This window comes from Apium graveolens, chromosome 1 (assembly GCF_009905375.1).
Source record: "Apium graveolens cultivar Ventura chromosome 1, ASM990537v1, whole genome shotgun sequence".
Taxonomy (NCBI): domain Eukaryota; kingdom Viridiplantae; phylum Streptophyta; class Magnoliopsida; order Apiales; family Apiaceae; genus Apium; species Apium graveolens.
Window position 1 is genome coordinate 186,863,962 of NC_133647.1, and position 72,089 is coordinate 186,936,050.

The 72,089-nt window shown below is 34.4% G+C and overlaps 2 protein-coding genes and 1 pseudogene across 4 annotated transcripts; 1 reads left to right on the forward strand and 2 right to left on the reverse strand.

Moving 5' to 3' along the window:
* Nucleotides 1-12,631: 12,631 nt before the first annotated feature.
* Nucleotides 12,632-14,094, reverse strand: LOC141722944 (transcription factor bHLH53-like). Its single transcript, XM_074525066.1, has 3 exons — nt 14,025-14,094; nt 13,034-13,813; nt 12,632-12,936 (listed from the first exon to the last, which is right to left on the reverse strand). The coding sequence occupies exons 2-3, from the start codon at nt 13,769-13,771 to the stop codon at nt 12,787-12,789; spliced, it is 888 nt and encodes a 295-aa protein (XP_074381167.1). The 5' UTR covers nt 13,772-13,813; nt 14,025-14,094; the 3' UTR covers nt 12,632-12,786.
* Nucleotides 14,095-16,120: 2,026 nt separating this feature from the next.
* LOC141673375 (mediator of RNA polymerase II transcription subunit 15a-like) lies at nt 16,121-30,032 on the reverse strand. Of its 3 annotated transcripts, none has more exons than XM_074480124.1 (13): nt 29,805-30,031; nt 29,585-29,701; nt 28,753-28,864; nt 28,490-28,604; nt 26,490-27,430; nt 26,126-26,405; nt 21,585-21,637; nt 20,910-20,984; nt 19,298-20,671; nt 18,859-19,203; nt 17,540-17,740; nt 17,364-17,452; nt 16,121-16,708 (listed from the first exon to the last, which is right to left on the reverse strand). In XM_074480124.1, exons 2-13 carry the CDS (start codon nt 29,695-29,697, stop codon nt 16,501-16,503), a joined length of 3,906 nt encoding a protein of 1,301 aa, XP_074336225.1. In that variant the 5' UTR covers nt 29,698-29,701; nt 29,805-30,031; the 3' UTR covers nt 16,121-16,500. The 3 variants fall into 3 exon arrangements, with proteins under 3 accessions (XP_074336225.1, XP_074336224.1, XP_074336221.1); XM_074480123.1 differs by having other exon boundaries at nt 21,585-21,655; XM_074480120.1 differs by having other exon boundaries at nt 21,585-21,655; nt 26,126-27,430; nt 29,805-30,032.
* On the forward strand, nt 23,148-26,142 carry LOC141673384 (inactive TPR repeat-containing thioredoxin TTL3-like; annotated as a pseudogene).
* Nucleotides 30,033-72,089: the final 42,057 nt, after the last annotated feature.

The following is a 72,089-nucleotide window of genomic DNA, read 5'->3' on the forward strand; positions in this document are numbered from 1 at the left end:
TTGTTCGCTTTTGTATTTCCTTGAATCTGAAATACTATCCACTAAAGCTCGATGTTCCCTAAAATATTTTGAAGGTGAAATAAATCAAGAAGTGCATATACTAATTTTAGAGAATTGTGTACAATTAAATAAGGACTTCAGAACTTACTCAATTTAACTCTCTATTTCCTTATTATCGGAATTGAATAAAATGTAGCGATGTGCTGCCTTCCAGTTTGAATCCTTTAAATTGATTAACTTGCCATCGTTATTCTTTTTTGCTCTATTGTGCAATTTTACATTTGTTGAACATCTGCCAAATTTTGAAATATCATCTGTACTTTATCAGCGCTTAAAAACCTAGAACATAATGTGACGCAATCTTCTGCCAAGTAACCTTCTGCAAAGGAACCCTCCGGTCTGCTTTCGAACATAAGATTTTAAGTTAACGAGATATCGCTCAATCGCAAACATGCATTTTAGATGTTCAGGTCCACCGTATTCAATTTCTTTGCATAGATAAACATACAAGTGCACAATTATATCGCAGAAATATTTCACAAAAATTAATTTAAATTGACAAAGTATCTCGATAATTTCTTTTCAGCTTCTTAATAACATCCAATTCTATTACCTTGCTCCAAAGACTTCTAGAAAATACCCCAAATCTGATCAGTGGTAAAGCAACCTCCGGTTTCAATGTTCTCTTCACGGTAAATTGTAACAAATGGTGGAGTATGAAGTGAACATCATGACTCTTATACCCCGCTACTTTTCTCTCTTTTACGTGCACGTACCGACCAACATTTGAGGCACAAACATAAAGAAGTTTGACATTCTTCAATACAAAGCAAAATATTTTTTCCTCCTTATTTGTCATGTCAAATATTCCTGCTTCTATTTCAACATGCTTTCCATCACCACAGTCAACAAGATGCATGGGCTTTTTTCTACCCGACTCCTTTAAATTCAAATGAGCATTTAGGTGATCCTTCGACTTACCATTCATATTAAGTGAAGTACCTAATATTTTGTCACATATGTTCTTCTCTATGTGCATGGCATCGAGGTTATGTCGAAGTAGATTATATTGCCAATATGGCAAGTAAAAAAAATTGACTTCTTTTTAAAATGGCAATTGGTTTTAGTCTTTTCTTCTTCTTATCTCTAAACTGATTTCTGAACCCTTGCAATTGAAGGTTTTCGAGCATATAAACACAACGGAAACAATAATTAAAAATGTAAAAAATCAGAATTTTTGAAACCCACCGCAGAATTCATGCGAAAAATATATATTTAATTTGTAGATCAGATTGTTTACCTTAAGAAGCTTTACAAATTGGTTGAATAATGGAGATCCAAAAATTGTTCAATCACCATGCATCCCGCTCTCGCGATCTACGCTCTATCGGTATCCACACGAATGCTTGAACTCAAGGATTAGATGTGTACTAGCACACACTCGTTTCTTCTTGCTCTCTCCATCTTCTCTCTTGGTGGATAGGGTTTTAGTAAAAGTTTTGCTAGCAAAATCAGCCACACAAGAGATATTATATAAAGAGTAAAAAAGAATTATAACTCTTAACTAATTAGGAGTTACTATTAATTCAAAATTCCTATTTGTATAATAATTAAGTCACACTTAATTATTTAACAACTGAATTTCATAATTAATATTAGTAAATTCGAATATCATTATTTATTTAATTAATTAAGTCATACTTAATAAATAATTCGAATTACTTTAATATAATTTAAATCTAATTTAAATTAAATAATCCTTCAAACATTGTTCGTGTGTGACCCTATAGGTTATTATTACATTCGCAACGAATTTTAAATCTAATTTAAAATCTTAAACAATGAGCGGCATCTAGTAATACATCATTGTTACCCAAGTAATAATAATTCAATCGATGATCGATTTAACCTTTCGTGAATAATGTACAATTTAATATAATCCCTTTAACCAAATATTATAGATTAAACTAGAGGCATGTAATGTGTCATTCTCGTCATAGTTTAATCCAAATTTTCTTGATCAATGAGTAGACTATCATATCAAATCAACATTTGAGTGTGGCCACGTATTTCATAGTCTAGCTCACACAAGAGGCCAATAATATCATTCCTAAAATAGTAAGGTTAAATCCCATCTAGATCATTCATATTTCTCATACGATTTATAATATACCCAATGTCCACTTTTTTCATTACCCGGTCAAGGATAACTTTTAATGGAATCAATGTATATTAATTCTCGTATAGAAATATAATGACTTCAGGTCTAAGGACCATTACATCATTATCACTGTGAGAATTACTTATGACACACCATACATGTAGAATCTCACATTGGGTCTGTCCAGTACCATGTACATATACATCTGCCTGTGTCTTTTACTGTAGTATCACTATACCTATGATCATTGAGACATGATCATCAGTCAACAAACACACCAGTCTTAATGCATTATTATTGTCCCTTAATAATAATAATACTTGACTAAGGACCTTTAGGAATATTGATACTATTCTCATAATCGCATTTCTAAGTCACGTACTTAGAGGTATAGAATTCATATATCCTATTCCAAGGACATTTATTAATCTAACATTTATATCACAGTAAATTAAGAATTAATAAATTACAAAAAGAATAATCGATAGAACATAAATATTAATAATCCAAATATCTTAAACTAAAATATCATAGTATTGTCTCTAGGGCACAAACACTAACGACAATAACTCTACAATCTCTACATCTATTAACTTTTCTAGACTGCTCTCCGTCTCAATTTTGGCATTAAATCTCTTCTTATCCAGCCTCAACGAGTATATCGGACCAAGAAACTTTCTGTGATTCATATTACAAACTTTTTTGCTATACTTTAGATAATCCGCAGAGGTCTCATAATGGCACATGGGACATGCTAGAAAATCCTTGGTACTCCAACCTGACAACATAGCATATCTCGAAAAATTATTAATGGTCTACAATACGCTTGCACATAAATTAAAAATTTTAATCGACAAGACATCATAAGTTTTGATGCCAGTTTTTCAAAATTATTTTAACTCTATAATTAAGGGTTGCATATACATGTCAATGTTGTTCTTGGGATATTATGGACCGAATATTAACGTAGAAAGGATCAGATTTTCCTGTTTCATGCATAACCAAGGTGAAACGTTGTAGTTTACCAACACAATTGGCCATGTACTATGATTAAAATTCATTAAACGGTATGGGTTAAATCCATCAACTGTCACACCAAGACATACATTGTGAATTTCCGATGAAAAATCAGGATAACATGACTCCATCGCTTTCCAAGCCACTGTATTAGCCAATTATCTTAGTTTTCTATCATCGTTTCGTCCAACTGTGTGCCATCTTATCAGTTCGTAAAATTCCTTGCACATGAACATCCTTTGCACCTTTGGTCTTAGTGGAAAATATATCAGATCATTTGCCGAAACTTTGCAGAAAGTCTTCGGTTCATTCGGTGATGTCTTTTTTTCTTCTTCAATAAGTCACCTGAAAGACCACAAGTGTCACACTTATCTTTATCTTTTTTCTACCCAATACAACATGCAACTGTTTGGGCAGGCGTGTAGTTCTGGTAATAGAGACCCAAATCTCTAATTACACTCTTTACGGTATAAAAAGATGAAGGAAAGTGAGCGGTAGGAAAAGAATCTTTCATTAGTTTGAGTAATTCGTTAAATGCAGTCTCGCTAATTCCATGAACACACTTTAAGTGATAAAAGTTTGATCATGAAACTCAATCGAGAAAATTTAGTGCATCCAAGATATAATGGTTGCTTTCCTTCTTCGATATGCTGGTAGAAATTTTTAGCCTCTGCATTCGCTTTGCCTTTGTTGCCTCCTACATTTTCAAACTTCTTACCCGTACAATCGAACATCGCATCCAAATAATCTGGAAAATCCATCCCCTCTTCAAACCCCATGAAATCATCAGTTTCTCCTAGTTTCGTCTTAAAAACCTCACAAATCCGCTCGACATGTAACTGTGAAGGGCCATTAAAAACAAGATGATTATGGATGATCAGTTTCGAATACCAGCAGCGTTCTGAAAATTTCTTGCAAGGGCACTTCATTTCGTCGCCTTTTTAATAAATGGGGAATGCATTTTTTAAGAAAATTTTAGTTCCTCTTACGTATTCTGAACTGGATCTCGGAAGCTCTGTCCAAATATAATACTCGTTATCCATCACCTACACATATTACATGAAATATTTTATTTTTATATCCTAAAATTAAATTTAGGTTTAATGTATCATTAAACCCCAAAGATTAGTGGAAGACGATAACATTTACATGACAAAGATTAGTGAAACACGACAATATTTAAACAAATCAAAACACTCACTCAGAAACCTAAATAAAATCCTAAAAAACGCGAATAGAAGCGCATACATAAACAGTCACATTCATATGATATATATCCATAAACACTCATATTCATATTTAAAAATAGCATGCCAATTCATAAAATAAATTTGAATTTTGAAGAAAAAAGATTAGTGGCATACCTGATTAAGATAAATAATCTCACAGCAATTTGAAGTTGAGAGATTTGAAGCCCTGAATTAGTTTGAAGCCCTAATCGAAGTAGAGAGATTTGAAGCCCTAATTGAAGCCCTAATCGATTTTTTAAAACAAATCTTTGAAACCTTAATTGAGAGATTGAGAGGTTGAGAAGGAGAAAGAGAAAGAGAAAAGGAAAGTTTAGTTGAAATTTTTGGCAAGGGGGAAAGCAGGATATTAATTTCAGGAAGGGGGAAAGGATGTCTCCCAAATAATTCAACTCGGGACCAACAAAAGCAGCAAAAAAATCATATATTTTTTTAATTATTTGTAAATTTAAATTCAAATTTTAATAAAATTAATAAAATTATAGATTAATAAGGTTGTCAAAGATAATTACATAAAATATATGTCAATGTAAAACTTGTTAGATTTTAACATACATACGGTTGGATCATCAAAACTATTTATTTTTAAAAAAAATACCATTCTACTAACTAGTCGCTCATATCCTAAATGGTGAATTTATTTATTTCTTTTTTAAAAAAATAGACGATCCAACCGTGCTGATATCTTTATTTAACGATGCTAATGATATATTAACACGAATTAAATAAAAAACAATTCCACATGATTAAACCAAACCAAACATACCCAGTATATCCCGATTAGCGCAAGGTCCGGGGATGGTAAGATGTACGCAGCCTTCCCCTCATTACGAAGAACGAAGAGGCTGTTTCCCGAAAGACCCTCGGCTTGTGTGTGCATGTAAAAATAAATAATACAATATATACGCAAGAATCAACACCAACTTCAAACAAACAAAAATCTGATCGCTTAAATTGAAAAGATTCGAAACAAACCTTAGTCTATGGTATTACTCACATACGACTTACCTAATTATTTGTTACTTGTTGCTTGGATAGCCCGCAAGTCGCAGATTTTAGATTTTTATTTGGAAAATCGGAACTCGACCAATCGGGTTGAGAAGTTTGAAAATCTACTTTGAAAAGGGTAATGATGAATAAGTACGTATGTGTGTGTGATCACTAGAGACAGAAAGTAACCGTTCCTGAGAAAGTTGGTTCCTCTAGAAGTATAAGATGCATTTTCCTTTTATCAAAGTTGTAACTGTCAAGGAGTAAAGTAGAAATTATTGGCACAGAAATTAGAGAAGTGATAATGTCATAAATATAGCAAAAATGTAATATATTAATGCAAAAATAAAGTAATTAAAATAGAAAAGACAATCCTGAACCCATCCAATTTCACATGACTAGTATCGTTAAATAATGATATCGGTATGGTTGGATCTTCAAATAAATTAAAAAATGAATTCAATATTAAGGGATATAAGTGACTAGTTAGTAGAATGTGTGCACTTGGACCTTCAACTACTACAATATCATGATATATTACGGAATTGTAGCAAACCAATTCCATATGACTAAAATCATTAAATATTATTATCGGTACGGTTGAATCGTTAAAATTATTTTTTAACAAAAAAGAATCACCATAAACGCTACCCTAAACCCTAAATCCTAAGCCCCAATTCCCCGAAATGAATATACAATTATTTATTAAAATTTTCTTATCACTAACATCATTAATTACTAACAGTCGTGAGGTTAGATCATGAAAAAATATCGTAGAAAAATTCAAATTAAATTGTCATTTGGACAAATTTAGTTTACTTTATAATAGTAAATGCAATACTATAGTGTAACAAATGCAACTGGAAGTGACCAACCGCAATGTTATTATTGCAGTTTAAAGAGTGTTAGTCCAAAACACTATAGGATCAATCCAAAACAAAAGGCCCGATAAAAATTAATCTAAGCCCAATAGAACTTAACCCAATCCCATCACAACTTAAAACCTTAACCCAAACCCATTACAAATTAAAATTTTAAAAAAAGTCCATCATAACTTTTTTTTTTAATTAAGCCCCTCATAACTTAAAATCTTAACCAAGCCTATCACAACTTGAAATCTTAACCCAAACCCATTATAACTTAAAATTTAAAATAAATTTATCATAACTTAAATTTTTTTAACTAAGCTCATCATAACTTAAAATCTCAACACAAGCCCATCACAACTTCAAATCTTAACCCAAACTCATTATAACTTATTTTTTTAATTAAGCCCATCTTAACTTAAAATCTTAAAACAAGCCCATTGTACCTTAAAACAGAATTAATTAAAAACTCAAGACATAATTAATAATTATAATATTTTATATTTAATAAAATAAAATTTGGTCATCATATAAAATGCACAAAAAAAATATTGAGTTAACAACCAACTATTATAATTTTTGAAAGATAACTGGACATAATTACTTAAATTAAAAAGATAATAAAACAACTGTCTGGAAACTAAACATCCAACTTCATCGACTTGCTCTGCAACATTGTCTCTCACCCCTTCCTCTGCACCATCATCTCCCTCCATCTCTGCATCCACAAGTACCCGTTCATTGATGTCTTCTTCTCTCACTGACTCATAGCGTGGATCGATCAACCCCAACCCCATATTCGTATGCCAAAGCTCCAAAACACGACCAAAGGGACGAGTGATGATCACCATCAATTTCCAAGTTCTAGCACCATGTTCAACCAGATAAGCTTCCATGACATTGTCTTCAGGGTCACAGAGACGGACCTCCGTCTTGAAGTTTTGTTCAATCTTCCTTGTGTGTAGTTGCCTCACTATATCAACATATTGAGGCGGACCACATGCTTGTTCTGAGTTCCTCCACAACCAGTTGCCATTCTGATTGTCTATTTCCACAATGATCTTCTTGTATTTCCCAGCATATGCCGCCTTAAACGCCTCTATAAAAGCATGGAACTCGTTATCCAACATGTCTTCATTGCAGAGCGATCCATCCATCATTGTCTTCAAGTTTCCCTTGTTGTCATGACAAATAACTTCAAACCCCGGCCTATTTATGTTCTCTAAAGGTTGAATGATAAAAAAGGTATGAACTATCTTCATTACCCCTTTTGCAGGAATTACCTATCTCGGAGCGACATCGACATTATCATTCTCCATAATAGAGGTTGAAATAGAGGTTGTGTAAGAAACAGAGGTGTATATATGAATGAGAGTAAGTTGTAATTTGTGAAAAATGACTCGATGCAATGAGCTTATAAACTAACCCAAGAGTTTAACACACATTTTTACTAAGTAAGTGACTCTTTATATATTTTTAACGTGCTACCCCCCTCAATTATCCAATTCATGCATTTTAACTTCTTTTTTTTGCCAATTTCAGTTTATAATTTACTTCTAATTAGGATTCATTTTAGTATAATTTCAGTTTGATAAAATAGAGTGTACATAATAGCATATATTAATAGCTATCTGAGTTAATTATATGTTACATTTTTTGTATTAAATTATCTCAATTATTTCTATTTCTCTCCTTACTCTTATGTACAGCATGATGAAGCAATTCAATAGGCTGTTTCATTATATCAATGCCATAGTCTACATGCATTAGCTATTTGATTCAAAGGTCTTGATTCTATGGCTTCTTGTATTTACAACTCTTGACTGCATTAATACATTACACCTACTTCTAATCCATATATAAACACACATCAAAAAACAAACAAACACAAACTACAATCAATCAAAAAATAATGGCATACATGGTGAATGTTAAAGGTGTGTTACACATGACTTCAAGGTCTGCGACAGTTGGTGCTGTGATGAAGAAGCATGGCAGGTGGGTGCGAGGGTTGGGAGAAAATATTGGGCTTGCCGATCCCATCACAGTCGAGCTTTGGGCCATCTACTATGACCTAAAGATGGATTGGGAGAGGCACAAGCCTGATGTTGTTGTGTTTTCTAAGTGCAGGGAGGCCATCACAGCTATAAAGAACAATGATCGGGAATTTCCAATGGTTATGGTGGTGGACATGATAAGGATGCTGCTGGGCGAAGCGTGGATTCACGTGGACATCCAGATTACCTTCAAAGATGCCAATAGAGGGGATACTGTCATGGAAAACCACTTCCGTGGTGCGAAAGAAGGGATTGTCGATCTACAGCAGCCACCAGCCACCATCTGCCCAGTTTTTAGATCTTTGTTTATGATGTTTTAAGTTTTTTTTAATTATGTTTATGTAACTAGATGATTATCATCTAGTAAATTTATGAATGAAATTTGTTATCATTCCCTTTGTTGTCTGGGTTTACATTTTTATGCTTCCATTTTTTTTTCTTTTATGCAAACAAACATGACTTGTACAATTGTCTTGGTAAAAATATTTGAGTTAATTGCAGTTTACAACCCCTAACTTTTATTGAATAACAAAATTATATACTTACTTTCAAAAATACAGTTTACAACCCCTAAATTTAGACATTAAATGCAATATGCATCTCTTTAACCATTTTGTTATAAATATTTATATCGTGGAGGGTAAATTGAAATTCAGCAAAATATTTAAATAATAATTTTAATTTTTTAAATTAAACTAAAATTTAGAATTTTAAAATTATAAAAATAATATTAATGTCAATTATTTTATTACTCAATATGATTATTTTAAATTTTAAAATATAGATATATTTAGAAACTTTATGATTATATATATAAACATATATTTTGCTTAATAAATATATTTTAAGTATTTTGCATTATGATTAATTTAGAGTATTACTAATAGAAAATAGCTATAATTTTTTTCGTATAAAATATGCATTAAAATAAATATTTTAATTAATTTAAAATTTTAGTTATTAATATTAACATCTCAATTTCAATTTTATAACCGCAAGGATGTATGTTGTAGTTGATATTGAAAGTTAAGGGTTGCAAACTGTATTTTGCAAAGTAGGTATACTGTTTTGATTTTAAATGAAAGATGAGGGTTGCAAAGTGCAATTAACTCAAAATATTAAAAACCAAAGATAATACAAACACATTCATACATTAATAACCTTCAAATCCTCCTTTTATAGTAGGAGGATGGATGTAGTAGCTGCCTATAACCATAGCACAACATAAAACAACAACGACAAAATAACCAATACAATATTCAAAACCAACAATTCGGAAAAGAAATAAACTTATTCTAAACAACCAAGATTAATATTTGACGTACTAAACTTAAAAACTAGGGACAACTATGTATTGATATTGTTGCATTTAGGTGCCTCCTCAAGTTGCAGGAGTACCATTTTGAGCTTCATCACTTGACATCTTAGTAGAACAATCTCCAATATCGAATTTAATATTCGAATTAACTTCCCCCGGTTTTTTCATCATCCATGACATTTTCTCATGATTTTCAAGCTCAACTCTTGTATAGACTTCTCAAAATCAACCTCAAGACATTTTCTAGACTTTTTTCCTTGTCTTCCCTAGGTCTTTCCCCAGGGACCAATGCATTTTCCTTCTCAAAACTTCCTGATTCAACCAGCTCCTTAATCTTCACGTACAAGAGACCAAATAAGTTTACCCATATTGTAAGATGATAATAAATTTACCGTTAAAGGACTAGAATACCATATCAGTTTATGTATCTTTCACCCATTGAGCCTTCAGAATACCATCAGAACTAGACCAATTATCATCAATACCATTTTTACTATACACATCGACACCATATTCTAGTATTTGGAGAGGAGAAACCATAATTTGTATCTTCATACCATAGCTTGACATATACCCAGGAATGCCATCAGAATCACAATCACTGCCTTGACTAACCTTATCTTCTAAATCTGAAAAATATACCTTAAAATTAAGCTATAAGTTAAACTCACTAAACCATTTGAGCTAAGTAAGAAAACATACCAAGAATTCCGAAATCAAATCCCCAATTTGAGAGTTTAAGTTTGAAATCCCTAAGCCCCAATTTGGAGAGTTTACCCACTAAATTATAAGCCCTGGTTTGAAGATATACCCATTAAATAAAAATATATAAAATATATGTAAAATGTAAACTTATCTATAATTTTAAATTATATTACAAAAATTAAAGTAAACAAAACAAATTGAAAGAAAATACAACAGTGGAACTGAAGATGCAACACAAAAAATTAAATGTAACGCTTCACTTTCCATGTGACAGTGCGAGTAATATAACACATAAGCAACTAGTGCGAGTAATATAACACTTAAGCAACTAAAGCTACTCTGATGATGTCATCTGCCACGTCAGCAGATGAGAATACTTTGATGCCGTCAGCTGTCACGTGGCATGCCATGTCAGTAGATGGAACATATATTGATGATATTTTCTGACACGTGACATGCCACGTCAGCAGACATGACCTATATTGATGACTTCATCTGACATGTGTCGTGACATGTCACCAAATGAGAGGTTCAACAGGTGCCACATCACCGGAAATGGATTTGACAAATGGATAATGCAATACCATATAAACTATTTCTATAATGCTGCAACACTATGATTAATAAGTAACACCAGCTTAAATTTAATGTAACACTAGGTGTAGTTCTATTGTAGATAAGTAAATTATTGCAACGTTTTTGTTGCAACACTCACAAAAAGTATTCCATTTGAGCATTTTTGCCGTAGGGTAGTGAAGTTATGACGCATAACAAGTGATATTAGATCAGAAGTTCGGAACTGGACTTTGTGGAGATAATAGGTTGCTGTTGTGCAATGTACGAGGTTTTTCTCAATGGTGATTAAAGATTTATCCTAGTGTTTTGTATCGAAAGTCTTCCTAAAAACCACTCAGATTGACAAGTTCTACAGATACGACAATGGTACAAGATGTAAATGAATTTATCGTGAGAATAAGAAGACTACATATTTGTGATTGTTGATTAGAGTGGACGATTGTTGGGTTGTTTTAACCAAGATAAATGATAATTCTCTTATAGGAGTAGTCAATTGCATGTGTCCAAAATAAATTCGCGTGGATTCAATCGAAAACAAACAATATCATATTATTATGAAGTGACTCACTCGCGACCCAATGTCATAAAATTGAAACTAGCTAGCTTTCCCACCCGGCTTCAAAATATTTTGAACTTCGACATAAAGATGGACAATTTTTACGAGAATTTTTTTGAGACAACTTGCAAGCATATGTAATGTAACCCTGCTGAGAAGTGAAAAAGGAGTTTGAGTGAATCCGTGTCGTACAGTTTGCCTTCAATTCAGGATAAATTAACCACCATTTTCCAAGCTTTTAGCGCCTCTTTCTACTTCTACGGGACTGAGTAGAACTGATTAACTGATCTTTGACCCGATCCTTTTATTGTTGAATTAAATCAATAATATAAAATTATAAATCATTAAAAATGAAGTAAATTCTATAAATTAAAATTTATCATTTCTCTCTTGTAATTAGTTTGTCGTTGTTGTATAAAAGCTACGAAGCGTGAGTGCGGGTGTGTGTGCGGGGGTGCGTGGTACGAGAATACAGTAATTCGGAAGATCTAAAAATACGGGGATTCGGGTGGGGGATTCGCCAAACATTAATACATTAAAAATATAATTTTTAGATTCGCCAAACATTAATACATTAAAAATATAATTTTTATTTATTTTTTAGGAGTTCCAGTCAAATTAAACTAAATAATGAATTACATAAGTTCATTATAAGTACATTATCGTTAAAAATATATATTATTATTAATTACTTGATAATCCAACTAATGCATTTTAGCATAGATAATTGATTAAATATTCAAATATCTGTATTATCTTCTCTCACACATGGATGAGAGAAGAATCTCCAAAATTTCCGTGAAGAATCTCCAAAAATCTCCGTGCACCTAAGAATTCCCAAAAATCTGGTGTGCGGTGCAGCATGTGAGTGAAAAATCTCTGCTTTCAGTATAAAAGTAACCAAACTACCTTTTTTCAGCTTAGCAAAAAAACTACCTTTTTCCCTAGTATATGGTTAAGAATAAGAGGTGGACTGAATCATACTACTCATACATCTTGAAATAACGAAATTACAGAAAGCATTTACAACAAAATGAAATAAATTAGACATATGATCAGCGTACGTAGCCTAACTTAATAAAACTTGTAACTTTGAATAATATGTATTTCAATAAAACTAAATTACGAACAGCCGCCATATATATATGATGCATGCATGAGAACTGAGAACTAACCAATTAAGCAACTACGTACGTCTACATATGATTACAAAAGAAATTCTCCTAAACATTTTAGTACCTGCTGATTAACAATAATTAAATCAGCTTAATGAGGTCTTTGATGAGTTGAGGCCTAGACTGGAATTGAGGTTTCTGGGTCAAGCTTTCTAACAAAATTTGTAGGAATCAAACACTTTTCTGCTGAGTAGAGTTTCTCCTGAATCTGTGGAGATGTCACAAGTGCTTCAAATTCTTTACTGTACATTCCCTCTTCTTTTTCCTCCTGCATTTCAAATATATTCGTATATATGTTACCTAAATTAAAAGTTAGTAAAAAGAAATTAGAGAGATTAAAAGTTATATAGTAAACAGTTGGTTACCTGCATGAGTTGAAGAACTCCAACTTGGGCTTGCAAGAGCTTGATGTACTTAAAAGAAGCTTGAAACATTTCAGCAGTGTTCATTTTATGTCCACCAGGAATTAACTTTCCAAGCTCTTGTGTCTTCTCTGTGATCTTCCTTCGACGTATTCTTGCTGCCACACTCTGTTGTGACAAGCTCCCTCCTGATCCTCCACCTGCTGGTTTCTTCACAAAGTTGTCATTACTACCCTCATTGAAAACTCGTGGCACTAGAAGTGGGAGATCTGTGGAGATAAATTCCGGTAGCAAAGGAGGATTTGGAACGAATCCGATCTCATAGTTATCGTCGTAGTTACTATAAACGGTCATTTCTGGATAGAAAGAATAATTTTCTTGAATTTTCATCCGTTTCGAATAATTATCAAAAGTACATCCCTCCTCCCGTACCATTTGTGGTGATGGTAGTGGTGGGAGGCTGTTAAGTGGAACCGGAGAAGGAGAGAGGGCGGTGTAAGCATCAAAATTGTGTTCCAGATAGTAAGAGGGGTTGTTTTGAGAGAATAATGTGTCGATGCATGTGTCGAAATTATCATGAAAATTGAGAAGTTCTGGTGGTAAAGGTTGGTATTGAGAAAATTGTTCTTGAGGAAAAAAGATACTACTATTATGAGTAGTAATAGTAGTTGTTTGATCTTGTTTGAGATAATGATCAAGTAGTTGATGAGTACCCCAGTTGGAGTAGCAGCTCAGTGCCATGATGCTAATCAACTTGAATTTACTTAATCAACTACCAAGAACCTGAAAATCAAGCATTAAAAAGATGTGTTAAGTAAAGCTTCTTAGTATCTTACAACAACTGAAAATCCTTGTGTGTGTAAAGAAGCAAATGTTTAGTTAATTTGTAGTGAAAACTAAGCAAATGACGAGTTACTATAATGTAATGAAAAGGACAAAGAGAGAGAGAGAGAGAGAGAGAGATAATGAAATCCTAACATAAAATTAAAATTACCTGAGGGAGGCTAGCTAGGAAGTTGTCTTGACCTTGATCTTACTCTTAACAAACATGGGGGAGAGAAATCAGTTACTGGGATTTTATATATATAGATATAGATATATATATTTAATATTCTATTATTATTACTAGGCCGGCCCTTGATGCAGTTTGATAACTGACATTGGGTAATTAGGTGACGTAAGTTGGTTAATTATCAGCTATAACCTCTCTCACACGCACTAATTAACCGCTTTTCCTACTTTTTCTCCACCATTTTCATTTTCTGCACACTCCTTGCAACTGCTAAACCCGACGCCAAATAACCGTTTTCTTTCAATGCCTAATTACTGAACTGATTAATGCACATAAGTTGTCGAGTCTGATTGTCTGCAAATTGTCCAGTCTATCCCAAGCTCAGTCCCTAGTTTCTCTTATTTAGACAGGGTGGTGGAAGATTGTTGTAAACTCCTTGCAAGTTTAAAAGATCAAAACATTGTGTTTAGGTTTGTTTGTAAACAGTTTGTAAGTACGGGTTTTGTTTATTTCAAACTCATATCTCATGTTTAGTTCTGAAATTTAATGCTCCAAACCCATACCTTAAACATCCTATATTATAGGTTTTTGATACCTAATAGGGAGGTCAGTGTGAAATATGGTGGGTATAAATAATCAAATATATTTTTCAATTTGTATATAATTTTATGTAAATATTTAATATTTAATATTTAATTGTATATACATATTCTTTAACATGTTTAGAATAACATTTTTAGATAAAATATAATTAAAGATGACAAATAAAATATAAAAACAGTCTTATGGAATAATTTGAATAATAAAACTTTCTAATTAAATGACTTTATATATATATATATATATAATATATATATATATGTGGTTACTCTAATAGAAACCAATTTTAAAATAAAAACTAAAGATCAAATATATATTTTTTTAAATTACTTCGAAATATAACACATATTTCGAAGTAATTTTTTTAAAAAAAATATTTGGTTTCTAATTTATATTCTAATTTTAGTTTTTATTGAAGTAGCCTCGTGTGTGTGTGTATATATATATATATATATACGATTATGTAGCTTTTATTAGATAATACAATTAATAATTATATACAAAATTTTTGAAAAATTTTCTACGAAATAACTCATAAATAAATTGTGATCAGAGTCTTTTCTTTATTCATCTAACATATAAATTATTAGTTATTATATTATTAAGTTCTCTCTTATAATATAAATATTAACATTGATTAAACTAACAAAATAGTTGTTAAACTAAACTATTTTGAATTTTTTTTATTACAAATATTTATAATACTTTTTAATTTTAAATATGTTATTATAGTGTTGAAAATTTATAGGATCCATAAATTAAGTTAGATATATTCTTGTTTACACTTCTAATTTATTTTTTGTTAACTTTCTAAGTAAACTTACAAAAATTGTTAATTGACCATATAAAATTAAAAATGATAAAAATATAAAATGTTTGTCTACGGTAGAGATCGAAGTGGGTTTGGTGGGAAAACTGTGTTTTCTATTTTTTTTGATTTTTTGTTTGAAAATTATGCATTTGATATCATGTTTTTAGTTTTTACAATTTTTTTAGAAAAAATTTCTGTAAAATAATTGAAGAAAAGGCCCTAAAAGGTAGTATAGTGTATAGAACTTTAGAGGTTTTCTGAGATATAATAGAAATACAATTTTTTAAAATGATAAAAAAATAGATAAATAATAATTTTAGGCAATCAAGAAATAAGCTAGTGGCAAACGTGCACTGCATATTTGTCACGTGTTTCAATCAATCCTCACTCTACGTCCGCCTGTGTAACCATTAAAACAGGTCTGTGTTTTAAGATCTAGTGGTTAACATCACAAGTGTTTTAGGAATTAAATCAGAAAATCATGAAACGGAGTAGAATCTAACTTACCCTCCTCCAACTTACCCTGTTTGACATGAATGTCTGCAACAAGTTTCTCCTTCGTCAACTTCGCTTAAGAATTATAATTACCTGCATCGTAAGCTAGCAACATATTGCAAGTCAAGAACTTTATAACTTACAAAACATTACTTTCTAAACACACATTCCAGTCAAAACTCCCTGTTTGCATTCACTCTTGTTCCCAAAAAAAAAACAATTATGCCAACAAATGAGGCCAAAGCGCAAACACGATGTGCATTTTTTTAGCTAGGTGAAGGTATGTTCAAACTAAGGACCAACATGGCAACATGGCTACTGTATAAAAGACATAAAAGACTAATAAAGGTGCAATACAGCCCTGTGACAAATACATTAAAAAGCAGGGCAATATTACAGCTCCAACATTTGATCAAGACTTCCTATCACTAGTAAGTCTCATCTCATCCTCAAACTCCTTTGCGAAACAATGTAGAAGGGGGTCTTCCAATATTGTAGAAGAGGACTTCTTGGTAATACATTGCATAAGTTACAGTACAGTTACCAATATAATTATGCTGCAGTCAAGCAATTCTCCCAAGTTCCATATTTCGAGCTGAAGCTTCCACCACCCTTCTGCTGTGCATACTCTGAAATGACATCACGAGCACAAATGTCCCACATCTTTGCTATATCCCCAATCGACATGGGCTGTGAAAGACTTCGGAGCGAGATGCTAAACCTTGACCTTGCCTTCATTGACAGATCTTCATATTCCTTGCTGGGAGAAGCGAAAGTTTTTTACAGGTTATTAAATACTCTGAAAAGGACTAGCGTAATGCCTTACAAAGATGCCAGCACTGAGCAAGAATTAGGTATAACTTTTCTACTATCATTAATACTGAAAATGTTCCAAAGAATGCAAGGAGAATGGATACATCCTACCTAGTTATTAGCTACCTTTAAATTATCCGATCTTTTTTTTTTGAAATAATCGCACTTGCATATATTAAATTTCCTCAGAAATTAGGTTACAAATAAAAGTCGGAGCAGTGTGATGCCACTCCGTAAGATCTGGCAGAGAATAGGTATCCGATCTTTTAGATACCAAAGATCTACAGAAAAATCCCAAAAGATTAATAGGACACTGCATAATAAGAGTTGAAAATAAGACATTGGCAAGACTACCCCAAGAGCCTAGACAAGGTGCTTAAATGTATTCTGTATAAAATAGACTTAAATGAGATTCTTTAGATATCCACTTGAAACTATGTAGAACGGTAAAATTTCGAATATCCCCCAGAAATGATAGTTTAGAGTCAGTCATACAATATACGAGAATTCAAACTCAAAAGAAAACTGCAATGGTGGGGGTTCCCAAGGGCACTAAAAATGTTCAAAAATATAGTAAAACATAAATTTTTCATTATTCTTACCAGACTTCAATCGGAAACTTGTCCAAGAGTACAGGGCTGCAATTCGGATAATTTTTTGGAACAAGCAACTTTATGGGATGAATCGGTGACTGTATATCAATATATAAAGAATTGGTTAAAAAAATAATAACTGATGCATAAGGCTATTGATAAAAAAAATTCAGTAATAACAATACCATTTGGGAGGAAACATAATGCGACTTCAAGTTTGGACTAAAAGCTACACCACTGAAAGAGCACTTAACTACAGTTCCTTCATCACCTACTTTAGCTGCAGCCGTCGTAGTTGAATCCACAACTTCATCACTGATATTTAACACAGTATCCACAAGTAGAAAATTTACTTTCCTTATTTCTTCTAATAGGGTATGATTAACCTGCCACAAATGAAAGATGAACTCATTTTCATAATCAGTAGAAGAACACAACAGCATACAAAGGTCAATTTGCTAGGACACAACTCCATAAAGTAGATTTAAATGTGTACTTAAAAAAATATAATTTTACATTTTAGCACCTACCATAAATTAGTGCTGTATCAAAGGCACACAATACCCTGGATGGTTTAGCAAAAATTCAGTTATTTGAGTGGCTGCTATAAGTTATTCTCTCAAGTGTAAATGCAGATAACTAATTTTGTTGCTAAAGTACAGCACGAGTCGGTAAATAATTAATTTAATTTCGTTCAAGGATCGGAGACCAAGCTCTTAAGCATAAAACGCTCTTAGAAGCATAACATACACTAATCAATTTAGTTCCACGTCATTTGTGAAAAAATAACATGCTCTTAGAAGTTCAAAGATGCATAAAATGTTAAATGAATAATAATACAAGAAATGGCCAGTCAGTAAAACAGTAATTCGGATATGTGCTGAAAAACTATTACAAAAATAAAGCCACATCCATAACAGGCAATACCAACCAACAGTAATATATATATATATATACATTGATTGAAACAGGATTCAGTACCAAGAATTGAGATAAGAATGTTAAGAGTAAAAATTACACTAAAAATGAGATATGTGAATAATTAGAATATATGATTTTGTTTAAGTGTGCATGTTCTTTTATTTGCAAGACTTGATTAATTGAGCTGGCCATCTGTTCAGCTAAATTAAAAGTTTGAGATTTAACTTGAATAATTAGATAAACAAATTCTACTCTAGCTAAACACAAACTGAATGATTCATCTACAACCGCAAGATGTATTCAATATGTTTCTGTACATGAAGGGAAAACTAATACCGGCTCCTAACTAATATTCTCCAATATACTTTTGATGACAATTACAATGTGAACCGTTCTATCAAATAGGAATCTTTTGGCAGAACAATCGTAGATACTGAGCAAAATCATAGCACTAGTTTAAAACTTATTTTATAGCATCAAGGCATTTCAAAGAAATCATTTATACAGAATTCCTATACATTTTAAAGTTGTATCATAACCACAGAGAAGTATCTTAATGAAAGGTAATCGGGTGAGCTAGTACCTCGATTCTTGGTCTCTTGGCAGTAGATGTTGCAGTTGAATCCAAGTGAGACAAACCTGAACCATTCAACTGCTTGAAACTATCATTAATACTGCCTGTGTAAGATACAACCTCTGAAGGTGTAGCAGTTGTACAACGCTTTATTTTTTTTGTTCCAGTTGTTTCATCTTGTGTGATAAAGTTTCTTCCCTGTAGACGGCACTTGGTCATCTCAACCAGATCCTCACCGACAGCAGCCCTTGATCCAGTACCTGGAGCGGATCCTGCTATTTTATCAATCATACTGATGACAGATCCAAGTTCACAGACGGAAGCAGTCAAAGCTTTTGATGACATTGACTTCACCTGTAAATCAAATAGTATTATGCTACAATAGTTCAAAATCTGCAGGAACTTTTTATGCGCCCGCATAGTAATACTAAAACTGAATTGCACTTACCACTTTAATCAAACGTTTGAGAGGCTCTTCTGTAGCATTTGCCTTGCCAGAGAGAGTTGTGGCTGGGATGGAATGATGGGCTTCTGGACTAGTAAACTCATCCAGCAACAGTGACGCTGATATCCCTGGAGTCCCTATACCGCGGGATTGGGCTGGCACCAATGTACCCACTGTTTGGTGTCCAATATTACCAGCTTTGGATAAAGATGAAACGGCAGAATTAACCTTTTCTGACTCTCCTAACATAGGGGAAGGAAGATTTGGAGTTGAGGGAGATGGCACAATAGAAGGTGAACTTGTGGGTTGCAAAGGAGTACCAGCTTTATTGAGAGCAATGAGGATATTTGGTTGGTCAACCTGAGGAGATCCATAATGAGAAATCTGTGGTGATGCAGGCTGCAGAAGTTGCGGTGAAGAAATTGATAACTGATTTCCTGACTTTAACTGTTGATAACGCTGACTTTCTGAGGGATGTTTCTGAAAAGCGCTGGAATTAACACTCAGTTGTTGTCTCATCTTCGAGTCAGCAGAATCAGACACATGATCAACCATTGGTGAGTGGTTTGATTGCATCTGTGCTGGCTCATGCAGCTTTGTTTGCTTAAATTGCTGCTGTTGTTGCATTAACTGTTTCTGCATAATACTTTGTTGCATTTGGCGGTGCTGAAATTGCTTTAATTGCCGGTTCTGCAGGAACTGTTCTTGCTGCTTCAGATGCTGTGGGAGCATACTTAAACTTGGCTGCATGGAATTAAGGTTCGCCTGTGGAGAATTCATTCCACTTTGTGATGAAACAATGTTCACATTTGCCTGTTGAGGAACACTCATGGGATTCTGTTGTAGAGGTCCAGTAGCAACTTGCTGCACTGAATTCATAGAATTACTCTGTCCTGGACCCAAAGCAGAACTTGGCTGTAGTGAATTTATCATCCTCTGCTGTGCATTGGAAAGCCCGGATAAAGGAGAAGAAGGATTGTGCTGCAGATTGGCCACATTCTTCGGCATTTTTCCCCCTGAGCCTTGCAGATTCTGTGATCGCATCTGGAAATTCATTTGATTTTCATTGGGCTGTATTTGGGTCATCTGAGACTGTGGTGGTTGTGACTGCTGCATGGAGTGCATATGTGGTGGCGGAAGTGACTGCTCTTGCTGCTTAGGAGGATTATGCTTCCGAGGCTTATTTGAGTTAATAATGCTCATAATTTGTTTTTCATAAGGGCCCAATTTATCTTTGTATCCAATTTGTATATTGCTCTTTGGAATTTGTAATAACGATATAAAACGCTCAAGCATACTCTTAAAAGCTTTAAGCTTCTCCAGTTGCGGGTTCTTTCCTTGCTGCAACTGTGGCTGTTGTACTGGAGAAGACTCGTGCTGTAATAAGTAAATGAAGTTGTATATAACTAACATATCAATAAGCTAAACTGCAAGGCAATGAATTTAACTCGTCATCAACACAATACTCCAAAGAGATTGAGACTTGAGAGTATTTGGCAGCATCACTATCAATTTTTATAAGCTTCATGAATGATAAATAGATACTATAATATAGATGGGGTACGGGCCAATAAAGGAAAGATGTTAGTACACAAAAAGTAAATTAGCAAACTACCTGGTGCAATCTAGCAACAATTTTCTTGTACATATCATTTAAATCCACAAAATACATATCCTTCATGGACAATATCTGCAAAAAGCCATAAGTTTAATAAGATAACATAGAAGACATTAGTGAAAGAAATAAGAAGAAAACTGCCGCGCATCTTCTGCTAATAGATTACAAAAATGTTACTTTTTAGAAATCCCTTCTCTAAATGTCCTTTATTTGCAACATCTACCTTTACGAACATGCATTACTTTCAATTTCAAAAGTCCTTTTCACTTTTTTACATTCCAACGATTTAACCATTCATCACCGAACCTATTCAAATTTCAGTCTTTAGTCTCTCCAAATCCTACAGTACAGAGAGAGAGAGAGAGTTTAATATCTCTATAAACAACTATGACTATGCAGCTAAAAGCTTATCCTCTACAATAGTTTGAACAAAAACTTTCAACTGCAATGTATATTGAATAGTAACACCATAAGGGTGTTGTCTCATATATTTACTTAAATGTATAACTGGTGGGTTCACCAGCTAAAAGTTTATCCTCTACAATAGTTTGAACAAATACTTTTAACTACAATGTATATTGAATAGTAATACAATAAGGGTGTTGTCTCATTTATTTACTTAAATGTATAACTAGTGGGTTCACCACGCACAAAATCACATCAATACATTACCTTTTGATATATCTCCTCTTGCCAATCTCCACCATCTGCATTTCCGGTCTGAGCTGTGGGATCCAGAGAAGCTATAGATAGGTTAATAAAAATATCTCAACATCTTTCAAACATTCTGGGCACTAGAATAAGTTCATATGAAAATACAATATGCATAAATGATCCTTCCTAATAGTAACAAGTATTGTGTAACTAGGTTAAGTCAACTACTAATACTTTCCACTTCTTTTTTGAGGGCAAAGTTTAGTGCATTAAAAATAAAAAACGTCTCTGTGAACATACTGAGCAATTCTACAGGATTATAATTCTCCCAAATTTGCTCAACAATATAAGGCATTAAACTAGCAAGGTGATGGGCTACATGATTTCCATCCCTTTTAACATGTGACCATGAGCAAGAAGTAGAAAGACTACTACGAGAGAGAACATCTTCTAAGATATGTCAAGAGAAGTGTAATAGATTGCCCCTTTTGAGAGTTGATCTACTAGAAGTTTGCAATCTGTCTCCATAATGATGTCTTGACAACCGTACCTTCACCCAAGCCTGAAGGCCATTACTAAAGCTGGGTACTTTTAACTACTTTTTCTAGCTCCCCTTAGTCCCTATTAGCCGACTTTTGGGAGACATCACACTCTGTATACACAATATTTGGTATGCCGGCAATGCTTTTTTTTTAATAAAATATTACCATAGTTCTAAACTACCTAAAGGCTGTATAGGAAGCAATGTCACTGGTGGAGCCACCATACCCGAAAACTTCAGCTAGAGGTGCGGGGTGAAGCAACACTAGGTATAGAGAGAGAAAAGCCATTGAGGGAGTCAATGAGATGTACAATGGCACTTTATGATTCTATACCTAGCTTTGAGAGTGTGCTTATAGTTTGAAGAGCTTAAGAAAGTGCTTTTATAGTATGAAAAAGCTAGAAAGAGATGGGTTAGAAAGAGTACTCCTCAAACAAGCTAAAATCTAGCATTTGTAACGCATAATTGAAACTTTACGTGAAGAGAAACGAAAGTAAAAATAAAGGAGACCTATTATATTATATTATCAATGAGATAGCTCAAGTGGTAAGGGCTTCTCTCTTGTCGTCCCAATTCCTGGGTTCGATTCTCGCTCACCCACCGAGATTTGTTAGAACAAATGTTCACTTGTAAGGCATATCAGACTAATTATTCAAAAAAACCTATCTAGTGTAATATCTACCTGTTTTATATGTGAGGCTGTTATATCTGTGATGTTATGAGTTTATTAATTATGTAAGTTATTTATTATAAGCCCATTTGTTTTAAGCCTCAGTTTTAGGTTATGTTTTTTAGGTTTCCATCCCTATATAAATCATGTAGCGCTAGAACACTATCTTAGACTTGATTGTTGACCTATTATCACATGTTAATTGAGTTTTTTTCAATGGGTTGTGATCCATGGTTTTTTATCTTTGTTTATTAGAGACCCTCGGGGTAGAGATTCTTCCACGAATCACTCAAGTTATCATTGTCCTTGTTATTATCATATATATTCATAGTTTTTCAAAGCTGGTCTGCATCATTACGTACGTAGATTGATTAACAAAGCAATTGAGAAAAAGTATATCAGCGGGTTGTAATGAACCAGTTGATGCAAAACATTTAATAATGTATTTGAGAAATAAGCGTAAAGAGAAATCAGTCAACAAGTCAACAGGAGATAAAAGAGAGGTCAATAACACAAGTCCGGGGCTAAACAGGGAACATCAAGTAAAATCTGGGGCATATCAGTAAATACAGGACGCAAGGGTAGAAAGGAGGAGTAAGGAGAACATTAAGGTTATTCTGAATTGTGTAATCGTATCTTATTTCCTTAGGAGAAAATTGGCCTCTCGAAAGCCAACTGCTGTATAGATATTGATCGAGTGTTATAACTAGTTAGTTCATAACAAGTGGTATCAGAGCATTGATCGTAGATGGGGCCGCCGATGTTGACTAAAAGGGTGGAACAACTTGAAAATAAGTTTACAGATCTAGAGAAGGAGATTTCGGAGATGGTGTCTAAGGCAATAAATAGAGCAGTAGAAGCGATGCATCATTCGCTTTCGGAGATGTTTAGGAAGGTTGATAAACCTTGTGATTCTCAGACAAGGGAGCTGCCTTCAAACCAAGTAATTCAATCTTCGGATACTCCTCCTACTCATGCTTTAGTTGTTGATAAACTATTTAAACTGGATAGAGTTGAGAAAACAGTTGGTGATAATGGTGAGGATTTAGAACAACTATAAGTGTTAACACCTGCAAAATATGTCCTTGAAGTGTTTGATTTAAGTTCCCAAACTGATTTTATTGTTTTCACTGTTGAGTCAAGTGAAAAAGCTATTAATAGAGATTTTGTGTATCCTTTTACCAGGTATAAATCGATTTTAGTTTATAAGCTTCATGAGAATGAATATGGTAAGTATCATGCGGAAGGGAGATATAAGGAAACGAGTAATGTTCATTTTTATGAAAATAAGTGGCCTGATAACGTTATCCATTATGGAAAATCTTATCCACATAGTGTGATGGGGAATGTAGTGCAGAAGCAGGAAGACGTGAGTCAAAAACCAACTTCTTTATGTAGAGCTTTGTCAACGAGAATGAATCTAGAGCAATTGAAGATTATGGGAAATGAGGATTACAAGAATGGAAATTTCGAAGAAGCATTAGCTTTGTATGATGCTGCTATAGCTATTGATCCAAAAAAGGGTGCATATAGGAGCTACAAAAGTGTCGCATTAACAGCATTAGGGAGGATACTTGAGGCTGTTTTCGAATGCAGGGAAGCAATTAAAATTGAACCTCACTATCAAAGAGCTCATAATCAATTTGCAGCCCTAAACCTCATATTAGGAGAGGCATAAAAGGCGATGTATCATTTCAAATGTGCAGGTGCAGAAGCTGACCCGGATGTTTTGACTAAAGCAAGAAATGTGCAAGCTCATCTGGACAGGTGCACTGATGCTAAAAGGCAACGCGATTAGAATGGCCTGCTAAAAGAAAGCAATCTTGCTATATATGCCGGTACAGATACTGCACCATTGATATGTGCTCTAAAAACAGATGCCTTGATAAAGCTGAATAGGCACCAAGAAGCTGATGAATTCTTGACAAAGGGCCCTAATTTCAATGTCGACGAAAGTACAAAATATTTTGGTCCTATTGGCCAGGCAAGTTTATTGGTAATCCGGGCTCAGGTGAACATGACAACTGGCAGATTTGAAGATGTTGCTGCAGCTCAGCATGCAACAAGGCTTGATGTAAACAACAATGAAGCAGACACAGTTAGCAGAAAAAACTAAAGCAGTGGCAGCAACAAGATCCGAAGGCAATGAACTCTTCAAAGTATCACGACACACAGAAGCATGTAATGCATATGGGGAGGGACTTGATTATGATCCTTACAACGCCATCTTGTTAAGCAACGAAGTTGCCTGCGGATCAAAACTTGAACAGTTTGAGAAAGCATTTGATGACTGCAATGCAGCCCTCAGGGTCCGGCCTTCATATAGCAAGGCTAGGCTAATAAGAGCATATTGTTATGCCAAGTGTGGAAAATTCAAAACTTTTTTACAAGATTACGAGATACTATATAAAGAAAATCCTGATAATGCAGAGGCGGCCAATGCCATAAAGGATCTTCAGGCCAACCTCAAGAGACAATCTGGAGGAAGCCTTGACATAAATAATAGTAATATGAGTTGTGATAGTGATCGTAAAGATGCTCAAGCTTCTCAAAAAGTGGCTGCTACTTCATGCGAAGAATAATTCAGAAATTGCATTACGGTCCCTGGTGTATCAGTAGTTTTATATTATGATGAAAAAGAGGATCATACATTGCAGTTCATTGAGCAACTTAAATAGAGATATATCAAGCATCAGTCAATGTTTTCCAGATGAATATGGAGCCTGAAGAAATTGTAGAAGCAAGAAACGTGCAGGAAGAAAACCAAGTTCAAGGGGGAAGTACTAGTCAAATGAACGGGTTTACCTAGAAATGAGGCTACCTGTGAGGATGCTTTGATTCTCAAACACCAATATCCATCCTTACACCTTGAGGACAAGGTGTCTTTCGGGGCAGGGGGTAATGTAATGAACCCAGTTGATGCAAAACATTTGATAATATATTTAAGAAAGAAGCGTAAAGAGAAATCAGTCAACAGGAGATAAAAGAGAGGTCAATAACACAAGTCCAGGGGTAAACAGGGAACATCATGTAAAATCTGGGGCATATCAGTAAATGCAGGACGTAAGGGTAGAAAGGAGGAGTAAGGAGAACATTAGGGTTATTCTGAATTGTGTAATCGTTTCTTATTTCCTTGGGAGAGAATTGGCCTCTCGAAAGCTAACTGCTGTATTGATACTGATTGAGTGTTATAACTAGTTAGGTCATAACAAAGGTCTATGCTAGAGTTCTGTTTTGATCATTAAATTCATGACGATGCGAATTAAAAAATCTACAGGAGCATGCTAAAAAAACTCAACACTGAAGAAGCGCAAGAGATGTGGAATTCAAAAGGCTAGAAGTACATACTCGATGACGCCTCCGAAATGGCTCTTTGAGGTTGAAAAACCTGCTTCTGCTCAAGCATCTGAAACTTTTGCTGCATGTCACGGTCCAAGGCATTTGGCTGATTTTGCAGACCTAGTTGCTGCTGCAATTGTACTGGTTGTAATTGCATTTGAGACATCATCTGTGACTGCTGATGTGTTTGAATGTGGTTTGGGCCGTCCTGCAACAGATTGGACATCATCTGCTGCTGTGATTGTTGAGCTTGACTTCGCAACAAATTTGACACGCTTTGCTTACATTCCTGCAGTGTAAATTTAGATTGTTGTAGCATGTTTACAGAGTTCTGATTATTTGGCATGATAGAGGTACCAGACTGAGCTCCTACCAATTGATTGTGCTGTTGTTGCTCCTCGGGGCCCAACTGCTGCTGATGCACATGCGCAAGGTTGTTCGGTAAACCCTTCAGCTGTTGTGATTGTAGGTTGGAAAGATTATTCTGTTGACTTGACAACCTTTGTTGTTGTTGCTGCATGGAAGGAATGCTATTTTGTTGCCCAATTAGCTGGTTATGTTGTATATTTGTAGCATTAGACTGCCCCACAAGATGTTGCTGCTGCTGTGTAGGTAATGCTCCTTGCTGTTGATACGCTTTCTGTTGTTGGTGAATATTTGAGGCATGTTGTTGCTGCTGTTGCCTGGAAGACTGTGGATGTTGCTGAAACCCAGATTGTGTGGATTGCTGAGAAGAAGATTGCTGATTCTGCTGAAGGTTCGATGGTGGAGATGACTGCATCATAGTAGGTTGCATAACAGATTGCTGAGAAGAATGTAACTGCTTTGACTGCAAAAAATTTTGCTGCTGCTCTTGTTGCTGGATGTGAGATTGCATTTGGGTGGGAGCTCCTGATTGGATCTTCTGCCTCAATAACTGCTGCTTATAGAGATACTGCTGGGAAGTCTGTAATTGCTGCTGTTGCTGTTGAACAACACCCTGTTGTTGCCTCCCTGTCTGCCTCGGTAAATTGGCAAAATTATTTGAAGGAACGCCTAGTCCAATTGTACTTGCTACAGAGTTCTGTTGAGCCCCAGAAATGTTTGGTACGCTCTGCATGTTAAAATTCTGGTTTACACTAGGACTATTAGTCTGTGATAGGCTGCTGAGAGGGGGCAGTGAGGAACTTAAACCAGCAGATCCTTGCATTTCAGATGAGGATATATTCTTTGTGATGTTCTGGGGTAAGAGTTGACCAGCTTGAGACAAACTAGTTGGAACTGGAACAAGAGGTAGCCCTTGGCTGTTCAAATGGGATTGCATGTTCTGGGAACCTGTTCACAAGGGGAGGCAGATTAAAAACAACAAAATATAGGGATTAGGAATCGCAATATGTGCATGTGCGCGTGTGTGATAAAAATTAAAAATTAAATTGTTTCAAAGAAAACACAGAATATAAGGTTTACTAGTTCTGGAATATAAGAAAATTAAAAATTAAAACTTTACTATTTCTGGAAAGTTTTGAAATGTAAAGAATTGGGAAGGACATCCCAAAATAAAAAATGTAAAGGGAGGGACGGAGTGAGTAATAATATGTGTGGATTACGTCACTTATATGGAGAATTAAACAGTACTACTAAACCTAATGGACTAAGACCCTTTCACAATTGTGCTTGTTATAAATAAATTATTAGATATTTTACAAACTTTTAACCCCGCATAAAAACGAATTGAAAATTATTTTATCTATGTCTAAACTAAAAAGTAAAAACACACTAATAAATAGCATATATCTAAATACTTCGCTTTCGTTCTTCATCATGGTTCATCCGACCAAGGTTTATCTTTTGTATCTTTTTTATACAATAAATCATTCCTTTGGAAATCTTGTCCTCCATCAATTGTAGAGTATTCTGGTCAAGATAAAAATGTAAAGTGGCGTCCCTTAACAAACTGGATACAAGTGTTGATGTGCTGTTTCTGGAGGGCATATTATTGCAAAACATTTTCCATGCAATTGATACAAAATTGAAAAGCATAGTGTCCTGAATTTCATATTTTCCCTTTCTTCAAGTCATTACGAATGTGCCCCAACACTCAGGGGTAGAATTCTATCATATCCATGAAATTAGAATGTAAGATAAATGAGCATGAGCCTATGAGACCCGAATAATCCCATCCCACCATTTTTAAGCTTTGTAAGTGCTGAAAGTTTGAAAGCTAAAAAGTAAGTAATAAAAGGCGAATTGCGTTGATAGCAGTGGAGTGCCAAGGTCAAACAGTTCTTATCCCCGAATATTATTACATCAACATACATGTATACATCAAAGGCTATGATATAGTATAGACGACACAAATCTGTGTGCTAACACAGTACACCTTAGTGAAATTACCTATATCTGGGGGATTCTGGCCAATATTAGCGGAGGTGGATGGCATTGCATTAGGGATGGGATGTTTTGCCTCCATTGACAGCATTTTTAAAGATATCCTCTTCAGATAATCACTCTGCCATTTAATAATTGCAAAACATACAGATATTCACAAAGTAGTAAAACAATTAACAATCACTAAATTTTAAAACAATATATTGAGGAAGTTATATTGATGCCACAAAAAAAAATCATTTTACAGACATGATTTGCAGCTATATAACCTGGCTTGTTGCAGCAGTATATATCTTTTCTTCAAATCTCAAAGCAATTTTCTTGAGCTCTTGTAATCCCTCTTGTCCAGAGAACGGAATACGCATCCTCAAAGACTCCATTCTAACATGAAACAAGAAATTTAAAAGTCTAGCTACTCAGGTATGAAACTAAGAAAAAGAGATCTAAAAGCACTCATGCCTCGCGTATATATGGCATAACAATCCTGAACCAAAAGGTGGGGAGGGTTTATTATGGAGATCAACTGAGGCTCCACAAAATAACATGAAGTGCAAATATACAAAACTATCAAAAGAGGTGCACAGACATCCATATAAACAAACAAATATATAACAGCAATACTTTAATAGACAATAAAAAATACTATCAACTACTATTATAAAATTATAATGCAGACACCAATCTACAAAAATAATAGCCACAAAAAAAACAAGCACGGAGTCGAAAAAAGAGACTTGTTGGCATCTGAATCTTTATACATAATCACACTTTCAGTCCATCCGAAAAGCAACACCAGTGCCAACAAGTAGCTCTACCATTAGCCATAATTTTATAACACAGTCAACATTGTGTTACATCAATATACCGAGTTTTAAACCACTGAATTTGTTACATTTATTACGTCTGGCATTAGGACCTAGTACACTTATCAACTTATCGAGGTTCTACCGCAGATAACAAACAAAAAAATAGAACTAAGCAACTAATTGATCACAATCCATAAAACTACTAGAAACATAAACATTTACTAAATTACGGAAACTCAACAAAGATCACAAACAATTATGCACAAGCTTTACGAGGCGTAAATAATAAACATACATCCTGTTAATAATCCGTTGCCTAGAATCAGCTGGAATTTGTCTCCTCCACTCGCCACCGCCGTAGGCAGCTGATTCACCGCCTTGCGTAGCTCTCCGATTATCATTCTCCATCAAGCTAACAATCACAATTCAATAACGAAAATCACACGTAAATAAAATTAAATTAAGAAAAAATATGAAAAAAAACACTCAATTCAATCATTAACAGATACACTAACCTCGATTTCTCTCAGCTTCTGATCAATCAATTAAATTATGTGCAAGCGTCAAAAACACAAGTTGAATTGAGTGATTAAAACAATCTTTATGTATGTATGTATGTATGATCACAGATGAATTCAATCGGGTATAATGATTATGAAAAAAAAAGAGCTGATAGAGATTAAAAAATTCACAGTGTATTGAATTTGGGAGTTGCTGAATGAACAACGAAGACCCCGCAGGTCTTATATAATATATTATATACTGTATATGAACGAGTATTGTATTGTTAGGAGTTGAATATGTTTTATGGACTCGAAGTATGCGCTTTTTGCAATTTGTGTACCAAGTTTTTATAATTTGTACTTTGCCTACCAAGTTTTATTTTTGTAATTTGTACCTGAGCATGACAGTAATTTAGTAATTTAATAATCTAAATTCAATTGCTTTACTATTCGTTAGAAGCTCTTCTGACATCCTCGGTTCATTAAAAACAAAATAGATTAATATAAGATTAATCAAATAGTTCATAAAATATTTTTTGAAAATTTATATATTTTATGATATTTTAATACAAATTGGTTTCCTTTCTTTAGCATTATATTGTAAAGTATTATTTTATTTGTTACGAGTTTGCTATCTGAAATTACCAATTTGACGTATATAAATATTTTAATATAGTTTTAATGTTAGTTTGTTAGTTACTTAACTAGCATAACAGCTCGTGTGAGACACGGACCTAGCAATATATACAATCGGACGTATTAAAATTTTGATTTTTTTTAAGATTAATAAATAAAGTATACTCGCTAATCATTTAATTAAAATGTATCATTCGGGAATGGACTAACGGGAACTTCTCATTTTAGTGAATTTGGGAATGAACTGTTTGTAGTTGGTAAGACGGCTACAAAAGCAGATGAGTCAAAGGTGCGTAAACATGATCAGGTATGTAAAAATAATTAACACGTGTTCGTACCTTTTGCTTTAGACATATTTGGAATATTGGCATTTGATGATGTTGAGTTTCTTAAGAGAGTGTAGAAGATCATGAATAAAAAATTTATGACTGCAGGCTCGGCTGAATATGTTTTTTTGTAGGATATGATTTGCAGATATTGCGGCGCAGTTTGTTGCTTGCTTACCTCATACACTTGTATAGATTTTTTTTATCCTATTAATTTATATTATTAAAAAAATATACTAAAAATAACATTGTAGATAGATTATGTTTAATGAATATTTAGACTCTAAATTGATTATTTATTGTGTTATAATCTTTTTGTAGGCTTGATGATTCCGGTGATAACAAATATTTTGATTGTACATGATCTCTAAGTCAAATAAGTTGTTGTTTTTATTCAAATTTGTGTAGTTAATATATACGAGTGTAATGTGATTTTGCATTTGATGTAGAAGATGTCTCAGTCTAATCATAAATTATTGTGTTGAAGTCTCAGTATAATATTGTTAAATTATTTACGACGGTATTTATGTAACGTCTAGAAAAATTACGTTTGTATTATATCATATTTATAATAAATTATGTGTGTTAATGTGTCAATTATGTGTAATTAACTGTCAAACCCTAATTGCTATATGTTACGTGCATTCTGTGTCGTCCCAGTATTTTTAAGATGTTTTTCATATATTTTATTTTGCATTTATAGCTTCCATATCAAAAGTTATACGACCCGAATCATGATTTTATAGCTGATATTTCAAATAAAATAATGAGCCTTATTTTTCATCAAACGGCTTTTAGCATCGCATTATTCTGAATATCTAGGTATTTTATAAATTTTCTCATTTCACGAAAAATGACTTTTTCGGGCCCCATTGGGTGTTAAAAACCCCACAAAAATCACAATTTTATTTTTATAAAATAGGACTTTCATTTATACCATTTCTTTGTATTTTTGCATTATTCACAATTTTTGGGAAATTTTGGCATATATATTATATATATAAAATATTTATAAATTAAATTTTAATACTCAAAAATTATAAAATTAGGGGCTTATTAATTTTAAAAGATGTAGAATTAGGGCCTTAATTTTAATTAGGAGTATTAGTTTCACTACTATAAATAGCCTAATTATTAATTAATTAATTAAAATTCAGAAAACTCAGAAAATTCTCTGTTTTCCGGGTCGGGATTTTCAAAATCGGGTCCAGAATCAAACCGTGATTTTTAGCTGATTTCTGCATCAAATCGTGTGATTCAAGTACTCAAATCGAAGGTTTTGATCTGTTATTTCGGTTTCTAGCATCAATTTCACGTTTTAATTCGTTATTCTTGATTTTCGATTTCTAGGGTTTATGTTTGAATTAGGGATTTTTGATTCTAGGGTTATTATGATGTTTTGATGATTGATATAGCTTCCTGATGTTATTTGCAATCGATTCATGGTGTTTAATTGAACAAACGATGTCTGGATAGCAAAGTTCGACTATTAGGGTTTATGTTTGATTTTCAAAACCTAGCTTCGTGATTTCTGTGAATATTTGGTTCTTGTAATGTTAGGGCTTTGATTGTTTATGTTCTTAGCTTTGATTTGCACTATAAAATGTTAAGTTTAATGTACGATTCTGTGATTTTGATTTTTGGCCGGAGTTAATGTCGGTTTTGGTCGGAGATGGAGATTCAGGGATGTTTTTGGTATGTTTTGGCCTGAATCAGAAGGGTGAAGTGATTTGGAATGATTTGGACTTAAAAATCGTACCAAACGAAGCTGTTTTGGGCATGAATTAGGGTTGCCGGAATCCTGGCCGGTCGCCGGATTCTGGGCAAATCCCGGCCAGTTCATCCCCAACCCGGGATGTTATTGGTGACCCGGTTGCAACCCGGTTTGCAATTCGGGTTTGATCTGTTTTTGTCAGAATTCTAATTTTGACAACTGTTTCTGAAAATTATTTTTATTTTTATTTTATTTTAATTATAAAATCAGTTTTATTAATTTTATAAATTAATTAATTAATTATTTAATTAATTGATTTATATTATAAATAATTCTGAAATATTTTCAAAAAAATCAGATTTAATTATTTTCTTAATTAATTTTTATTTATTTATTTATTATTTATTATTTATTAATTATTTAAAAATGATTAATTATTTTGATAATTAATCAAATAATTTTTAATAAATCATAATAAATTCATTTTAATTCCAAAAATTATAGAAAAATCATTTTAGTTCTGATTTTTCTTAAATAATTATTTAAAATTTATTTTAGGATTTAAAAATTAGTAATAATTATTTATATTGAATAATAAATTGAATTATTTGTGTTTAATTGATATTAATTAGACCGTTAGTCCGATTCGAGCGAAGCGAAACGAAACCCCTTTGACTCAGAAAAATAAATTATTTTCAATAAAAATAATCTAATTTCTTCTAGAAATTAGTTGACCTTGTTATTTATTTGATTATAAGCCGAATCGCGTACCAAGACGAGTCCGATAAATCCTGAAAAATAGGAAACGAGTCAGATAATGATCGGTTAAGCGATCAGCGAGTCAATTTTGATTCTAAAAATTATTTTTAACTATAAAAATGATTATGTGGCTTTGTGCTTATGTGTATTATGTGGTTACTCGAGTCTTACTTGCTAAGATATAATATACGAGTTAGTCATAAGCGCATGGGTAGACAATAGGAACGATGTGAAGTCGGTTCGAGACGCAATTGAAGTACGAAATGATTAAACCGGTCTATTTCTCTAACAGAAGCTAAGCCGGCAGGGCAGGTTGAGCCGGTGATAGACGAAGGTGACATAATTGAAGTGAGTCGCGCACAAGGCAAGTTTTTCCCATATTCTAATTTCAGAATAGTGATATTCCTCATATTCATATCACAATTGCACTCTTTTGATTCTTGTTCATAAACACTGATACACACTTGTTATTCTCTTGATTATATTTCATTTCGATTCTTAATTTCTCTTTTTTCCTTTGAATTCCTTAATCATATTCCAATTGATACGCATACACATTGGTATATTCTGGTGATTAGAATATATCAAAGCATACCGATTGTTCCGGTTGCTACTCCATGAACTGGATAATGATATTTTAGGGATTAAGTTTTACTTAACCCTAAGGACCGGGACATAACCGGATCCTTGAGATGGGCCGTAGTGCTTGGGTGCCCTACTAGATCTATATAGTGGGATATAGATCTGCACTGTATCCTGGCTGATTAGTAGGGTATGGATGCGAACTTGTGTCTAGTTTAGTTCGTTTGCATTCGCCAGCAGTGACCTTCTTTCTATTCTCATGGGGTTATATATTTGCAGATATTCCCAGATTACCGATTCATTTAAACTGCTTTAACACTGTTTATATTTTGCGGACTTGTTGAGCAATTTTTGGGCTCACCCATTTTTGTTGTTATTCACCTTATTGCTTTCAGTTAAGAAGGAATATGAAACTCATCAGGACTCGAGTGGTAAAGAAGCGGGTCAAGCCTCAGGATCCTCTCATACCCAAGGTGTTGATCCCAATCCAGGAAGAAAGCTTTGAGTTACCCGAACAGGTTGAGTGTAGATAGTTAGTGTGTGTTTGAATAAAAGATGAAATTAGTTTAAAACTGGTTAGACAATGGTTTGTAATAAAGAGAGTTTGTAAGATTTTGAATTTGGTTTGTAATAAAGTAGTTAGTGGTTCTTGTTTTCATACTTCAACCTCAAAAGATCCTGGTTAGTGTTAAAGGGGTTTAGATACATTTCTTTATTATTTTTATTTAGATTGTATGAGTTTGGTGATTAGCTAGTAACCCCTAGACTTATACCCCGGGTCTGGAGGGCGTTACAGTTTTGGCATCAGAGCTGTAGGTTTGGTCCCTGAAAACAAGAACATTATGATTAAGATAAGATAGGGAGATCACATAGGATAGAAATAGTCAACTAGGAAGAGTAGTGTTAGTATTTAGGCAAGATTAGGATAGGAAAGTGTTAGTTCTAAGAATGATTTAGTGATATTTCTTCTTCCTTTGGTATATTATTAGATGGCATCATCAGGATATTCAGGTTCATCCGAGAGGACTGTGACAGGACCAGTTGCACCAGTGGTTCCACCAGTGTATGAGTATCTGTTTCCACCTCTTCCACCTCCTCCACCATTCCCTCAAGAGCCATCACCACCGGTGCCAGAGATAGTTCATGATCCAGTAGAGTTGTTTGATCCGTTAGAGTTCTTCGAGCCGATGCTTCCACCTCTATTGCCAGTAGAGCATCAGTTCATGCCAGTGATTGAGCCAGAGCTTCCACCACCCCCACCAGTATTACCTCCTATTCCAGTACAGGCTCCAGAGTCAGAGATATTCCAGATGGTTCCAGTCGAGGGTATGGGTGAGCATGAGGTAGAGTTACAGTTGGGAGCCCCACATCAGGGTGTTGCAGGGATACCGAGGGTTCAGTCACAAGAGTCACTAGGACATGTTGCACAACCACACATGATACCGTATCATGACTATAGTATGGTGAGAGATGACGTCGAGTATTGGAGAGCCCAGTGTAGGGAGATTATGCACTTGTTTGATTAGGGAGACCGAGGACCGTTAGCCGCATTATAGCCAGATTATATGATGAGACAGAGGTTACAGTCTACCTTGATGAGTGCTACATGGGAGTTAGATGCTTTGACACATGACGGGCCGCCTTCTTTTGCGGAGTTTTATAGGATTTTCCGTTTAGCACAGACGTTGGTTCAGATACTCCGAGATGAGTTGAGGCGTATACCGTCGGGATTCTGAGATTTTGACTATAGAGGACTGACGTAGTGGAGATGACAGATGTACATAGATGCAGCCTAGTATGGTATAGTGAGTAGTGTATGTGTGTAGCAGTTAGCCTGACTTGTAGCAGTAACTATGACCAGCAGGACGAGACTTTTTGTATACCAAGCATTTACACCTGGAGCTGGTGTTAGATATATAAAATGAACTTTTCAAATTTTCTTTTATTTAAATTTCAGTCTTTATAGTTTAACGGCATTTACCTTTACTTTATTATTTTACAGCTATTCGTATTTTAAATTCTGGAAAAAAAAGTGAAGAACAAACATTTCATTTAACTGTTTACATTTCCTGCCTTTATATTAAAGTAAATTGTTTATACTTCCTGTTTTTATATTAAGCAAACTGTTTCCGAACTATTATCCAAATTTTCTTAATACAGGATAAATTGTTTTCTTACCTACTGTCAATTGTTTAATAAACTGTTAAAAAGACATCACTTGTTTTATTATCAGCAAATGGCACCCAAGAGAAAGACTAGGACTGAGACTTCTAACAACAACTCCGAAGAACAGACCAATGATACCATGACCCAAATGTTCCAACTGATGCAACAACAGATGGTAATGATACAACAACAGATGCAGCAATAACAGCAGCAGATTCAACAATAAATGTTACAACAGCCACCACGTCCTGAGCCCCAGATACCACCAGTTATACCTTTTGTTACTTTTAAGCAGTTTAAGTCGGTTAAACCTCCAGAATTTGAGGGAAAAACAGATCCTATCAAGGCTACCACTTGGTTGAAAGAAATAGACCTACCTTCACGCTAATGAAGGTAGGTGAAGACCAAAAGACTGACTTTGCTGGTTATTTGTTGAAAGGGGAAGCAAATTATTGGTGGGAATCTAAGAAGGCTTTGGAAGATGAAGATGTTATCACATGGGATAGGTTTAAAGAGCTATTCTTAGAAAAACATTTTCCTCGCTATGTGAAGAATCAAATGCAGATTAAGTTCTTGGAATTGAAGCAGGGAATTATGTCCGTGACGGCGTATGAAGCCAAATGTACTGAATTGGCTAGATTTGTTCCAAAACAAGTTGATACTGAAGAAAAACGAGTTCAAAGGTTTCAAGAAGGATTACGACCGTGGATCCGTGGACAAGTTGCAGTTTTTGAATTAACGACGTATACCGCCGTTGTAACAACCCCAATTTTTGGAAATTTTTGAAACCCTTATGAATAGTGTTTTTGCTGAATGAGAAAAATTTTCATGCCACGCTATGTAGGGGTTCTGTTATTGATCTTATGGGATATTATTAGTACTCTATGTGGTATATAAGTGTATGTAAAGATCGTCAGAATCCAATTCCGAACACTTTGATTTTTCCCGGAAATCCACAAGATACGGAGAGAATTGAGTATAAGGTAACAGGATAAAAAGGATTTAAATTAAAGGATTATAAGAGAGGATCATAGAAGGAATACAATATATTGAGAAAGGTTAAGGGAACCTAAGTAATAAGATCCCGGGTATGATCCCTCAAACGATAAACGAGAACAAAAGATAAGCGAACCGTAAAACAAATAAGTGACCAAGAGACAAGCTTGTACAAGAAGCCAGGGATTGTGACTTCATCAAACCACAAGGTGTGGACAAGTGGGAGCATTATGACATGTGCAAGGTGACACAAGCATGACATGGGAAGGAAGGAGGTGTGGTGGCTTTTTAACCACACAAATTCAAGGGCAACAAGGTAATTAACTAAATCAAACACAAAAACAAGCCAACCAAGCCAAGCAAAATCATTTTCATCAAAATCAAAAAGAAACCAAGGCATGGTTCATCATGCTCTCGGCTTTTTACTATTGCAAATGGGCAAGAATTCAAAAACTCAAGATCCAAGCCTCCTAAATTGGTGAGTTAATTCCCTAATCATCTTCATGCTTAGTTAGGGCTATATCATGAGTTTAAGCCATCAATTCCTTCTCCATCTTCTCCATTTAATCAAAGAAGAAGACTATGAATAGTGTTTTCAAGTTTTTAACTTGAAGTTTTTCTTGTTTTTCTTGAAGATCCAAGCATTCTTAAGACTTCTCAAAGCTTCTTAAGGCTTCCTAGCTCCTCCCACCACTCAAAGGAAGGTATACCATCTCCAAACCCTAGATTCCTATATATTATAAGATGATTTTGATTAGTAGGATGATTTTGTAGCTTGATGTTGTGATTTAGAGTTTGGGATTTGAAATGGTAGTGAAATGGAATGGTAAATGTTGTTGTTTTGATTAAAAGAACTTAAGTATGATTAAAGTTAAGCTTAGGCATAAGTATGAATGTTACAATTGAATTGGTTGGGGTTGTTATGATGTGATAAGGATGGATGTTGGTTGTATGTTGGATTTGAGGTTGAATTGGGAGGGTTTTGAATGGTTTAAAATATTGGAAATCGCGTAAATATAGCCGTCGTAACGTCCGAATTTCTTTGGACTGTTTTTGTGCATAGCATTAGGACCCGAGAACCCCCTGCTAGATTATGACCACTGCCATGTTTAGATAGCTCATGTTACGAGCTTCGTTTTGATATGTAGTTCGTTCGATTCCGATGCACGGTTTAGGAGAAACGATCGTTTCAAGTAACGGCGTTTCGCGAACGAAACTTTTCCCCTCGCCTTACTTTGAAACATAGGTTAAGGACCAAAAAGGGCTAATTAATGTATGAAACATTTATGGTAAGTGTGTTAGGCAGTTGGTAAGACACTCGCGAAGGAATCGCCTTAAAACTCGTAAAGGTTAAATTATTAAAAATGGTGGAGCCGAGGGTACTCGAGTGACTTAAGAGAACCAGCGAGCGCAAAACGAGCGTTAGAGTCTGAGTTGGTTAGAGTATAGATTTACAAGTGACTTTGGTTTAATTCCAACTTACTTGTTGTTTATAGGTTACCAGACTCGTCCCGAGCCATTCGTAACCCCCAGTCGCTCAGGCAAGTTTTCTACCCGATATACTGTTGTTGTGATGTAAATATATGTATATGCATTATCTTGTGATAGTGCATGATTGTTATTAGCAAATTTTGCGATATATTGGAGCATGCTGATATGGTATATATGCATGTCTGTTTCGTAATCTGGTTATCTATCTGTTGATTTCAATGCTTATAGTTTCATAATACCTATGCTAGAAATAAGCAAGTAGTTGCGTATACCCTTAGTATAGGGGATAAAAGGTGAACATATTTCTAAACCGGGAGTCGATGTTCCCGAGTATATTATATATATATATATATATTTATATATATATGGATATAGTTTTTAAAACTATGGATCGAATAAGGTTTATTCGATACCTTTATTTTACTTAATTGAATATTAATTTGAGTATTCATTCGAGGGCTTATGACTCAGTTTATTTTATTATTTGAATATTATTTGAATATTCATTCGAGGGCTTATGACTCAGTTTATATTATTATTGAATATTACTTGGATATTCATTTGAGGATGTATGACTCCTTTATTTTATGAATATTATTTATAGTATTCATTCGAGGTATTATGACTCCACTTATTACTTAATAATATTCTTTATTGTATTAAAGAATAAGGTGTCGATAATCAAACTTATTTTTGATTATTCAAATAAAGATATTACTTTCGTATAAGTATATCTTTGATTATTTGCTACTCATTTCAAGTATAAGTTTTAATACTTCTACTTCAATTATTTTATAAAGATTATTCTTTATGGGAATATTATTTAAATAATAATATTCAGACATTTTCTAAATATTCTGGGGACTGATTTACTTCATTAAATCAGCTTCACTCCAAACATTCTTAAAAATGTTTTGCGAGTCTTCAAAATGATTTTTAAAAGTTAGAGCGGATCCCAAAATTCATTTTTTAAGACCCTCCTTTCGAAGGGGATTTAAATACTCGCTCAAAACCTGAGGGATCCGGCTCTGTGGTGTGTTTTATATTCGCAACAAGGTTGCTGTTTTGATAAATGAATTGATTACTTACCCAACACTCGGGAAGTAAAATTCTTGGAACAAGTTAATCCATTAACAGGCATCGCCTGGGAAATATCGGTGAGTTCTCCTTTCCAAATAGATACGACTTCTTGGTGGAGCCGTATCAACAAGTTTCTACTTGGGGAAAGTGGGGACGAGCTTTACGTTTCAGAGTCATGGATTTCATCTGAACTAGGAGTGGCGTAAGTGGCTGAGTAGCGCCGGCCCAGCCTTATTATATTGGCCCAAATGGCCTGGAAGTTCCGCTAAGGCGGTCCATTCCTTAGGAGTTCAGTGTTCGGTTGACAAGTAAATCCGACAGGTTCTCCTCTATATGTAGAAAATGGTGGGGTTGTACTACTACGACTGATCATCGTAAGTGGTCTTCCTGGCGCGGCAAACTCCCGTAATGAGTTCATCATCCAATTGGATAATTTCTGCAACACTACCCAGAGCACTTCGATAGAAAGGCTACGGTTGGGCGATTGTTGAGTGTTGGCAGGGTCAAGTTTTCAAAATGATGTTTACATCAAATGAAGTATCTCGTAACTTCATTTTATTTTGATAATATTTTAAAGATTTAATCTATTCAAATCTTGCCTTATAGTCTCATCTATGTGATGAACTTTTGAAGCTAATTATAACTTGAACGGTGGTAGTTCAAGTAGTATTTGGGAAAGATATAAGTATATTGGGGTATCTTGTAACTTCATCTTTTAAACTTATATCTAATTAATAATTGTCTTATGAATGTCAAAGATTTTCAGAAAAACGTTGAGACAAGGTTAGATATATGAGATCACCTTGCAACGATATTTTTTTTATACAGTTATACACTGGGACTCTGTGTATATTATGCATGGAAGAGGACTTCCAATATTTTGAAAAGTATATATGTATATATATATACTGAATATTTTGCGACTTCATCGCATTAAGATATCAACTTGGTTCATTTCTTTTGACCAAGACTTTCATGAGTACTAAGAGAAGGCTCATATATTGTTAATCATTATACATATTATTTTGGTGGGCTTGCTGCTCACCCTTGCTTTCTTCTTTCATCACACAACATCAGATAGACAAGATGAACCGGACCAAGCTACCGATTCGCAAGAGGTTAGGAGACGTTCCGCAGTTTTCTAGAAGCACTGATGCCGCCATAGCTGAGGTAGGAACTACCAATAGGCTAGGCTTTCAACTTTTGATGTATCAGATTATGTATATTTATGAATTGTAATAATGACAAAGAAATGTAAATTTATTCAGAAACCTGTTTAAGGTGTATTGGCATATAATTGTGGAATAAAACGACTTGTGATTATTTTTGGATATTCATCTCTGAGACTATAACTTGTGGTGTGTGTGTTTATTGTGGGGTCACAGTACAGAGTAGTTGATTATTTATTAAGATTGGATGTTGTTAAGGGAAATGGAACTCGTGACAACCCGGATCCCCGACCCCGGATCTGGGGGTGTTACAGAAATGGTATCAGAGCTAAGCGTTATAAACCTCAGAGATGATGTGACATTAAGATAATAAGTTGACCAAGATAATAAGAACTCTTGCCAAGTTCATAGTCGGGCTACCTAACGTAGTACTGACAGTTAAAATCCTTATGGGAACCCTTATAAATATCGTGATAGGAGCGTAATTCGTTATCGTATATGGTAGCGGAACTCCGAACCCTGAGGTTGAGGAGCAACAACGCGATGATGTTTTATTAGTAATTGGAGATCGGATTGTGGATCCGATAGAGTGTCCTAATGCAGGACCAGATGATGTTGATATTGAGGATGTAGCGGTTGAGGATGTTGTCCTAGAAGGGATAGTTGCTGAGGAGGATCCCATGGAGGATCCTGACAAGAATGAATAAAATGACCACTGATGAATTGATGACCATGGTTAGGTCGACTACCAGAGGTAGGATTGGTCGGTCACTACCGGAGGTTCGTTCAAGTTTGTAAAGATAGTAGCCCCTTTAACGCGGCTTACTCGTAAGACTGAGAAGTTCGAATGGACAGAGAAATGCGAGAACAACTTTTAAGAACCGAAGCAAAGGTTGGTGACGTTCCCTATGCTGGCATTGCCGGATGGAAAAGGAGATTTTGTGATTTGTAAGTGACGCTTCGCATAAGGAATTAGGGTGCTTCTTAGCACAGCAAGATAATCGCGTCTGCGTCAAGACAATTAAGGGAATTTAAAATTCGATATCCCCACCCTTGAGCTTGGGCTCATGGCAATAGTTTTGCCCTAAAGATTTGAGGCACTACTTGTATGGAGAGAAGTGTGAGATTCACAAACCATAGGAGCTCTAGTACATTCTTATGTAGAAAGAGCTCAACATACGCCAGAGGAGGCGGTTAGAGCTAATCAAGAATTATGATTGGGAGATTCTTTATCATTCGGGGAAAGCCAATATGGTGGCTGATGCCCTTAGTAAAAAGGAGAGACTCAAGATGATAATGTCTTTTAGAGAGTTTATAAGAGATTTTGAGAAAATGGAAATAGTAGTGAAGGTAACCGGAGCCGGTACCGAAAAGCTGTTTGAGATAGCAATATAGCCCGAATTACTGGAAAAGAACATATTGTGCCAGTAAAAGTGATGAATGAAGGCAGAGAGCCAACAAATAGATATGAGATTAATACCGAGAGAGATGATAAGGGAATAATGAGGTATTCCTATAGAATTTGGGTTCCAAATGTTTAAGAGCTTAAAGATGAAATCTTAGATGAAAGCTAGTTTGAGGAATAAGAGTTAGAGCAAACCCTGAACGTGATAGTCAGGGAGGTTGCCACAAAGACAAAAGGAACCCATAACATGATGAAGTGGAAAATGAGGATTTAAATTATGTAAGATGACCCCAATTATGGGGAGTAGGAAGAAATATTTAGACTGAGGAAACAAAAGTCGAGTAAGGAAAGGAGACCCGAGATGGTACCCCTATACGGCAATTCATGGACCTGTCTAAAGAGAACTTAGACTATTATCCCCAACCACCACCCTGAGGAGACAGTGCAGTGGGAAATTCTTTCATGACCTTTAAGTCGCTAAGCTCTCAGAGTTCCAAGGAACAAGCTGACCCAGTCGAGGCAAGAGCCTGGCTAAAGGAAATAGATGAATCATTTGAGATTCTAAATGATTGACGAACCACAAAAGACTGTTTTGTCACTTACCCTCCTAAGAGAGAGACCACCCGCTGGTGAAAGGCCAAGGAAGGCACGGAGCAAGAGATTATAATAAACTGATTTAAGTTTAGTCAATTGTTTTCAGGAAAGTACTTCCCAAGGTTATGGAGATAGTGTAAAAGCTTAAGAGCCAGAACAAAGGCAGACGAGTATGATGAATTATGAATCTAAGTTGTAAAAGTTATCAAGATTCGTTCTGAAGACACGAATCCAGAATGACGGGATGTTTGAAATCAATGCTTATGTTGTGTTGGTTCATGAAATAACGATAAGAGAAAGGAATATAAAGGCAAGAGAGTTTGAGGAATGATAAGGGAGTTGGGTATGAGGAAACCCTAAAGACTCGTAGAAATAGAAATAGAAAAGTATGTAATCGTCCGGATGAGAGTGATTCACCATGAGTTAAATTGATGGTTGAAGGTATAAGAGATACATATATTTTATCCCCTGTAAGTTGGGAAGATTCGAGGAAACCTTGAGATAATTCGAAGGATAAATAATGAGACGCGGATAGACTGAGGAGACAAGAAAGTAAGAAATTAAGAAAATTGGATGAAGGAAGTGACCTTCAAGAAGGTAAAGTGTAAGACCGGTGGCATGATACCCAGAAAGGGAGACGCCAGATATGAAAGATATCCCAACATTGAGATGACCGTTGAGATAAACAACAAAAGTAAATAAGGAATTATTAAGAAGAAGTTCACGTTGAACATGACCAATATCTTCCAGAACATCCATGTTATCATTACCAAATCAGGAAAGAAAAGCGGATGACCATTGTTATCTTTTGGAGGCCATATGGATTGACCTCAATTTGAATAAGGATGCTATTATGAAGTTAGGTATAGACTATCGAGGTGGGAATGATTGAATAAGACACCCTTATCAGGGATATATGACTTGATTTATCCATGGAAGGATGCAGGTACCTTTTAAAGGTGGAATTAAGGATAGAACATCGGTAACTTAAAATGAATCCTAGGGGAATGCATAAAGGTTGGAATTTCACCCTTAATAGGGACAGTATGAGTTTTGACAGTATGATTTGGAAAGGGTTAATGTAACAACAACCTTTAAGAATCAGTGGAGAAATTTTTCAGAAGTATATAGATAATGGTTCTAGTAATAGTAAATGGTATTTTAATATGCCCTGTATCTAGGGAATACAGGAGGAACGATTGAAGGATAACCTTAGAGGTTTTACAAGGAGAAAGGTAATATTCAAAATTTTCAAGAATAGAAATGTTGATAAAGGAAATATGACGTAATTATAATGTTGCCAAGTGGGGCACGTGTTAAACCACGAGAAAGTATGGATCGAACCAGTAATGGTCGAAATTATTCAGGGCAATTAGGACTTAAGATAAAAGATGTTCTAATTATGATTGAGAGTCAGTCATGACAGTGATTAACCTCTAAAGACTGAGGCAATAACTTATGAAAAAAAAATGGTGATTTTTTTACTCATTAGATTTTAAGGAAAACATCTTCACATAAGCTGTGATTGAAATGAGGTAGAAAATTATTTGGAGGTGGTTAAAATGACATTGACTGTAAGGAAATTTTACTATCAGGAAAGGCCAAAGAGGTGGCCGACACTTTAAAGGTAAGAGGATAATTATAGGCGCTTGTGCCAAAAGAATACAGTGATGATGGTTAAAACTGTGAAGGTTGTATTATGGTTTGGAAGATTGACATTCCTTCTGATGACTGTGCAATACCCAACCGTAATAGTAGTTGGTAAAGGTTTAATTCGTGTAATCGCCATGAACGGGCTATCTATCTTAGAAGGTCCTATCTTGAGATAAGCCAGGACCATGTTTCAAAAAGGACTAGACGAACCTTTGAGTAAGTCTTCTATTTAAGGCATATGATTTAGAATGGTATTAACCTGCTATCGTTGCTTTGATTGAAACTCTTCTGCAATTTTATTTGCTTCATGTCATGTATGTATGTCAGGATCAGGAGTGTTCTTCATGAATCATGAATGGTGATTATGTTACCTCCTTAGAAGAATTCGATACGATATGTATGGACTCCGTATGGTTAGCTATTAAGACTTCAAGGAAAATGAATGACTACAGTAGGTCAGTGGTGGACCATAGTAAGGCAGCAATGATTCTGCGAGTATTGAGCTGAATACAACCGTGAGAGTTGTATTGGAATGGGTGTTGAGATTGGGTACCACTAATCGGGTCGTGGTAGTGTATAAGTTATCATTGATAGACTAATTAAGTCGATTATCTACCTATGATATATTTATTCCTTCTTATCGATAAAGAGTAGTATTACCCATACGAAGAAGGTTGCGGTACAAGCATAGAATTTTAGTAACGATGATGTCTAGAATGAGATCCCAGGTTCGATTTTCGAAATCGAGGGAGTTTCAAAGGTGATTGTGTATAAGCTCGAGGAAGAGCATGGGTCCATAGAATGATGGAAGGAATAGCAAATATTTAGGCATGTGAAATACGATGCTATAATACTTGATGTTGATATAAATACTCATATGTTTCGTTCTCCTATGACAAATCTCTATAGTTCAGAGGTAGGTTCCAAGCCAGATATTTTGTGGCAGTATATTTTTTTCATATATACAATTCTCTTCAATTCGTTCTTTTCTCTTCTTTTCATTTCATGTAAGCTGAGTAGAACAACCCTTCCAGAAAGGGGAGGTATTGCCGAATGACTATCTATCTGTGTGATAGAAGCCTAGTAGGATACCATCTATTGTTTAATTGCTTGTCAAGTACTAAAGGCTGGCCACCTTCTGTACTAATTATGTGATATAACAAGTGTTCATGATCATAGTGATCTCTCAACAAATTCCTTTACTTCTATATGATTGATCAAACTTTGGGAAATAGAAACATCTGGAAAAGGAGTAGTAAAGTTATGGTGGTATTCAGAATGGAAGCACATTCGTGATACTAAGGTTGACGTGGTTATTAAAAGGTTATAGAGCGCTAACAAGCAAAAGTATAACCAGTATAATATTAGGAACGGAAGGTAGTAGCGATTACGAGCTGGAAAAGAATAGGTATTAAGAAGCAAAAGCTCTAATGCTAAAAGCTATAATAAGAGTCTGTGCAATAGACTTGAAAGAATTTGGAATGATCACTTAACACGGATTAAGTTTTCTTACGACAATAGATCATATGTCATTATCGAGATGTCGCCTTATGAGATCCTTGAGGGAAGACAATGTCGATCTCCCTTATGTTAGGATGAAGTTGTAGAGCGCAAGATGCTCGGACCCGCAGTAGCCCAAAGGGCCATGGATATAATAGATCTAATCAGAGGACGGCTGGTAATAACCCAAGATGGACATAAGAGGTATGCTGATTTGACTCGAAAGGACAAAGAGTATGAAATAGGGGACCTAGTAATGTTATAGGTATCCCTTGGAAAGGATTGATGAGGTTCGGAAAGAAAGGAAAGCTAAGTCTACAATTTGTTGGACCCTTGGATATATTAAGACGTTTGGGAAGTTAGCATATGAGCTAGCCCTAACCCCGAACATGTAGCAGGTCGTAACGTGTTTCACGTATCAATGTTAAGGAAGTGTAATTCAGATGCCAGATAAATAGAGGCATATGAGCGCATAGATATGCAACCCGACGTAACCTATATGGAGCAACCAGGAAGGGTTATAGAGTGAAAAGGAACAAGTGCTTAGGAGAAGGATTATCAAACTAGGCAGAGTTGGTGGTAGGACCACAATGGGAAAAAATTGACTAGAGAGTTAGAAGGCACAATGCTAGAAAAGCATCCCCAACTGTTTTCTATCTGATTCCGGGACGGAATCCTTTTAAGGAGGGGAGATTGTAACAACCCCAATTTTTGGAAATTTTTGAAACCCTTATGAATAGTGTTTTTGCTGAATGAGAAAAAATTTCATGCCACGCTATGTAGGGGTTCTGTTATTGATCTTATGGGATATTATTAGTACTCTATGTGGTATATAAGTGTATGTAAAGATCGTCAGAATCCAATTCCGAACACTTTGATTTTTCCCGGAAGTCCACAAGATACGGAGAGAATTGAGTATAAGGTAACAGGATAAAAAGGATTTAAATTAAAGGATTATAAGAGAGGATCATAGAAGGAATACAATATATTGAGAAAGGTTAAGGGAACCTAAGTAATAAGATCCCGGGTATGATCCCTCAAATGATAAACGAGAACGAAAGATAAGCGAACCGTAAAACAAATAAGTGACCAAGAGACAAGCTTGTACAAGAAACCAGGGATTGTGACATCATCAAACCACAAGGTGTGGACAAGTGGGAGCATTATGACATGTGCAAGGTGACACAAGCATGACATGGGAAGGAAGGAGGTGTGGTGGCTTTTTAACCACACAAATTCAAGGGCAACAAGGTAATTAACTAAATCAAACACAAAAACAAGCCAACCAAGCCAAGCAAAATCATTTTCATCAAAATCAAAAAGAAACCAAGGCATGGTTCATCATGCTCTCGGCTTTTTACTATTGCAAATGGGCAAGAATTCAAAAACTCAAGATCCAAGCCTCCTAAATTGGTGAGTTAATTCCCTAATCATCTTCATGCTTAGTTAGGGCTATATCATGAGTTTAAGCCATCAATTCCTTCTCCATCTTCTCCATTTAATCAAAGAAGAAGACTATGAATAGTGTTTTCAAGTTTTTAACTTGAAGTTTTTCTTGTTTTTCTTGAAGATCCAAGCATTCTTAAGACTTCTCAAAGCTTCTTAAGGCTTCCTAGCTCCTCCCACCACTCAAAGGAAGGTATACCATCTCCAAACCCTAGATTCCTATATATTATAAGATGATTTTGATTAGTAGGATGATTTTGTAGCTTGATGTTGTGATTTAGAGTTTGGGATTTGAAATGGTAGTGAAATGGAATGGTAAATGTTGTTGTTTTGATTAAAAGAACTTAAGTATGATTAAAGTTAAGCTTAGGCATAAGTATGAATGTTACAATTGAATTGGTTGGGGTTGTTATGATGTGATAAGGATGGATGTTGGTTGTATGTTGGATTTGAGGTTGAATTGGGAGGGTTTTGAATGGTTTAAAATATTGGAAATCGCGTAAACATAGCCGTCGTAACGTCCGATTTTCTTTGGACTGTTTTTGTGCATAGCATTAGGACCCGAGAACCCCCTGCTAGATTATGACCACTGCCATGTTTAGATAGCTCATGTTACGAGCTTCGTTTTGATATGTAGTTCGTTCGATTCCGATGCACGGTTTAGGAGAAACGACCGTTTCAAGTAACGGCGTTTCGCGAACGAAACTTTTCCCCTCGCCTTAATTTGAAACATAGGTTAAGGACCAAAAAGGGCTAACTAATGTATGAAACATTTATGGTAAGTGTGTTAGGCAGTTGGTAAGACACTCGCGAAGGAATCGCCTTAAAACTCGTAAAGGTTAAATTATTAAAAATGGTGGAGCCGAGGGTACTCGAGTGACTTAAGAGAACCAGCGAGCGCAAAATGAGCGTTAGAGTCTGAGTTGGTTAGATTATAGATTTACAAGTGACTTTGGTTTAATTCCAACTTACTTGTTGTTTATAGGTTACCAGACTCGTCCCGGGCCATTCGTAACCCCCAGTCGCTCAGGCAAGTTTTCTACCCGATATACTGTTGTTGTGATGTAAATATATGTATATGCATTATCTTGTGATAGTGCATGATTGTTATTAGCAAATTTTACGATATATTGGAGCATGCTGATATGGTATATATGCATGTCTGTTTCGTAATCTGGTTATCTATCTGTTGATTTCAATGCTTATAGTTTCTTAATACCTATGCTAGAAATAAGCAAGTAGTTGCGTATACCCTTAGTATAGGGGATAAAAGGTGAACATATTTCTAAACCGGGAGTCGATGTTCCCGAGTATATTATATATATATATATATATTTATATATATATGGATATAGTTTTTAAAACTATGGATCGAATAAGGTTTATTCGATACCTTTATTTTACTTAATTGAATATTAATTTGAGTATTCATTCGATGGCTTATGACTCAGTTTATTTTATTATTTGAATATTATTTGAATATTCATTCGAGGGCTTATGACTCAGTTTATATTATTATTGAATATTACTTGGATATTCATTTGAGGATGTATGACTCCTTTATTTTATGAATATTATTTATAGTATTCATTCGAGGTATTATGACTCCGCTTATTACTTAATAATATTCTTTATTGTATTAAAGAATAAGGTGTCGATAATCAAACTTATTTTTGATTATTCAAATAAAGATATTACTTTCGTATAAGTATATCTTTGATTATTTGCTACTCATTTCAAGTATAAGTTTTAATACTTCTACTTCAATTATTTTATAAAGATTATTCTTTATGGGAATATTATTTAAATAATAATATTCAGACATTTTCTAAATATTCTGGGGACTGATTTACTTCATTAAATCAGCTTCACTCCAAACATTCTTAAAAATGTTTTGCGAGTCTTCAAAATGATTTTTAAAAGTTAGAGCGGATCCCAAAACTCATTTTTTTAAGACCCTTCTTTCGAAGGGGATTTAAATACTCGCTCAAAACCTGAGGGATCCGGCTCTGTGGTGTGTTTTATATTCGCAACAAGGTTGCTGTTTTGATAAATGAATTGATTACTTACCCAACACTCGGGAAGTAAAATTCTTGGAATAAGTTAATCCATTAACATGTATCGCCTGGGAAATATCGGTGAGTTCTCCTTTCCAAATAGATACAACTTCTTGGTGGAGCCGTATCAACAAGTTTCTACTTGGGGAAAGTGGGGACGAGCTTTACGTTTCAGAGTCATGGATTTCATCTGAACTAGGAGTGGCGTAAGTGGCCGAGTAGCGCCGGCCCAGCCTTATTATATTGGCCCAAATGGCCTGGAAGTTCCGCTAAGGCGGTCCATTCCTTAGGAGTTCAGTGTTCGTTTGACAAGTAAATCCGACAGGTTCTCCTCTACATGTAGAAAATGGTGGGGTTGTACTACTACGACTGATCATCGTAAGTGGTCTTCCTGGCGCGACAAACTCCCGTAATGAGTTCATCATCCAATTGGATAATTTCTGCAACACTACCCAGAGCACTTCGATAGAAAGGCTACGGTTGGGCGATTGTTGAGTGTTGGCAGGGTCAAGTTTTCAAAATGATGTTTACATCAAATGAAGTATCTCGTAACTTCATTTTATTTTGATAATATTTTAAAGATTTAATCTATTCAAATCTTGCCTTATAGTCTCATCTATGTGATGAACTTTTGAAGCAAATTATAACTTGAACGGTGGTAGTTCAAGTAGTATTTGGGAAAGATATAAGTATATTGGGGTATCTTGTAACTTCATCTTTTAAACTTATATCTAATTAATAATTGTCTTATGAATGACAAAGATTTTCAGAAAAACGTTGAGACAAGGTTAGATATATGAGATCACCTTGCAACGATATTTTTTTTATACAGTTATACACTGGGACTCTGTGTATATTATGCATGGAAGAGGACTTCCAATATTTTGAAAAGTATATATGTATATATATATACTGAATATTTTGCGACTTCATCGCATTAAGATATCAACTTGGTTCATTTATTTTGACCAAGACTTTCATGAGTACTAAGAGAAGGCTCATATATTGTTAATCATTATACATATTATTTTGGTGGGCTTGCTGCTCACCCTTGCTTTCTTCTTTCATCACACAACATCAGATAGACAAGATGAACCGGACCAAGCTACCGATTTGCAAGAGGTTAGGAGATGTTCCGCAGTTTTCTAGAAGCACTGATGACGCCATAGCTGAGGTAGGAACTACCAATAGGCTAGGCTTTCAACTTTTGATGTATCAGATTATGTATATTTATGAATTGTAATAATGGCAAAGAAATGTAAATTTATTCAGAAACCTGTTTAAGGTGTATTGGCATATAATTGTGGAATAAAACGACTTGTGATTATTTTTGGATATTCATCTCTGAGACTATAACTTGTGGTGTGTGTGTTTATTGTGGGGTCACAGTACAGAGTAGTTGATTATTTATTAAGATTGGGTGTTGTTAAGGGAAATGGAACTCGTGACAACCCGGATCCCCGACCCCGGATCTGGGGGTGTTACAGCCGTAGTCCAGAAAGCCCTGATTATTGAGGGAGAAAGCGAAAGATCTCAGAAGGAAAGAGGACAGGGAAGTTCCAAAGCCACTCCAGTAGGAAGCCGGGATTTCAAGCTCGGACAAATTGTAATTTCAAACGGATAGGACAAGGTATCCAGAAAACAGGTAATCGTTTCCAAGCCCCCAGCCAACAGGGAATTGTCAGAGTCCCAGTGCCGTACTGCAAGATTTGTATATGAAAACATACTGGCGTCTGTATCAAAGCGGATGTGACATGTTTCAAATGTAAGCAGAAAGAGCACTATTCTAACGAATGTCCAACGGGAAAATAGCAGAAGTTACCTACTTCCAGTATGGAAAGAAAGGGCATATCGCTAAGAATTGCAAAGGACCAGCAATGGCAGCTGGTATACCGAAAGTATTGGCATTACCTCCTCCACCGCCGCTTAATCAACCCAGAGCAAGGACTTTTAACATGACAATGAAAGAAACAGCGCAGAGTCCTAGTGTAATTGCATGTACGCTTTTGGTGAATTCCGTAGATTCAAAAGTATTAATTGATTCTGGAACTACTCGTTCATTTATTTCTGAAGAATTCATTGATAAGTTACATTGCGAAATTGAATGGTTGGGCGAGATGTTAATTATAAAATTAGCGAATGACGACCAAGTTCCGGTAGATCGAGTGTGTCCTGCATGCGATATAGAAATAGCCAGATATCATTTCTCCGTAGACTTGATTCCTTTAAAGTTAGGAGAGTTTGACATCATTTTGGGAATGAATTGGTTAGCTTGTCATAACGCTCAGATCGATTGCGCGAACAAGAAAGTAAAATTACGAATTGCAGAAAATGCACCGGTAATATTCAAAGGTGAAAAAATAGCGGAAGGAATTTCTGACCGTAATGCAGACTAAATGATTGTTTCGACAGGGATGTGAAATGTATATAGCCTACGTGTTAGATATCGAGAGAGAAAGTCCCAAAATAGAAGACATTCCAGTTGTATGTGAATTTCCTGACATCTTTCCAGGAGAGCTTCTAGGGTTACCGCCAGACCGAGGAATTGAATTAACGATTGATTTAGCGTCAGGTACAGAACCAGTTTCGAAAACTCCGTATCGAATGACACCAGTCGAGATGAAAGAATTGTTAATGCAATTGCAAGATCTTCTAGACCGGGGCATCATAAGACCTAGTGTATCCCCGTGGGGTGCACCGCTATTGTTCGTGAAAAATAAAGATGGTAGCATGCGATTATGCATTGACTATCGGGAATTGAATAAGCTCACTATCAAGAATAAGTATCATTTACCGAGAATCGACGATTTGTTCGATCAGCTAAAAGGAGCCGCATGGTTTTCGAAGATAGATTTGAGATCGGGTTATCATCAATTAAGGATTAAACCGGAAGATATCCCCAAGACTGCATTCCGTACTAGATATGGACATTATGAGTTTCTGGTAATGGCATTCGGTTTGACCAACGCGCCAGCAGGATTTATGGATCTGATGAATAAAGTATTTAAGAGGTACTTGGATAAATTCGTGATTGTATTTATCGATGACATCTTGATTTACTTAAAGACGGAAGAAGAGCATGCTGAGCACTTAAGGATTGCTTTGGAAATTCTAAGGAAGAAGTAACTGTACGTGAAATTCTCGAAATATGAATTTTGGTTGAAGGAAGTACAATTTCTAGGGCACATCATCAGTAGAGAAGGCATTCAAGTTGATCCAACAAAGATTAAAGCTGTGTTGAATTGGGAACGACCGAAGACACCAACCGAGGTACGAAGTTTCTTGGGATTGGCAGGATACTATAGAAGATTTGTCAAAGATTTTACGAAAATAGCAACGCCACTGACCAAGTTAACTCGAAAAAGTGAAAAGTTCGTATGTGATGACAAATGTGAAGAAAGTTTCCAAGAGCTGAAGAACCGGTTAGTAACCGCACCAGTACTCGTATTACTAGACGAGCATGGAAATTTTGTCATTTACAATGATGCTTCATACTGCAGATTAGGATGTGTACTGATGCAGCACGACAACGTCATCGCATATGTTTCGAGACAGCTAAAACCTCATGAATAGAAATATTTTACGCATGTTCTGGAATTAGCAGCGATCATATTTGCATTGAAACTTTGGACACACTATCTCTACGGTAAAAAATGTGAAATCTACACGGATCATAAAAGTTTGAAGTACATCTTTACGCAGAAGGAACTGAACATGAGACAACACCGATGGCTGGAATTGATTAAAGTTTATGATGTTACGATCAATTATCATCTAGGGAAAATGAATGTTGTGGCAGATGCGCTAAACCAGAAAGAAAGATTGAATCTGTTAACTTCATGTGGAGAATTAGCCAAGGAATTTGACAAGTTAGAAATCGAAATTCGTGTTCCCAATGAATCTACTAAAGTTATCTACGCTATGACTTTTCAACAGAATTACTAGAAAAGATTCGACGCTGTCAAGAAGAAGTGATGAGTCAAGATGACGACTTAACAGGAGAAGAAATTACAACCCAGAAGGATAACGAAGGAATCTTATGCTTTGTATCAAGAATCTGGATCCCTAATGTGGCCGAGCTAAAAGAAAAAATATTGCGAGATGCGCACAGTTCGAAGTATTGCATACATCCAGGAAGTACAAAAATGTACCGCGATCTGAAGGAAAACTTTTGGTGGCCAAATATGAAGAAGGAGATAGCAGAATGGGTAAGTAAATGCTATACATGCCAGCGAGTTAAAGCAGCACATCAACGTCTGAGTGGATTACTGTAACCATTGGATATTCCGGAATGGAAATGGGAGCATCTAGCGATGGATTTTGTAGTAGGACTTCCGAGAACTAAAGCAAATCATGATGCGATATGGGTAATCATTGACAGACTAACAAAATCGGTAAATTTTCTACTGATTAATGAAAGATTTTCGTTCGACAAGATAGTGCACTTGTATCTCAAGGAAATTGTGATGCGACATGGAGTTGCAATATCTATCGTGTCTGATCGAGATCCCCGTTTCAATTCAAGATTTTGGAGACAATTTCTAGAATGTCTTGGAACTAAATTAAACATGAGTACCGCTTATCATCCGCAAACCGATGGGCAGAGTGAAAGAACTATCCAAACAATTGAGGACATGCTGTGAGTTTATGCGATTGATTTCGAAGGCAGTTGGGATGAGCATTTACCTTTGGTTGAATTTTCTTACAACAACAGCTATCATGCAAGCATTGGGATGCCACCATAAGAAGCGTTATATGGAAGAAAATGTAGATCACCAGTATATTTGGATGAAGTTGGAGAACACAAGGTTTTTGGTCCAGAATTAATTCAATAGACTAAAGAAAAGATAGAACTTATTCGAAAGTGACTAGATGCAGCACAAGATAGACAACGCAAATATGCAAATCAAGCTAGGAATGATATGGATTACCAGGAAGGAGATCACGTGTTACTCAAAATATCGCCATGGAAAGGATTGACCAGATTTGGCAACAAGGGTAAATTGAAGCCACAATACGCCAGACCATTTGAAATTTTGAAGAAAGTGGGAAAAGTTGCATACGAATTAGTTTTATCGCCTCATATGCAACATATTCATAATGTGTTTCATATGTCAATGCTTAAGCGATATAATCCTGATTTTAGGCATGTAATAGAGTATGAACCGGTAGATATCCAACCTGACTTGTCTTTTGTAAAACAGCCGGTAAGAATTTTAGATCAGCAAGAGAAAGTGTTGAGAAATAAGTCTGTATCTCTGGTGCGAGTTTTGTGGAGAAACCCTATGGTTGGGGAATCAACCTGGGAACTTGAGAGTGAGATGTTAGAGAAATACCATTATTTATTTTGTTAGCGAGATTCTGAGGACATAATCCTGTTAAAGGGGGAAGGACGTAACGTCTGTATTATATCATATTTATAATAAATTATGTGTCTTAATGTGTCAATTATGTGTAATTAACTGTCAAACCCTAGTTGCTATATATTACGTGCATTCTATGTCGTCCCGATATTTTTAAGATATTTTTCAGATATTTTATTTTACATTTATAGCTTCCATATCAAAAGTTATACGACCCGAATCATGATTTTATAGCTGATATTTCAAATAAAATAATGGGCCTTATTTTTCATCAAACGGCTTTTACCATCGCATTATTCTGAACATCTAGGTATTTTATAAATTTTTTCGTTTCGCGAAAAATGACTTTTCCGGGCCCCATTGGGTGTTAAAAACCCCACAAAAATTACATTTTTATTTTTATAAAATTATAGGACTTTCATTTATACCATTTCTTTGTATTTTTGCATTATTCACAATTTTTGGGAAATTTTGGCATATATATTGTATATATAAAATATTTATAAATTAAATTTTAATACTCAAAAATTATAAAATTATGGGCTTATTAATTTTAAAAGATGTAGAATTAGGGCCTTAATTTTAATTAGGAGTTTTAATTTCACTACTATAAATAGCCCAATTATTAATTAATTAATTAATTAAAAATCAGAAAATTCTCTATTTTCCGGGTCGGGATTTTCAGAATCGGGTCGAGAATCAAACCGTGATTTCCAGCTGATTTCTGCATCAAATCGTGTGATTCATGTACTCAAATCGAAGGTTTTGATCTGTTCTTTCGGTTTCTAGCATCAATTTCACGTTTTAATTCGTTGTTCTTGATTTTTGATTTCTAGGGTTTATGTTCGAATTAGGGCTCTTTGATTCTAGGGTTATTATGATGTTTTGATGATTGATATAGCTTCCTGATGTGTTAGATATATTTGTGATGTCATGTCTAATATGATTTGTGTTTAGTTTTCAGATCTTACTTAAACAGGACAAATCAGTACTTAACTAGAAATCAGTACTTATACTGAAGTCAGGACTTAAGTTATCAGAACTTAAGTTATCAGGAGATATTTATCAAGAGATAATATCAGGACTTAAGGAGACTTTCAGATAAGGCAGACAGATGATTTAAAGGAAAGAAGATCAAGACAAACGCAAGAAGAGATATACATGAAGAAAGAATTCTATGAAGAATAGAATACTTAGAAGAAAAGATAATTGATTGATATATTTTAGGAAACATAATTATATTCGATATCAATTAGAACATTATCTTGTAACTGTGTAGTATATAAACACAGGCATAGGGTTTACACTATATGTGTTATCATTATCGAAGTTATTATTCATTGTAACCCTAGCAGCTCTCGTGATAATTTGTTTATCACTGAGAGAGGACATTTCCATATTGTAACAGAGTTTATTGTGTTGAATAAAATCTGTGTTCTGTTACTTGTGTTCTTTAATTCGATTTGATTGTAGTAAACACTGTATTCAACCCCCTTCTACAGTGTGTGTGACATAACAAGTGGTATCAGAGCAGATCTGTTAACACACATACAGTTTAAGATCCAAAAATAATCATGTCTGAAGAAGAACAAACTCCAACCAAGCCCACCAAAACTGAAGAACCTCCAAAGACTCAAATCCATAATCGATATAAGACTATTAGAGTTCCCATACTGAAACCATCTAAATATCCCATATGGAAGGTGAGGATGTCTATGTTTCTGGAAGCTACAGATCCAGAATACCTTGACAGAATAAATGAAGGACCACACAAGCCAACCAAGCTCTCTGTTGTTGTTGCAGGTGAACCAACAAAGTCTGTACCAAAGGAGAAAAGTGATTACACTGCTGAAGATATCTCATCGATTGCTAAGGATGCTAAGGTACGACACTTGCTGCATAGTGCCATTGATAATGTCATGTCAAACAGGGTAATTAACTGCAAGACTGCAAAGGAGATATGGGATGCCTTGGAGATAAGATGCCAGAGAACTGATTCAATTAAGAAGAACAGGAGGACTATACTCACTCAAGAGTATGAGCACTTTGACTCAAAGCCTGATGAGTCATTAATTGGTTTATATGACAGATTTGTTAAACTCTTGAATGATTTGTCACTAGTTGACAAGGAATATGATCTTGAAGATTCAAATCTTAAATTCCTGTTAGCTTTTCCTGAAAGTTGGGATTTGAAGGCCACCACTATAAGAGACAACTATAATCTTGATGAAATTTATGGGATGCTCAGGACTCATGAACTTGAGATGGAACAAAGAAGCAAGAAGAATGGAAGAAAGTCAAGGACAGTTGCTCTTAAGGCTGAGAAGGAATCCCCCAAAGCAGCTGCCTCAAGAAAAGGCAAGGGAAAAGCTCTCATCACAAAGTCTGATACTGAGTCATCAATTTCTGATAGTGATGATGACTCTGAAACTGAAAGCTTACCTGAGATGGATCCTGATGAAGAGATGATGAAGCTGTGTGCTCTTATGGTGAAAGGAATCACAAGGATTGCATACAGGAAATTCAGAAGGGGAAATAAATTTTCCAGGAAAGGTGCAAGTTCTGATAAGAAGAGTTTCAGAAAATCTGAAGGTAAAGGAGGAAAGTCTGACAGAGGAGATTACTCGAATGTCAAATGCTACAATTGTGGTAAGAAAGGCCACATATCTCCTGATTGCAAGAAAGTGAAGAGTGACAAAGGCAAGGCTCTTGTCACAAAGAAGGAAAGCTGGACAGACACTTCAGATTCTGAAAGTGAGGTGAACTATGCCTTGATGGCAAATGCTGATAACAGTTCTGATACTGCTGACTTAAAGGTACCTCAAACTACTTATGCCTTTCATACTGATGATATTACTGAGTTGAGAAGATATCTTAAAACCATGATCATTAGTTACAGAGATCAAACTTTAACATGTGAAATATTAACTTCTGAAAATCTTGCTGATAAAAAGAGGAATGATTATTTAGAAAAAGAGTTAGTCATGTTCCATCAAACTCAGAAAGATAGAGATGATGCCTTTTATGTTAGGGATGAAGTGCTTAAAATGAATGAATCTCTAAAAACTGAGTTAGAAAAGGAAAGAGAGATTATCAGGACTTGGACTAACTCTGGCAGAACAACTCAGAATTTGTTAAGTAGTGGAAACTGGAAAGAGGGCTTAGGTTATGGAGATGATAAGAATGATAAGGGTACTGTAGAAATTGAGCCTATAGTTGTTAAACAAAAGCCAAAGGTAAATCCTGTTAAGTTTGTAGCTGTAAAGTCTGATATTGATAAATCAGAAGTTAATGAGAAATTAACTTCTGACAAACTAAAGCAGGATAAGCCAACTGAAGTTAATATAGGCTTAATGATGAAGAAGCAGCTTAAACATAAGCTGAAAGATGTTAAGAATGTAAACAAGGTAAAGCCACCTAGGAAAAATAGGAATGGAAAGGAAGATGTGAATAAAAGCAATGATTATAAGCATGTTCCTAATGTTCCTAGAAAGAAATGTTATAACTGTGGAAATTCTAACCATCTGGCTTCTTTTTACAGGAAGAATAAGAACATATACTCCTTACCTTCAAAATCAGGAATTAAGAGTCAGTCTGTTAGATATAGGCCACAAAATCCTTGTTTTCATTGTGGTAGTTTATGGCATTCCATTTATACTTGTAAGGAATATCATAGTTTGTACTTTATCAAATAAAACCTTCTTTAAAGAAAGTTAGCATTATTCCTTCTAGTATAAGTACTGATGCAAAGTCTGATATTGTAAATTCTGATAAGAAAACTGTTAACATAAACTCTGATGCTAAATCTGCTGCAAATGTTAACAAACTTAATAAGGCCAAAGGATCCAAGCAAGTCTGGGTCCTTAAAACTAATCATTAGTGGTCTTTGTGATTGTAGGGCAACAGGAAAAACATCCTAGTTCTGATGTTCAGGATATATGACTGAAAATAAAGCCCTCCTATTAGACTTTATGGAAAAAGCTGGCCTAGGTGTTTCTTATGGAGATGGCAACATTGGAAAAACTCTGGGATATGACAATATCAATCTTGGGAATGTCATCATTGAAAAAGTAGCTCTGGTCTCAGGACTTAAACACAATCTGCTGAGTGTGAGTCAAATCTATGACAGAAGTTATCATGTGGATTTCTTTGAAGAACACTGTGAAGTTGTAAGCAAATCTACAGGCAAAGTTGTTCTGAAAGGATACAGGCATGGTAACATTTATGATGCCAAGCTTTCAACAAGTACTGATGGTTCTGCAATCTGTCTGTTGAGTAGAGCATCAATTGAAGAAAGCTGGGATTGGCACAAGAAACTCTCTCATTTAAATTTTAACAATGTAAATGAACTAGTCAAGAAAGATCTTGTAAGAGGACTGCCAAAATCAGTATTTGCTCCTGATGGCCTTTGTGATTCATGTCAGAAGGCAAAACAAAGAAAATCTTCTTTTAAGAGCAAGACTGAATCATCAATTCTTGGGCCTTATCACCTAATACATGTTGATCTATTTGGTCCAGTGAATGTCATGTCTATTGCAAAGAAGAAATAAGCTATGGTCATAGTGGATGAGTTCACCAGATACACATGGGTGTATTTCTTGCACACAAAAGTGAAACTGCATCTATCTTGATTGATCATGTCAACCATCTGGATAAATTGGTCAAAGACTCTGTGAAAATTATAAGGAGTGATAATGGCACTGAGTTCAAGAATTTGATTATGGAAGTGTTCTGCAAACACCATGGAATAAAGCAGGAATTTTCTGCTCCTGGAACTCCACAGCAAAATGGAGTTGTTGAAAGAAAGAATAGAACTCTTATTGAAACTACACGAACTATGCTTGATGAAGCAAAGTTACCAACCTACTTTTGGGCTGAAGCTGTTCAGAATGCTTGTTTTACTCAGAATGCTACACTTATCAACAAGCATGGAAAAACACCATATAAGATGGTGAAGAAAAAGAAGCCAAATCTGAAATACTTTCATGTATTTGGATGCAAGTGTTTTGTTCTTAAGACTCATCCTGAACAGCTATCCAAATTTGATCTAAAAGCTGATGAAGGAATTTTTGTTGGATATCCACTTTCCACAAAAGCCTTCATAGTCTACAATTTAAGAACAAGGGTTGTCATGGAATCTATCAATGTCTCTTTTGATGATAAGAAGACTACTGGACTTATTTCAATGATCATGATCAGCTGAGATTCGAAAATGAAGTTTTAAATTCTGATTCTGTAAATTCTGACAGTCTAAATCCTGATACTGCAAACTCTGATGGATTAAACTGTGATGTTATTGAAATTATGGTGACTACGCCAAAGGAAAATGCACCTGTGCAGGGGGAGCATACTGAAGATACAACCACATCTCAAGAAGCATCAGAACCTACAACGGGCTCTTCAAGTTATGATTCATCAAATTCTGATGAGCCAAGTTCTGGTAATTCTGGAAACTCATGTACTGATATTTCTGGAAACTCAAATTCTGAAGGATCCAACTCAGAGAGCATAATTTTAGGGGGAGCATCAGAAAATGTTGATGGAGACAGCATGGATCATGGGGGATCATCCAGTTCTAGAGATAACCTTCCATCTGCAAGGAAGTGGACTAAAGCACATACACCTAATTTAATTATTAGAAATCCTGATGCAGGTGTCAGAACTAGAACAGCTACATCAAATGAATGTCTCTATCATTCTTTTCTTTCTCAGACTAAACCAAAGAAAGTGGAAGCTGCCAATTTCTTGGAGGTAGATTGGTTTCTTGGTTTAGCAAGAAATAGAAGTCAATTTCCACATCAACTGCAGAAGCAGAATACATTGCTGCAGGAAGCTATTGTGTACAGATTCTTTGGATGAAAAATCAATTACTGGATTATGGGTTAGAATTTTCTAAAATCCCTATTTACTGTGATAATCAAAGTGCTATTGCGATGACATGTAATCCAGTTCAACACTCAATAACAAAGCACATCAGCATTAGGTACCACTTTATAAGGGAACATGTGGATGAAGGTACAATGGAATTGTATTTTGTTCCAACAGATCAACAACTAGCAGATATCTTCACAAAACTACTATGTGAAGCTACTTTTACAAGATTGGTAAATGAACTTGGAATGGTTTCAGGTTCTTTCTCTAAATCTGCCTAGTTTATGTTCTGATATATCAGACTTTATGATCAGTATTTACAGATATTACTATCTATGTGTATTCTGTGCTTAAATAGAAATTTGCTTAAGTGCTGATTGTTGTCTGATGTGAAATTCTAAACTCTGATAGTGATATGAATGTTTTTGTGACTATTCAATCCAATGAGGATAACTGTGCTAGATGCTGACCTAGTAGTCTTTAATATACTAAAGATCCCATGTATGAAGTAATTGTTTATGTGGAAATCTTTTAACACAAGCAAATTCTGATATTGAGCTTAGTTAAGTTTACTTTGTGTATCTTGTTACTAAGTCAGAAACTAGAATGGTGCTTCTTATCTGTTAAGTTCTGATGTTAGTAAATCTGATAGATGTACTAAGTGCTGATAAGCCTCACTTATCAAAAGAAAAAGAAAAAGAAAAGAAATAAATATCAAGTACTCCTTTAAGATCTAGAGTAAAAATGTGGAAGGGAAGACCCAAGTGCATTGCTGGTATTAAGTAATATGCATTTTAAAAGCAAAAATTTTTCTTGGTGACTTTTCACACTCTATGATTACTGGAGAAATACTCTGATAACAACATAAATTCTGATAAGCAGTCGTGACTCACTTACATTGAGAAGCCACTGTAAAATGGAATTACAAAAGATGCATAAAATGAGCACAAAACAGTTGAGGTGAACTCATGCATGAACTCATTCTATAGTAGACTTTAGAATAATGACAGATTTTGAGCAAAGTTCTTAGTTATGCCTTATTTCTAAGATGTACTGAAGCGAATCAGACTTTACTCTTTGTCTGATATTTAGTTTAATACACACAAATACACTCCATATGAATGATGAAAATTACTGTGGTGAGAAATGTTGTTTTCGATGAACAGTTTAAGTGTCAGTTGCATAAATTCTGAGGATAAGTTCCGATGGAAGTTCTGATGATTAAGTTCTGTTGAACCCATATTAGTATTTGTGTGAAGAATTACAGGAATAAACATTCACTTTTTGAGTTAAGAAGCCATATTCTGATGACTTTTAAATTATGATAATAATCAAGTTCTGATGCTGACGTGGCAGTATTTATTTACTTGGTTTATTTTTGGTCATTACTTGAACGATCATATTTTTACAGAATATTGGTTTATGTGAGATAAAACAGTCATAATCATTATGGGTTAGCGGTTAGCGTGTATGTCTTGAAAAACTGCATGCGCACAGTAATTGTTATTATATCCCGTGCCCATTAACTCTGGCTTTAGATCTTTTACTGACTCTTATTATTACACATCAGTCTAGGGAGTCGAGGGGTCATTATTTTTACTTGTAATTATTAACCAGTCCTCGCGTCCCTTAGTATTCCATTGCCTATTTAAATGACCGATCATTCATCAGTAAAACCACATCTGTTCATTTCTCTCAAACAATGGCACATTTTAGTTGGTATTACGTTTATGGCACAGAAACTATAACTATCTTTCGAAATGGAATTCCGACTTCATATCCTATCAACAACATTCCATTCGTCATCTGGATTCAACTTCCAGAGAACATTAAATATGATATGTTGTCTTTCCAGAGAGAAGTTCATCTTCGTATTCTTAAACAACAGGAGCAAATCATTCGTCTTGCTGTTCTCTTTGTTGAAAATAGGAAGAAGAATTAATTGTCATCCATCTGTTTCTCTTCACCATCAGCTTTGTCAGGCTTCTTAGCTTGGGACTAAGGTTGTTGATGTTAAGAATCGTAGAATAGGACTATCTTGTATTTTTTGCATATAATTGATAAATATCATAAAATGTACTCATCTGATATATCAATGAATTTTTTTTTAATTGCAAGATTTGTTCTTTGTTTCTCAAATTATGTGACTGTGCATGTTTAATTGCAATTTATTAATCTTTACTTCATCGATTTTTAATTTTATTTTGTGATGAATGTTTTGATTAAATTCTGTTGATTTGAGGAAACAACTGAGGAACAGGTTTAAACATCAGAACCTATTGTTGTGGAAGCTGAGAAGGTCGCTTCTCAGAAAGATACTATAACTGGGAGTTCTAGGCCCCTCAAAAGGCTTAAAAAGTTAAATTCTGATGATAAAACTCCTACAGTGTCTCCACCTTTGAAGAAATTGAAGAAATAGAGAGCTCACAGGGACATAGTTGAGTCAGATTCAGAGGATGTAGAGGAAGCAGCTAAGGAAGGGGGTCAGGAATCTCTGATCCCAACATAACCAGTTGTTATTGAATCACTTCCTTCGGCACAACCAAAATTTGCTGAAGCCACTGCATCTACACCTCCTACTCAAGACAGAATACCTACACCTCCTATGTCACCAATAATTGATCCAATACATACTGAAGACCCAGGTACAAGTGCTGAAATTGATATTCATAACTTGATTGTGCCTGAGGTTCTGTACTTGGAAGCTCCAGCAACTCAAATCACTCCACCAATAACACCAAATAAAGACGCTGATTTTAATAAAGATATTCCAACAACACCAATTAAGAAACTGGATGATGAAAATCAGACTTTAGGTAGGCATCAAGATTTGGCTGTTGATCAGGACTTAGCTACAGATCAGAATTTAGAGGATGATGTTGAAACCTCGATTGCCTCACATACTGCTATTCTATCAGAGGATGCTGATACTGCTGGATCTATAAGTTCTAATGTTGATAATGCTGAAACTACTGGTGAAGTTGTTACTAATCTAGATGCTGATGCAGCTGGTCCATCAGGACATGCACCTCAACAAACAGTTAACAAAGCTAATTTGATAAAGAAGTTTATTAGAGAGGCACCAGTACCTTGGAGTGAAACTCCTAGAGGAAAGGAGTGGACTAATGAATGGAACACAGTTAGTTTTGTTCATAATGAAAAGATTCTTGCTGAGCATCTTGCAAAAGCTGATGAAATGCTGATCAATGATGATTTCAAGGCACATCTGAGAGTTACTGCATTGAGTACTAGGCACCTTCAAGGTCAACACTCAACAACTCATGCCAAGGTGAATAAAATTCAAGAAACCTTGATCTAGCAAGATATGAATGTGAAACTTGAAAAGAACAGATTTTTCAAGCCAGCCTTTGACAGAATTGCCTACACTGAGAAAACTCAGGAGAAACAACAAATTCAGATTGATGAAATTTTAAAGAATCAAGCGTCTCAGCAAACTCAACTCAATGAGATCCAATCCTCAGTGGAATTGCTTGTCTCTCTTCTTTTACCTGATGATGCCAAAAAGGGGGAGAAAGTGATTAAGTCCAAATGCAAATCTATTCAGACACTGAAGGGAAAGGATGATGGAAATGATGACCAGGGAAACTCTGATAAGGGTAGAGGTCGAGGTCAAGGCAAAGGATTTTCATCAAGTAAAACTAGAATTACAAGTCAAGGAACAAGTTCTGATACTGGGAGAAGAATAAGTTCTGATACTGGTAAAAGGATAAGTTCTACTGATCATCTGGAACTTGATGAAGAAATTTCAAAGAAATTATTTCTTAAAGAAAATCCGGGAATGGACTTTGAGAGTCTAAAGGAAGAAGAAGCTAGACTTAAAGCAGAAAAGTCAACTCTAAATCTAAAGCTTCTGAAGATGAAAAGAAACTTCCAAAGCTTAAGGGTATTGTGATAAAAGAAAGAACAAATTCTAAGGCCAAAGCTAAATCACAAGTGGAAGTAGATTCAAGGTCCAAGGGCAAAGAAAAAGTTGATGAACCTGTAAAGGTTTATATGCCAGTCATGGATGAAGAAATAATTGATGAAGAAGATGTTAGTTTTACTCTGATGACAAAGAAAATTTCTCAAACAACCTCTGACATGGCTCATGTTGTTCAGAGTCAAGACTTAGTAAACTCTGATATGACAGTGAAGCAAGCAACCTCTGACATAGCTCAAGTTGGCTTGATATCAGAAGATAAGGAAAAAGAAACCTCTGACATTGCTCATGTTAAACCTTCAAAGATACTCCTACCGGGATTCACCAAAGCTAAACAGACTCAACCTTTGAAGACTGCAATAAGTGGTTTTGAAGCAAGGGTTGTTACAGGAAAGGAAGCAAGAAATAAATCTGGATTGGGTAGTTCTGATGAAAGAAGAGTACACAACACTACAAATGATCCAACTTCCTTAAGTGAACCAGGAGTAGGAGCAACTCCTGAAAGATTGAATCAACTTGAATCTGTACATATGGTTTACCATTCTGTTTTGAAAGAACATATCTTGTTATATTTTATGACAGATGGAAGGGTATTCTATATCAGGCAAAATGCTATTCCATTGAAGTATTTTGAAGAACTGGAACATGTTATATTCCTACTTCAAGTGAAAAATAGATTAACAGATGGTGCTGCAGGTTATTTAAAGTCACAAATTCAAAGACAGAAGAAGCTTTACTCTGTAAAGTCTGACAGCCCATACTGTCCCAAGTACAGAGATCACAAAGGTGATATTGTTAACATGCTGCCTAACACTGCTAAGATTATAACTACTTTTCTGGGTTATAAGGCTGTGGAATTCAATCTAGAGTCTGACAAGGCATATCTGATTAGACTAGATCAGGATATAAGGAAAGCTAAGATAAATGATCTCAGAGCAGCTATCTTTCAAACTGGTGAAGATACAGCTGAATTAAAAAATGCTAAAAGGAGGATGGTCAATGAACTTGAATATGCTGAGAGATGTTTGCTGAAAAACTATCTCAGAACAACTCCTGATATCAAAGAGATCAGAAATTGAAGCCAAGTCAAAGATCTACAACTTCTTAAATTCTGAAGTGTATACAGACTAAAGCTGTTATCAGACCTTGAAGATAGTAAGCTATAAGGACTGTAAGTTGTAGTTATCTAGTCAAATTCTCATGCATTTATACTTAATGTTTTTGACATCATCAAATAATCTGTTGAACTTGTATATTATGCTAATTTACAAGTTGGGGGAGATTGTTAAATATATTTGTGATGTCATGTCTAATATGATTTGTGTTTAGTTTTCAGATCTTACTTAAACAGGACAAATCAGTACTTAACTGGAAATTGGTACTTATACTGAAGTCAGGACTTAAGTTATCAGAACTTAAGTTATCAGGAGATAATATCAGGACTTAAGGAGACTTTCAGATAAGGCAGGCGGCTGATTGAAAGGAAAGAAGATCAAGACAAACGCAAGAAGAGATATGCATGAAGAAAGAATTCTATGAAGAATAGAATACTTGGAAGGAAAGATAACTGATTGATATATTTTAGGAAGCAGAATTATATTCGATATCAATTAGAACATTATCTTGTAACTGTGTAGTATATAAACACATGCATAGGGTTTACACTATATGTGTTATCATTATCGAAGTTATTATTCATTGTAACCCTCGCAGCTCTCGTGATAATTTGTTCATCACTGAGAGAGGACAGTTCCATATTGTAACAGAGTTTATTGTGTTGAATAAAATCTGTGTTCTGTTACTTGTGTTCTTTAATTCGATTTGATTGTAGTAAACACTGTATTCAACCCCCTTCTAAAGTGTGTGTGACCTAACATGATGTTATTTGCAATCGATTCATGGTGTTTAATTGAACAAACGATGTCTGGATAGCAAAGTTCGATTATTAGGGTTTATGTTCGATTTTCAAAACCTAGCTTCGTGATTTCTGTGAATATTTGGTTCTTGTAATGTTAGGGCTTTGATTGTTTATGTTCTTAACTTTGATTTGTACTATAAAATGTTAAGTTTCATGTACGATTCTGTGATTTTGATTTTTGGCCGGAGTTAATGTCGGTTTTGGTCGGAGACGGAGATTTAGTGATGTTTTTGGTATGTTTTGGCCTGAATCGGAAGGGTGAAGTGATTTGGAATGATTTGGAATTAAAAACCGTACCAAACGGAGCTGGTTTGGGCATGAATTAGGGTTGCTGGAATCCTGGCCGGTCGCCAGATTCTGGGCAAATCCGACCAGTTCATCCCCAACCCGTGATGTTCTTGGTGACCCAGTTGCAACCCGGGTTTGATCTGTTTTTGTACTGTTTCTGAAAATTATTTTTATTTTTATTTTATTTTAATTATAAAATTAGTTTTATTTATTTTATAAATTAAGTAATTAATTAATTAATTAATTAATTAATTTATATTATAAATAATTCTGAAATATTTTCAAAAAAATCAGATTTAATTATTTTCTTAATTAATTATTATTTATTTATTATTTAAAAATTATTAATTATTTTGATAATTAATCAAATAATTTTCAATAAATCATAATAAATTCATTTTAATTTCAAAATTTATAGAAAAGTCATTTTTAGTTCTGATTTTTCTTAAATAATTATTTAAAAATTATTTTAGGAATTAAAAATTAGTAATAATTATTTATATTTAATAATAAATTGAATTATCTGTGTTTAATTTATATTAATTAGATCGTTAGTCCGATTCGAGCGATACGAAAGCCCTTTGACTCAGAAAAATGAATTATTTTCATTAAAATAATATTAAAACCTACTTTCTTCTAAAAATTAGTTGACCTTGTTATTTATTTGATTATAAGCCGAATCGCGTACCAAGATGTAGGGCTGTAAAAAATCGAAAAATTCCATATTCGTCCGAAAAATCCGCATCCGTATCCGAGAAAAAGCGAATATTATCTGTATCCGAGAAAAAGCGGATATTATCCGTATCCGAATTCGGGATATTCGAATCTGAAACTAAATATATATATGATATTTAAATTATATAAATATAAAATTATAGATAATTTAAAATTTATTTTTTCAGTTTATAGTGTATGTATATATATTAAATAATACGTTTATACAAATTTTATATAATTGTACACTTACTTAGTACATATATAAATATATATGTGTATTTAATCCTAGAAAATGTTCTATAATCATCATCAAAACGGTAGGGGCAACAAAAAAAATTTAAAAAATCCGATATTCGTCCGAAATATCCGCATTCGTATCCGAGAAAAAGCGGATATTATTCGTATCCGAAATAAAGCAGATATAATCCGTATTCGAATCCGATGATTGCAGAAGCGGATACGGATATAGGCATGTCCGTATCCGAATTATCCGTTTGATAGCCCTACCAAGATGAGTCCGATAAATCCCGAATAATAAAAGCAGTGACCTTCTTTCTATTCTCACGGGGTTATACATTTGCAGATATACCCAGATTACCGATTCATTTAAACTGCTTTAACACTGTTTATATTTTGCGGACTTGTTGAGTAATTTTTGGCTCACCCTTTTTTGTTGTTATTCACCTTATTGCTTTCAGTTAAGAAGGAATATGAAACCCATCAGGACTCGAGTGGTAAAGAAGCGGGTCAAGCCTCAGGATCCTCTCATACTTAAGGTGTTGATCTCAATCTAGGAAGAAAGCTTTGAGTTACCCGAACAGGTGGAGTGTAGATAGTTAGTGTGTGTTTGAATAAAAGATGAAATTAGTTTAAAACTTGTTAGATAATGGTTTGTAATGAAGAGAGTTTGTAAGATTTTGAATTTGATTTGTAATAAAGTAGTTAGTGGTTCTTGTTTTCATACTTCAATCTCAAAAGATCCTGGTTAGTGTTAAAGGGGTTTAGATATATTTTTATTATTTGTTATTCAGATTGTACGGGTTTGGTGATTAGCTAGTAACCCCCAGACTTATACCCCGGGTCTGGAGGGCGTTACAATTTAGTTAACAAATATATGCATATATACTACTATCTGTACATAAGATGTGTATTTTAGAATATGTTATTGTGTGTGATAGGGTTGGTGTTATACTATTTATTATTTCTATTATAGAGACTAATGTAGCAATATTTTGGTCATTGTCATTTTTTGTGTATGATTCCAACCCTTTTTCATATACATATTCAGTAATGATATACATTGGCTTGATGTGCCAAACTATTATAAATCAATAAAATATTTATAAATAATAGTTCTTAAATTTGTAATGCTTTAAGTTATTATAAAATAGAGAATAGGATAATTTATATGATCAATATAATTATTTTTCATTTCTAACATAAAATAAATCAATTCAAATCATAAATTTAAGTGTGTATACAAGTTTCATTCATATACTATAATTTCAAATATGAAAATATAAATTGGAATATAAAATTTGCTCTTAAGAATTCTCCTATATTAAAAATTTACATACATATAGTTTAAATTATAATATTAATGTATATTTTGTTTTAACAAAGTTAAAATAGAAAAAAAAATTGGTCGAGTACAACGCCCATAATTTTATCTGATCGTGCGATAATCGGGTCAAATTCACGATAAATTACAATAAATCAATCATACAATTTTGATATATTATTTATTAACCTCGTCTTATAAAGATCTCGAACCCATTAATGCATGTGGATGTAAATTGATGCAAACACCTTATTTCATTGATATAATTTTCTCTTCAATCTCATAAACAAACAATCTAAATCTGGTAATTGAAAATGCACTTCAATTCGACCAATATTTGATACATTTGTGAAAAAGAGTCAAATTTTGTATTTTTTTAAGATCGAGTAGATTTCAATGCTATGTTCGAAATAAACCAAATACACATTCTAAACAAAAAATTGAATTAATTTCCGAATTATGTATACATCTAACAATACTACACTTTTCCCATAATTGTTAAGTTATTTAATTTTTACTATCAATTTTGTTAAATTACTAAAAATTTAGCATTATATTTTTTCTAAAAAAATATATACTCCACCTGTCCTAACAATTTCTTTACACTTTCCTTTTTGGGATGTCCCTTCCAATTCTTTACATTTTAAAATCTTCCAAAAGTAATAAATTTTTTATAATATAAAAATTAAACTTATCCACGACTTACCTCTATTATACCCACTTTATACATAAAATATTATTTAGTTCCACCGCTTTACTCACTTTTTAAACTTTTCACTACTACTTTATCATTTTTCTTAACCTCCGTACTCAATCCAAATGTAATGAAATGGCGGGGACGGAGGAAGTAACATATACTTTCTAACCATATAAATTTTATTGAATAAACACGCATCAACAATTTATTTATTTTTCTTATCACTGTAAACACAAATATTTGGCACTGTTAATTAATTCTTAAATATACTATCGTAGATTTTAATAAGATATTTATTTAAAAATATATTACATTATTTACTAAATATATGTTAGATCTAAATTTATTTATTTATTCGTATAATGACTATCTTTATATGTTAAATATTGATCAAAATTATTATCTTAATTTACAACTTAAATTATTTAGAAATATATAACTAACTAGATCAATATATATGTAATGAAAAACATGACTAAAAATGTTATTTTATTAATCTCTAGCGACACATATATTAAGTGCTTAATTGAAAATATTAAAGCCATATTAGCATAGTGGTATTATAGTGTGAGAATTAATAGATAGGCCGAGGTTCGATTCTCGCCAACAATATTTTTTTATTATAGTAGTTATATGGGCAAATCCGTAATTTTATTGAGATTAAAAAATCTCATTAATATTATCCCTTATTCTCTTGTTATATATAGAAGAGATTATTCAGCATGTTAGTTTAAATTAGTATTTTTTGTGTCATTTGAATAATATAGTAATTTTTTATATAAATACATAAACTTGGTCAGTACGATATATGTTAGTTGATTTCAAATTGTTAATATATGTGTAAACCTGCCAATTGACATTACTTTTTCATGCATGTATAAGATATTAGTTTAATTTTATTGGTAAACAAAAGTGATTAGGGCAGATATACAAATTAAACTTTGTGTTGATTGTTGAGTGTGTTAATGGGTATAGTGTGTTTATTATTTTTATATTAATTGGTAAAATTCGACATTTGTTTTGTGTCTCTATTCCTATATGATCATCTGGTGTTTGCTTTTTAGTATAGAATTTGTTTATATATTAATTGTGTTTTGCTCATAAAATTTTAGGATTTGTTCGTATTATTAATTTTGAATTTTAAGTGTCGACTTTGAGCTAAATATTTTTTGGCTTTTATTTTGGAACATATTTTGATATTGTGGTTTTCAGATTTCATTTAAGATATAAGAATATTGTTTCGAACTGTATAAGAAATAAGATATGAGAATCTTTCGAATCCCATTCTCTACATTTTCAAATCCGTTCGTAATTTACGCTATAGTTCTGGAACTAGCCTTAGATACCCTTAGTAGGCGCACAAATGTGCAACTTTATATATCTAATAAGGGCGCGTAATTATTGAACTTTAGTTGCCGATCATTGGCAAAGTGTGATATATATAATAAGAATAAGATGACGTCTACCGGAAAAATTTGGTCGTAGATCAAGATTGCGGTATTTATAAGAATTATCGTTTCATTATGTTTTACTCTGTTTTGCTCTGTTATAAATTCCGCTCTGTTATATTTTAAATTCTGAATTTAAAATATTAAACTTTGGGTTGCATTTATTTTAGAAAATATTTTACAAAACTATTATTGTTTCGAAAAAAAATGTTTTACTAAAAATACCCATTATTTTTTAGTTAAATAATTAGTCCATTTGTATTTGTTGAGCTTTGTAGCTCACCCCTTTTAATATTTTAGGTTTAAAATTTTTTGAGCATATTAAGAATAAGGAATGAGAACTATGTGGAGATCCATGTTGCTTATTTTTATCGCTATTTGAATAAAAAAATTTATACCTTAAGAATAATTTGATTATATGTTTAGACAATTATTATCGGTTTTGTGGAGCTGCGTCTCCAATTTTTATGGTTTTTGGATTAAATAATTTTTCCCGCTGCTTTGACACTTTTGGGTATTTTTGAATTATTTAAATTAGAATCTATTTTATTTAAGTTTTTTTTGTGTTTAGATTAATAGTCTGAAAAGTCGGGATGTTACAAAATTATATTTATCCCTTTTATAATTCGTTTAGCCATTACCATTACCATCACCATGGGTATTAAGACGAAACCAACCGAATTCTAACGGTTTGGTTATTATGGTGACATTTTTTAACCAATAAAATGAAGAATAAGTTATACTAATTATAAATAAATTGATTAAACATCAAAAAATACTACATACCACTGCTTCAATGTTGACATTCAAATGTTAAAATTTATGAAATGAAGTATGTATTCATCCTTATCGTGAACAAAAATATAAGGAATTTGGTAATTGATATTATCAATATGTCCTACATTAGATATTAAGTGCAG

What these genes read in the sequence shown, in the direction of transcription:
- LOC141673375 (XM_074480120.1), bottom strand. Translation starts at nt 29,697, where the DNA reads ATGGAGAATGATAATCGGAGAGCTACGCAAGGCGGTGAATCAGCTGCC. An exon ending in ATACTGCTGCAACAAGCCAG is followed by an intron (nt 28,605 to 28,752) that starts GTTATATAGCTG and finishes ATTAAATGGCAG; the next exon opens with AGTGATTATCTGAAGAGGAT. An exon ending in CCAAGAGACCAAGAATCGAG is followed by an intron (nt 17,741 to 18,858) that starts GTACTAGCTCAC and finishes CATTTGTGGCAG; the next exon opens with GTTAATCATACCCTATTAGA.
- LOC141722944 (XM_074525066.1), bottom strand. Translation starts at nt 13,771, where the DNA reads ATGGCACTGAGCTGCTACTCCAACTGGGGTACTCATCAACTACTTGAT. An exon ending in GAGTTCTTCAACTCATGCAG is followed by an intron (nt 12,937 to 13,033) that starts GTAACCAACTGT and finishes TTTGAAATGCAG; the next exon opens with GAGGAAAAAGAAGAGGGAAT.